Raw genomic sequence first — 72,089 nt, 5'->3', positions numbered from 1 at the left:
TTTCACGTGGCCTTGCCAGCTAGGAGAGAGAAAAAGCAAAACAAAATAAAAAAATTAAATATTTCAGTTTCCCCATCTTTTCTTCTTCCCTCTCTTTCTTCTTTTCATTTATCACTTTCGGCGAACCCCGATTTCTTCTTTGGCGATTTTTCTCTCCGGCATCCCCGACTTCTTCTACTTTCTTCATCTTCTTTCGATCGAAAATGGTAAGAGAACTTCTTAGTGTATGTTCACTTCATTGTCTGCCTTCATGTTCACTTCATACTATATTTTTAGGCTGGTGGTCCAGGTACATCTCCATACAAGACTCCAAGATCTCCCAGATCTCAAAGGACAAGGTAAATAACATGTTCTCTTTTAGAATCGTAGATCATTTTGATGATTTGAAGATCGTTTAGCTTTTTGCGGTTAGGGTTATGGATTTTAATAATTTTAATGATAGAAAACTATGATTATTGTGTATTTGCTGCATTATGGGTCCGGAAATGGATGGTTTAGAGACCCGAAAGTATGATTATATAATGTTTGGCTGTTATGGGTCCCGAAAATGTGGTTTCGGGACCCGAAAATATGATTATATAATGTTTGGCTGTTGTTATGGGTTTAGTTGCAGAACTAATTTCAATTAGGGTTGTAAAAAAAAGCCATTTCTGGTCCCGAAACCACTCATTTCGGGTCCTGAAACCACTCATTTCGAAAAAAAGAATTTTTTTTATTGGCCGTTTCTTGTCCCGAAACTACTCATTTCGGGTCTCGAAACCAGCTTTTTTGATCCCGAAACCAGTTTTTTTGTCCCAAAATCAGCTTATCTGGTCCCGAAATCAGCATTTTTTGTCCCGAAATCACCATTTTAGGGTGATTTCAAACTCCTAAATAGTTTCAATACGATCTTTTATGGCTATTTTATTTCTTTTTTAACCCAATAATCTTATTGTAATGTTAATTTGATTTGTAGGTCATGTATGAAGATTCAGATCTTTTTATTGATCAAGTTAATGAAGAAATGAGATTATTTGAGATCTCTCAAATTGTAGGTTGTATTTTAAATGTGATATAAAGGACAAATTGTAACATTGTAAATAAATTTTTAATTATGTAAATTTCTAGTATAACAACATTATCTTCAATTATTTTTGATTTTCTAACATTATAATGTTTCAGATTAAAAAAAATTCAAAAAAGTGTCCCGAAATCACTCATTTCGAAAAAAAAATAATTTTTTTGCCGTTTCGAATCCCGAAACTACTCATTTCGGGTTCCGAAACCAGCTTTTCTGGTCCCGAAATTAGCTTTTCTGGTCCCGAAACTAGCATTTCTAGTCCCGAAACCAGCATTTTCTTGTCCCGAAATCACCATTTTAGAGTGATTTCAGACTTCAAAATGGTTTCTATACGATCTTTTATGGCTATTTTATTTCTTTTTTAAACCAATAATCTTATTGTAATATTAATTTGATTTGTAGGTCATGTATGAAGATCCAGATCTTCTTATTGATCAAGTTAATGAAAAAATAAGATTATTTGAGATCTTTCAAATTGTATGTTGTATATTAAATGTGATATAAAGGACAAATTGTAACATTGTAAATAAATTTTTAATTATGTAAATTTCTAGTATAACATCATTATCTTCAATTATTTTTGATTTTCTAAGATTCATTATAATGTTTCAGATTAAAAAAAATTCAAAAAAGTGTCCCAAAACCACTCATTTTGAAAAGAATTTTTTTTTTTGCCGTTTCGGGTCCTGAAACTACTCATTTTGGGTCCCAAAACCAGCTTTTCTGGTCCTGAAACCAGCTTTTCTAGTCCCGAAACCAGCATTTTTTATCCCGAAATCACTATTTTAGGGTGATTTCAGACTCCGAAATGATTTATATACGATTTTTTATGGCTATTTTATTTCTTTTTTAAACCAATAATCTTATTGTAATGTTAATTTAATTTGTAGGTAATGTATGAAGATCCAGATCTTTTATAACCCTAATCTAAATCGATTCAGCAGCTAAACCATAAACGTTAAACATAAATATTGATATGACAATCATTTCGAACGGAAAAAAAACAAAAAAAAAAGAAAAAAAACTTTCTATTTCAATCGATCGGAAGAGAAGAAGTCGATGAAACGTTTCAGTAAGATCGACAGTGGGTTGGGTTTTAGGAAATTGAAACAAAAAATAAAGAGAGAGATTGTCATGGAGGTTTTGGTTTTGGGAAAAAATGAAACGTTTCATAAACGGAAGAAGTCTTATCATTTCGATCGATCGGAAGAGAAGTCGGTGAAAATGAAAGAAGAGAATCGTCGGTGGGTTTAAGAAAAATGGAACAAAAAAAAAGAGAGAGAATAAAACAAAAGAGAGAGAAAGAATATAATTTTGGTTTTGGAGGGAAATAGAAGAGAGAGAAAGAATATGATTTTGGTTTTGGGGAAATAGAAAGTTTCAATTTTATTTTTATTTTTTCTCTCTCCTAACTAGTAATGTCACTTAGGATTCGTGGTTTTGCTTTCGCTAACTTGTTCTTGAAAATATCATTTCTCCATAATAAAATAAAGGAGTGTGACCTAATTTTAATTAAGTTGGAATTATTTAAATAATAATTTATTGGTTTTTATTTATTTAAATATATATTTTAATTTGAGATAATTACGTAATAGGTAATAGAGACGCGTGTCACTCTTATAGCAAATTAAACATTTACAATATTTCATTATTTCAAAAGATTTTTTTAATAATTTGAACTTTTTAGATCTTATACATTGGACCACTTTGTGGGACCACTTTGTGGGGTTCACTATTTTAATTACCTTATTATACTGTATTGATGGAGTACAGTGCATGCAGTACACCATCTTAAATAACTATTAAATTGATGTAATGTTTTATTTGACATTTTCAAAGTTTCAAAAGAACAATAAAATAGGCATGAAATACAAACACAATTCTTTTCAGAAAAAAAACGGCACATGATAGATTCAACTTGAGACCCAAACAAGGGAGGATATAGTCTATAAACAATATAAACAAGGGAGAACAATTATAATCTTGGTTTTGATTTGAATTGGCTTGGAGATGAGACATGAATGCTATTTGTGTTCCCTGTCCCGATTTTGTCTCAAACACTAATAAACACAATTAAATATATAAATCACTAATATATTTATTTATTTAAATATCTTCTAAAAGTTTTAAGTTTATTTGTTTAAAATGATATAAATTTTCAATATATTACAATATATACAATATTAAAAAAATCGTTTAATAAATATATTAATCATATATTTTTAGAGAATATGGTATAGTAGTGTTCTATAGAAATTTTCTGAAACCGAACATGACAAGAATGGTAGTAAAAAAATTTCGAAGTAGAATGTGACACAGTTGGTAATTTTCCGCCCCAATCCGCTCCATTGACATCCCTACTCATGTAAATCAAATCGTGCGCCGCCTCATAAATTCGAATAGAAGACTTATGAGAATATCTATTTTTTTTAGCGTTAGAATAGAAGGAGAGATTTGATTTAAAAATTTGAACTAGTAGTACACATTGTACTGGTTGTTCATATTAATTTATATGGATGATCATATAATAGTGTGGGTTTGGTATTTAATTGGTTGGATGGGATGGTACTTAATTGGTTGGATGGGATGAGATGAGTTTGAAGAAGCAAAATGGAAATTGTTATAGCCCTAAATTAATTGCATTATTCTACCAAAATGTGAAAACTACTAGTGGAGGCTAATTAAAAAAATACCCAGATCAAGTTTTGGTGGAATGTCTTTTTTAACATTAATAACACATTTTTATTTATTATTAAATATTGCTTCCATTCCATTAGCAAACAAACAATCATAGTCTTACTTTTCCTTCTTAATTAATTTTGTTTTGTTTGTATTTAGTTACACTTACTTAGGGCTTGTTTGAGGAAAGAACCCTTGTTTGATAAAAACTAGGAAAAAATTGATTTTTAAAATATGAAGATTAATTTACTCTTTGATTAGAAGATATGGTGTAAGTGAGAGAATGATGGTTTAGAGAGAAAGGAAAAAATTAGAGAATAATTTTGATATTTAAATGATAAAATTATTTAATTTGATGATTAATAAGATGTTTGAGATTTGAGATAAAAATTGAGTTTTATCCCCAAAACCTTTTCATCAAACGAAATCTCGTACCCTTCACTTGTCAAGACCATAAAGTGACAAAAACAAAAGATGTAAAACAATTCTTCAAGATAAATTTAGTAGTACATTAAGAACTGAAGGACTTAAAAGCATGAAAATACATGGCCACCTGGACATCTAATCACCAACCATTTGAAATGACATGTCTGCCAACGTGGACATGTCAACACATGATGATTGATGATATGTCCTTCTTGAAAAGAAAATTTTCTATGAAATGGCTACAATTCTAGGAAACCTGTTTTTGTGAGGACAGCATTCCTAACATTGGCTAGATCTCTCCCTTTGAGAGTCCTTCCAGCCCCTTCACACACAGAAAAAGAAGATATCTTACTCTTGGCTAGATTTAGGGCGATCCATTCATGCGGTGGAATCATCACATCGCCAGCCTCGTAATCATCGTCATCACCATGACACCGTGGAGGCGCCTTCTCCATCTTGGACCAGCCGACAGGAATGCAGACAGGGGCCGATTGCTGCTTAGGATGTTCTTCATGTTTGGGCTCAGCTTTAGGAATCATTCTGGCCGCCGCGGGGAGCTGTCTTGGAATTACAGAGAGGTATTCCTTGCCGGATACATTAGACAACAATCTATTGTTGGGTTCTTTCGGACTTAGAGCAGCCCAAATACCACCTTCTTGAAATTCTTCGTACCAATCTCCCATCCTAATCTCTCTCTAAAAATGATTTTCAATATGCACATAGAGAAAGTGCGATAATTATAAAAGTTTTAAAAGTGGAGAGATAGAGAAACAACGAAGAATAAGACATAGAGGCCTGAACCTTGTCACCAAAACAATGAACCATCGGCTTGGATTAATATGGTACAGAGCAACCCAATCAATTTTGTTTTTTGTTTTTTTGTTTATCTTATGGGCTTGAACCCACCACTGCCCTGACCTAGATTCGGCTGTATCCTGCAGATAATTCAGATTATTGTGATTACAGAGATGCCGAGCTCTGTACGCTTAAAAGGGGCCCTTAAAAGCAGAGGAGAACGACAAATCTGACCTGTTTCTTTCCTCTGTGTGTGAGAGAGTGTGATTATTATAAAATTTCCACTAAGATTTTGTAAACAATTTTTTTATTTATAAAATTATAGAGACTTCATTCGAATTTTAGAGAAAATTTTCCTTTTAACTAATGACAATGTACAAGTGAATGATGTACTTCATATTTATTTAACACTATAACAAAAATAAACAAATAGTTTGAATCATTTGAAACTTTTATCTTGATTGACAAAACGTCTATTTTTTATTCTAACTCATCATTTTCATTTTTCACTAATTAATTTATCGCGTTTGTAAATAAACGTTTTGAACGTAAATTTTTAAATTGAATATTTATTTTTTAGATTTGCGCAATTTAATTTGTAAAGTGACTAAATAAATGTATAATTGAGGAAAGATTTGAAAAAATTGAAAAAATGGACAGTTTTAATATTTAAAAAAAAAAAATATTAAAATGCGTATATCAATTTGAACTTATTTATATTTTAAATTTAGTATTTTTTTTTGAAATATACACTCAAAATTGTCAAAAGCTTGAATGCATGTGTGAAAATATTTTTAAAATATCAAATAAAGAGTGAATTGCTATATTATTATTATTATTTTAATTTGATAAATTAATTAAGAAAAAAATAATAATATTAAATTAAGAAGACAGACGTTTGTTATTGAGAAAACCATAAATGGTTAGAATTGTGAAGTTCAACCCATATTATACATCAAAATTCGACTCCCATATGATAAAAACTATCCAAATTTAAATTTAAAATAACAATTAATTTAGTTTTTATTATTTCTTATTTTAAAAATAAAATAAATAAAATAATATAAAATATATTGACATAAATTAGTAAGAAGGTAGGGAAATTGGAGCAAATGACCCTAAAAATATGGTGAATTGAGGGGAGTGCGGGCCCATAATTTAAATAGCGCTGGTGACCCTATTTTTTTTTAATGACAATTATACCCTTGCGTAACGCAACTCCAATTGCGTGACGCAACCAAATTTTTTTTTTCAATTTTTTTTCGTCTCGCGGTTGCGTGACGCATCTGGGGTTGCGTGACGCGATTGCGTAATGCAACGGGGGTTGCGTGACGCAACTGGGGCATTTTTGTCCAAAAAATTTCATAATTAATTTTTTTTGAAAAAAAATAAATTTGCGTCACGCAACCTGAGGATGCGTGACGCAATAGGGACATTTTCGTCAGAAAAAAAGGGGGTCACCAACGCTATTTAAATCATGGGCCCGCACTTCCCTCAATTCACCCTATTTTTAGGGTCATTTACTCCAATTTCCCAGAAGGTAAGAGTATGGAAATAGGGTTATCGGGCGGATAATGCTTTTATCATTCTTTCCCAATCTACTTCGTATATTTATTTTTATTATCATTTCCGTCTAGTTTGATTTCGAGTAATTCTTATTTTAAAAAAATTATTTAATAAAATTATATAAAAACAAAATTTTTAATATTATATACATATTGTAATATATTAAATATTTATATTATTATAAAGAAATAAAATTATTTTTTTATAAAATATGAAAAACAAATAAATTATTAAGGTTATATATATTTGTGTTTATAGTGTTCATAGTAGAATTGAGGTAAGATCGGGACGGAGTCTGGGCAGGAGACACAAATAACATCTCCGGTAGTTTCTCCGGTTAACTACCGGTCAAACCGGGAAAAAACTGTTCATAATGGAACAATTCAGGTCACCAGGGTAATTTATAATTAATATCCCTAAGTAGGGGTGTAAACGAGCCGAGCTCGAACTAGCTTCTAACTCATTTTTTTATTGGCTCAACTCGAGCTTGATTGAGCTTTCAATATTAAGCTCAAACTCGTCTCGATCATATAACCATAAGCTCGAGTTCAACTCGAAAAACTCGAAAGCCTCGAATTTAAATATATTTAAATATTAATTTTTTATATTAAAAAAAATATAATGGAAGTCGAGAGTCCATTCATCAGATCGTACAACCCTCCACGTATTTTTTTTTACACCCTATAACTCTTTCTTAGCTAAGATTTGGTTCACGTAAGAATGTACGTATTGGTTCACGTACGAATACACGTAGAATACTTAAGGGAGTTATTCATTTTCAAACAAGTTTGAAAAGAATACTTTCAAGTCCTTTATTGTATTTGAGATAAACTTGAAAATATATTAGACTCTATTATATTTATTTTGAAAAATAAAATACTCTATAGTGAAATAAAAATAATTTTATATCTTATAAAATATAATACATTGAGATTCCATATATTAAATAATATTATAAAATATAATACATTGAGATTGTATATACTAAATGATATTACAGTATAAAACTAATTTTATTTGATTTAAGAAAATTATGTTTCTATAATTAAATTAATATCAAATTTATTTATTTCTTTACAAATACTATTTAAAATATATTTTTTAATTTATAAGTATATTTTGGGGAGGTCCATAAATAATAAGCCCATAAATAGTCTTATAGGTATGTTTCAAATTTTGATTAAAAAGTAAAATATAATAAAAAATGAATTACATAATTAGGCTCGAAAAAGCTCGACGAGTCATCAAACGAGTCTTACCTAACCTCGAATTTGGCTTGAACCTTAAACGAGCCAGTTCGAGCTCGACTCGAATTCGATTTTGACCGAACTCAAATCGAACTTTGACCGAGCCACTCACAAGCAACTCACAAACGGCTCGACTCATTTATTATTCTATTCATAATATATGGCTCCTACTAAAATTTTGATAAACATTATATATATATATATATATATTTTTTTTTTGTTGTTGCAAGAGTTCTTCAATCTCTTATTTAAATAATATTATTTCAATCAATTATATATATTTTTATTATCTTAAATATATACACAATATTATTCTCTCTTCTTATATGGTATAAATTATAAAAGTTGATGCTCTAAGTTTTTGTTGACCGTTTATGATTTATGCATGTTTCTTCTTTTTTTTATTATTTTTTACTACATTTTAGCGAAATTATTTGCATTGTTACTATCACAAAAACTCCTTTATTTGAATCTTGTTTGAGCACATTTAAGGGACAAATCTTCCAATCTCCATTCTCAATCATTGTTGTTGTCACATTTATTTCATTGAATTTTTTTCTTCCAAATTCTCCCTTAAAAATTTTCAATCACTTTTACAAAAACATCAACTAGATCACAATGCTACATATTTCTCCAATCTTATCATTCCTAGTTTTATTTACCATACAAAGTACTTCTACCTCACGGTTTTTTGATTCAGAATGTTGTAATCATATGACTTATGAATCCTCTTTTCTCATATCCACTAGAAAAATTGTTCTTCAACATGTTATTTATATTGTTGATTATACTACTTTAAATGTTCAAACTATTGGTACCAACCGCTTAAACTTCTATATTGTCTTACCTAAAACATTTTTATCCTGACCTTTCCTTAAATCTTATCTCTGTTGGACAATTATGTGATCTCGATTTAAACTTTTTTTTAGTAATGGTTGTGTTGTGTAAGATTTTCAAACAAACAAAATCATTGGAGTATGACGTAAGGTTGAACGATTGTTTGAACTCACTTCTTTATCTCTTTCATCACAATCCTTTGTTTGAGCTATCATTTCTCAAATTTGGCACTCTCAAATAGGTTATCCATCACAGATTGTTTGAGTTCTTTAATTCTTAGTGGTTTTTAGACTCTATTAAGACCGAAATTTTTGATTGTGTTTCTTGTGAGCTTTCTAAATGACACATCTTATCTTTTTTACCCAATGATTCTATTTTCTTAACATATTTTGATATGATTCAATTTGATAATTGGGGTCCTGCACCACATAATATTATAGGTGGTTTGAAATACTATGTGATATTTATTGACGATTTTTCTCGTTATACATGGATTTAATTTATGCGTAGTAGCTCTGAATTGTCCTCCATTTACATTCATTTTGCTAATATGATTCATACTCAATTTTTCTCCAAAACTAAAATTTTGTGCACTAATATTTTCATGGAATACAAAGACACAAACTTCATAGTTTCTAGTATAAGAGGGAACAATTATTCAAAGATCTTCTCTTGAAACTTCTTAACAAAATAGTCGGGTAGAACGAAAATGTAGACATATTCTTAAAGTTGTTCGAGCTCTTCTCATCTTGTCCTCTTGTCCCGATAAATTTTAGGGAGAAATAACTTTCACCACTATTTATACTATTAATTGTATTCCTTCTTTTATCATATGTAACATCTCTCATTTTGAACGTCTATTCAATCGATTCCAAATTATACACTCATAGTTTTTGGATGTGTTTGTTTTATTTTATTACAACTTCATATGTACATAAAATTAGAACACCGAATTCGAATATTTTTTGTGACCCTACCATATCTTTGTTTTCTGACTTTTTTTTTGTGTAGTAGGACCGACCCTAAGGTAAGACCACCAAGCCTACAGGCTAAGACAACCCATTTAATAAAAACAAATTAGAATTTTAGTTAAATTTATTAGTATTTTAACATAGAAGTGTGTAGTATAGTGGTTAATAATGAAAAATTAGATTTTTATTTAGTTACGAGTTCAAGTATCACTCAAAATATTTTTTTGAAATTCAAATTAGTCTATCTAAAGATCCCACACATACCTCATCTGATCCTATAATCCAAAAATATCCTTGTCTGCCACCACCATCTCATACCTCAACTAATCCTATCATTCAAGAATCTCTTTATCTGTCACCACTACCACATACCTCATCTGATCCTATTATTCAATCATCTCTTTAGCTGCCATCACCACTACCACCACCTCTAAGTTGTACCAATCGTGTAAGTCAACCTTATATTCGTCTACGTAATTTTCATGTATACTCAGTTATTGTCTCTTTCTCTCTATGAGCCTCATATTTTTCGTGAGGTTAACTCTAACCCTTTATGGTAACAAGAAATGATAGAAGAACTGTAAGTACTTACCAAGACAAAAACTTAGGACTTGGTTGATTACCTTCTCATAAATATGTTGTTAGTTGGAAATTAGTTTTTAAAATTAAGACACGATCAAATGGTTCTGTTGAACGATATAAAGATCGTATTGTTACTAAAGGATACACTAAAAAATGTGGTAATGATTATGAGGAAATATTTGTTCCAATCGCTCGATTGACCTTGGTTTGTAGCTTCACTGTAGTAGCTGCTAGCAAAATATGATAAATATTTCAAATGGATCTGATGAACTAATAGAAGAAGTGTATATGCAACCTCCACCTATGTATGATCATCCTCCAAATAAAGTTTGTAAACTCCGCAAAACTCTTTATGGTCTCAAACAAACTCCCAGGGAGTAGTTCGCCAAATTTAGCTACACCACTGACAATACTGGTTTCAAATCTAGCTCTTATAATCATGCATTATTTTTGTTCAAATCAGATCAATATTATATCTTACTCTTACTTTATGTGGATGACATGATAATTACTAGTGCTGAAAAAATGAAATTCATGATTTCAAGAATTTTCTACATCAACCGTTCGAAATGAAAGATCTTTGACATTTAAGTTACTTCTTGGGACTTGAAGTATCTTCCGATTAATCTGGTTATTGACATTTTAATATTAGGGGTGATAGTGAGGCGCACATACCATCTCCACCCTATTCTGCTTTGGAGATTTTCTTTTACTGTCATTCTTGCCCCGTTCTGTTTTGGAAAATTTTTGTGGGACACTATTTATACCATTTTTTAAAACTCTCTAATCGAGCTCAATTTTCTCGAGATTTATTAGATTTCATGTTCTCTTCTCATCTTTGGAGACGTGAAGAATAAAAAACATTATATGAATTAATAATTTTATATAATATATTAAAAATTATAAAGAAATATATTTAATATTCTTATAAATATGAATAATAAATAAATATATTGATAATATTATATATTTAGTTGTGTTATCATTTTTCTTAGTGAAGTCGGAACAAAAAATACAAATATATTCTCCTCTATTCCCGATCAACTACCGGTGAAATCGGAGAAAACTGTCATAAACAAAATAATTAGGATCGAACACCATCAAAATTAAGCTAAATCATTTTTTCAATAATGATAATGAAAATAAAATAATTATGGCGCCCAAAATTAGAAAATAGACTAAGCCTCGAGGGATTGTGTAAATGGAGTCTTCATAATTAATTAGTTCTTTTAATGCAAATTAAGATATTTGATTAGTCCAGTTAATTAATATCCAAGGGAGTGGCAACCTGATCAAGGAAATTGAAATAGTTTTAAAATTGTCACACTATATCATGTTAATTAATCTAGCTAGGAAGACCTTTTAATCAACTCTTATTTTCTTAATAATTATCCTTCTTAAATTCAATAAAAAAATTCACACAACTTTTGAATTGTCAAATTTTGGCTTTATTGGAGTTAATTGGAATTTTGGAACTCTATTATTAAATTTTACAATTTGCGGCTCCTTATTGTTAAAGTTATACAAAATTGAGATTTTAATTTTTGAAGGTTTCAAATGTCTTTAACTTAATGTCTACGTGATATTTATAAACAAATAAATAAAATATTTATATCACTATCTAACTACCGAATTTCAGCGAATTGAGAATTTTACTATCGAATTCCAGAGAATCGTTAGTCAAAATCCACAATTCACTAAAATCGATAATTAATTAGTGACATAGATACTTTATTTATTAATAAAGTCACGAATATAAAAAGTTAACGGTGTTTGAATTCATGAAAACAAATCCTCATTTTATGAGGTTTGAAATAATATGTCTAAAATCTTAAGACCCCAATTTGACAATTCAGTTTTTTAATAAAATTCATTTCAAACTTGCTAAAATTTGTCTAACAAATTTTAATTTTATTTTTCTTTTGGAGAAGAATAGAGAAAATCTCTGTCCCTTTGAGATTAGTGATATTGATGATCTTAGAACTTGTTTGATATAAGGTTGTAGACCTTCAAACTATATCTCTTTTCAAGTTCAAAATAAAATTTTTACTCCAATTCACACATATATTCATCCTTATAATGGGAGAATTTGATCAAATGACCCTCAAAAGAGGGGTCATCTCAAAACTAACCCTACTAAAATTTATTTGCAAATATAATTTTTTTTTAAAAATTCTAACCATTTTACCCTTACTAATATTTTTTATTCCCGTTACCCTCTTTTCCCCCCATTTCTCATTTCTTCTTTCTCTCTTCTCCGGCGACCGTTACTCTCCCTCCCCTTCTCATCTCCCCGACTCCCCCAACTACAATCTAATATCCCCGATGATCTCCATAGGATGCGCAACGCCGGACGCTTTCCTCTCGAGCCCGACTCCCCGACGATCGCCAAGCCCCAGACGCTTCCCCCGCTAGCCCAACTCTCCGACGTTCACCCATCGCATTAGTTTTTATTTTTTTCAACTACTCCTCCCTCTCTTACATGTTGAGTATGAAAGGTTTTAGGCTTTTAGGGTTTTATGGTTTAGGGTTTTAGTGAGTTCTATAGTTTTTGCATGTTGAATGAATGGTTTGAAATGGTGTGAGATGTGAGATCTGTATATTACGTCTCACACAAGAATAGTTTTTCTGAATGGTTTGTGAACATTTTTTCTAAATGGATTGAAAGAAATTTGCGTGTGTACGCAAAATGCAATTTGCGTGGGTATGCAAAATGCGAGAATGCAATTTGCGTGGATACGCAAATTGCTAATGGAATTTGTGAGGGTACGCAAATTGTAGTTTTCACTTTGCATCCCCACACAAATGGTATTTTTCCTCGGTCTGCATCTGACATTGTGTATATGATATTAATCTAACCAATTGTTTCTTTACAGATGACACCAACTGAAACCATTATTAATAATTTTACTGGTCGTGTTTCATGAAAATCCATCGGCACTAGCTTGGTAAGGATAAAGGAGAGGTTTACTCACCATGATCTTTTGGATAGGGCTTTGTAGACCCAATTCCAGTATCTATTCAAAGCCCCGATAATATTTTTCTCAGGAACCATACTCCATCAGATGTTCATCAGGAAAATTAGCTCAAATTCGAAGGAGATAAGGTTCTTGATTAATGGTGAGGAGGTTTGCTAGGGAATGAAAGATTATGCCTTGGTGACAGGCCTCAACTTTGACAGATTTCCTTTGGTGGAAAATATGGAGGTTGAAGAATGTCCACCCCTTGTCCGTAAATATTTTCAGGGTAAAATGGATGTTAGAGTGAGAGAGGTTGAAACTATTTTCATTGAATGCTTTAATAAGAAGGATTCATGGAAGATGGGGCTCATATTCCTCATTTACCAGTATCTGTTCACGGATGATAATAGGAGGAAGGTAAGTTTGAAAATCTTTCGCATGATGGAGGACATGTGTCCTTTAGAACAACTCTGAAGGGTATTGACAAAGATATGTAACACCTCTGGGGGTTATATATCGCCATGAAGAAAACCTGGAAGAAGAAAAGCGTCTGTGATGTCGCTTATACTTTAAATGAGTTTGCACTAGCCTTCCAAGTGTGGACCTATGAGCTTATCAATACATTTGTCCCCAAATTTGCGAAAAGGACATGACAAGATCCTACAAGCCCAATGGTATTGCTCTATACATCCTATAAAAGTTATTCCTTCCAGGAGGTATTCACTACCCTCTAGAAGTGCAATGTTCTTAGCAAAATTGATGAGTTTGAGGAGGAGAAGAGTAAGTACTCTGGGGAGGACTTTGAAGATATGGGAGGCAACATTTATGATAAATTCTTTGAATTGGATGGGAGGAGAGAAAAAATGAAGAAGATGAAAGGACTCCCAAACCGCTGGCCAATAAGAGGAGACTTATTAGTCCCCAACTCCCCAACCCTAAATTTACTGATGAAACTAGTCAAGTAGCTCTCGGCCAGTCCCTTCTGCGTCGACTTCTCAAACTAATCAAGACAATTCTATATCTAGTGCATCCAATCGAGTGTCTCAAGCCTATACTGATGTCAAACTTGATAAACTGACAAATGATGTAAAGGAGATTAAAACTGAAATCAAGATCATCAAGAAGAATCAACATCTTATAATCACATTATTGAGGGAAATAAAGGAACAAAAGAATATTGATTTAATGGAGCTCAAGCCCAAGCCACACACACCACGCCCAAGCCCAAGCCCTACGCACCACGCCCAAGCCTACGCCCAAGCCCTACAATCAACATTATATCAGTCAGGCAAGTTATGTCAACAAACAATACAATACAATCCAAACAAACAATACAATTGAGATTCAATCCAAACAAACAATACAATTAAGATTCAATCCAAACAAACAATACAATTTAATCAAAAGAAATGTTATCTAGAGAATGTGCCAAAGGTTATGCACTAGATTGTGAAGGTTGTTCCCTAAATTGTGAAGGTTCTAGAGAATGTGACAAAGGTTGTCTTGCAATAGATGGTGTAGGAATCATTGCTGAGCATGTTGCCCTATTATGGCCTCGACCGCCACATGAACCGCACCGTCTCTATTCCTTACGAGGCTCACCTTGTTGTTTGACCTTTCTTAACCATGACAGGGAGTTTTACTACGGTTTAGTTGAGTAAAACCTGAAAAATGATATTTAAGTCATATAAATTCAATCTTAGAATTAAACATGAAATCATTCTCTAACCTTGAGCAACACTCATACGGAACAAATTTTCAGGAACGAGAAGCATCCAAGGCATGTGCACAAGGAAGACCAGATATATCAAATACCTTACAAGTATAAGTTCGAGTTTAGAAGTCAATTTGAAAATCATGTTCAGCGTCATTCACATGAAACTCAAATCGGTTAAGCGGATTAATGTTGTAGAATTTGGCATTCTCGGCTTGTTCACGTAAAAACTTTTCATAATATGGAGATAAACGTTTTGTGTGGTTGGAAGTTTTTACTCTTCTATTATAAAACCATTCTTGTAGTGTGAATCTTAAATACTGATGTCTATTATAAAACCATTCTATATCTAGTGCACCCAATCGAGTGTCTCAAGCCTATAATGATGTCAAACTTGATAAGCTGACAAAGGATGTAAATGAGATTAAAACTGAAATCAAGATCATCAAGAAGAATCAACATCTTATAAGCACATTATTGGGGGAAATAAAGGAACAAAAGAATATTGATTTAATGGAGCCCAAGCCCAAGCCACACGCACCACGCCCAAGCCTAAGCCCAAGCCCTACGCACCACGCCAAAGCCTACGCCCAAGCCCTACAATCAACATTATATCAGTCGGGCAAGTTATCTCAACAAACAATACAATCCAAACAAACAATACAATTGAGATTCAATCCAAACAAACAATACAATTAAGATTCAATCCAAACAAACAATACAATTTAATCAAAAGAAATATTGTCTAGAGAATGTGCCAAAGGTTGTACAATAGATTTTGAAGGTTGTGCACTAAATTGTGAAGGTTCTAGAGAATGTGACAAAGGTTGTCTTGCAGTAGATGGTGTAGGAATCATTGATGAGCATGTTGCCCTATTATGGCCTCAACCGCCACATGAACCGCACCGTCTTTATTCCTTACGAGGCTCACCTTGGTGTTTGACCTTTCTTAACCTTGACAGGGAGTTTTACCACGCTTTAGTTGATTAAAACCTGAAAAATGATATTTAAGTCATATAAATTCAATCTTAGAATTAAACATGCAATCATTCTCTAACCTTGAGCAACACTCATAGGGAACAAATTTTCAAGAATGAGAAGCATCCAAGGCATGTGCACAAGGAAGACCAGATATATCAAATACCTTACAAGTATAAGTTCGAGTTTAGAAGTCAACTTAAAAATCATGTTCACCATCATTCACATGAAAATCGAACCGGTTAAGCGGATTAATGTTGTAGAATTTGGCTTTCTCGGCTTGTTCACGTAAAAACTTTTCATAATATAGAGATAAACGTTTTGTGTGGTTGGAAGCTTTTACTCTTTTATTATAAAACCATTCTTGTAGTGTGAATCTTAAATACTCAACTAATGTTGTTATGAGATATTTTCTAGTATTCTTACTTTGACTATTAAAGCTCTCAGCGTAATTGCTTGTCATTTGACTATATCGCGAACTAGTGAAAAATGCATGATTCCATCTCTTTAGTCCTATTTGTTTCAGATAGGCAGCAATTCGAGGGTCCTTAGCCTTGATCTTGTCAAAATGCTGATGGAAATGTGACACTGTGTATGCGCGTGAAGCCATATCAAATTGAACGTGGCAGTTATCAGTTTTAAATTTGGTCATAATATTCATTTTGATGTGGTATGTTCATGCACCGTGATGTGCTTCTAGAAAACCACAGACAAGGCATTGTCAATATTTGAGTGTCTATCAGATACGAAGACGAGATTTAGGATTACGCCAATTGCTAGAGTTATTATTCTTCGAATCAACGATGCCAAAAGCAACGGGATATAGTTGTTCATTTGCATCCAATGCAATCACAACAAATAGTTGACCTTCAACCTTGTGCTTAAGAAAACTAGCATCGACGCACAATACATGACAACAACAATTTCTAAAATCCCTAATTGAGACGCCTAGGGACATGAACATATACCTGAAGTGGCCATGCTCATCCGTCTGGATGTCAGTTATGGTACTTGGGTTATTCTTCACCAAATTATGGCAATTTTCCATAGGAATCCTCCACAGTTCCTCGCACCGCCATTAAAGTTTTTTCCCTAGACCTCCAAGCCTTATTATAGGTCAGCTTAAACCCATAGTTTGTCTGCATGTCTTATATTATTTTCTTAGGCATGTGGTCATGGTGATGGTCCATGTACTTATGTTTGATGCACTCCCCAATTACCCATGATGGTGCTTGCCTCACATTCTCTTGCCTCGTCAAAATTGAGCATGCGTGTTCTTTTACTAATTTTTGAATTTCAAACATCTCTTGAAATAACGTACCTACTTCCAATCCGCTTTCAAGGATTAATTGAGCATGTGTTTCAATCTCGATTGGTTCAAATGAATCAAGCCACTCAATATGGCTAAATGTTCTCCTGACATGGGAAGTGATGGGTTGCTGGGATGCAAAAGAAGGAGGGGTACTAGCAACCAATTCACTCGGAAGCAAACATGTGACTTGTTGTCCTTCATCTGCATGGTGTATGTCATTTTGACTTTGTGTGACATTATGCTCAAATATAGGAAATTGAGGAACCTCCTCTCCTGGTATTATTCTTTCATGAGTTGGGTGTGAAGGTAGTAATTTCTCTACTAAAGAGACACACAGAGGAGTGCGAAGCTGGTGGGGTGAAGTCGAAATTTCTTTTACATATAACATCACATCTCTATCATATCGGATAACAGGAGGAGTAGTTTTCAAAACCAAATTATACTTGACTTTGAACACTAAATCATATCTCAATTTATCCACACGAATAGCATCATAGACAATGTCCGTTAATTCGTCATATGTAGTATTTAGGGATAAAGTCACACCTACGCATGAACTTGAGACAAAAGAACTAACACCATCATCATTTTTGCACTCTCCATCATAAAGGACAAAACATTTAACAAATAAATTGGGATCTGCAATTGATACAAATTGAAATGTTAGTGTATTAAACAAAACCATATTATCGTGGTGTGGTGCGTGGGATGCAAACGCATTTTGCGTGGAGCGTGGAACGCAAAGGCATTTTGCGTGGAGCGTGGGATGCAAACGCATTTTGCATGAAGCGTGGGACGCAAATGCATTTTGCGTGGTGCGTGAGACACAAACGCAAATTACGTGGTTCGCAATTTGCGTGGTGCACATTTTCACACAGCATTGCAAACATACCAAACATATTTCATATTTTATTTCAGCTATTGTGTGTTCAGCTAAATGGAAATGAAAGAAATTAACATACCCATTTTGATGGCGATGATGTTGATTGGTTGGGTCTACAATTGCATGCGTCCGTGGTTCGGCGATGCAGTCGGGAAACCTGTTTCGTCCTCCGGCGTTGTAGGTGGGTCTTGTTGTCGTCCTCCGGCGTTGCTTGGGGAGTTGGGGGGAGGCGTCCTTCATCGTCGGATGAGAAGAGAGAAAGGAGAGGAGAAAAAATGAGAGGGAAAAGAGGGTAATGGGAATAAAAAAAATATTAGTAAAGATAAAATGGTCATAATTTAAAAAAGAAGAAATTATATTTACAAATAGATTTTAATAGGATTATTTTTGAAATGACTCCTCTTTTTAGGGTCATTAGATCAAATTCCCCTCCTAATGAGTTTTCACCATATTATCTCACAAAAATCATATACGTTTAAACTATTTATAAACTCATTTTTTTTTTCACAATTTTATTTGGTCCTCAAACTTTGAATATAGGTGAATTTATATATTTAATTTTTTATATAATTTATTTATTTATATATTTAATTTTTTAATTTTATTATATATCTTTTTTATTAATGTTTTTTTTACCTATCATAAATTTGTAATAATAAACAAAATTGATAAAAAAAATTAAAAATTAACAAAATCAATTTTATTAAAATAAAACACAAGTATGAAAAATTAAAGAATAATTCATTACAAGCAACAAAATTTTAAAAAACATTCAAATTACTAAATTAATATTCAAAGAGATGAATTACTATTTGTTTGATGACTTTAATAACTAAAATTTAGGTTTTTTAAAATTATTTTACAAATATTTTAACAATTTAATATTTTAATTAATAAATTAAGTGATATTTAATAGTTAAAAAAATGGAAATAAAAAATGAAGATCAAACAAGTCTTTAAATTGGATTTTTTTTTCCCATGAACCGGATCCGTTGGCAATAGAAAAGCGTGTGGGGAGCACCATCCGTAGTCCAAACGACCTACCGCTTACAGCCTCCATCCTAGTAGACATCAAAATCAATACTTAGCGATCTTTGATTGATTCAATTGGTTTCGTATGTATACTGGACTGTGATTGATTCCGCCTAGAAGACATGTCAAAGTTGTGGGCGAAGCTTACTGGGTACATCATCAACCGAACATTCGCCGGACTCGATAAATCAGGAAACCGATACTTCACCAGGATAGAAGAGATTGATGGAATCGGTAAATTTGTTTTCTTTTTCTTATTGATTCATCGATTCATTCGTGTTCTTTCTGCACACAGTTGAAACCCCTTTTCAATCTTCAGTTTTTTCCTTTGGGATCTCTCTATTAACTTGCATTCTCTTTGTCTAATAATTTGATCAGTTAAAGAAAAAAGATGGGTTGTATTCAAGGGGGAGCAAGAACCAACATCTGTTCCTGGTAATCTTTTTTGAACTGTTTTGATTTGAAATTTGGGAGAGAAATTACAACTTCACTTCAATTGTTGTTGTAGTTGAATGGATATGTTGGCTGAATGGGCAGAGGAAGAAAGCTCCTACACCTGAGGTATAACTAAACAACACAACACAACAAACACTGAATGAATGTTCTTTCAATTCGTGTTGATCTTACTTAAAAAACATTTGTGTTATCTTCTACCAGGAAATGGCTGATTTGGAGGCAAGGCGTGAACAAGTTAAACTTAATGTTGCTAGTAAGTAATCTAGTATATAATGGTCTATTGAGGATTCATTCTCAAACTTGTTGTCATGTTTAGTTTTGAAGGAGGAAGAAGAAAAGGAAAGGAAAGCCAAAGAAGCAATCAAAAGAACACTTGGTAACCTTTACTTGAGATTTTTAATCTTCTTTCTTTGCAAGCATTGTATCTTTCATCCTCATGTCATTTATTTCATCCCAAAATTTGTGTAATAGGCAAAGGGACCGGTCCAGACTTGAAAAGCTTTATTCAACAATTTCCAAATGCTTCAAAAGGTACAGTCAAGTTTGTATTGTAGCTCATGAACTTTGTAACTGAGCAAGGCAATATAGGATTTTAGGGGATACTGATGTTTACAATATTCCCCTTTAATGTATTTTCGCTTGTAATTCTCAATTTTCGTAATATATCAATTCTGTTTAAGCATAATATGTTCATGTTGCTTGTCTTAGATAATAAAGCCGGGGAAGCAGTTGATGCAAGTATGGGCTTGAGGTATGTCAAAACTTGGTCTCGGAAAACAATATAAAAACTTGGTAATCACTTCCTTTTTCCTTACATTGAGCTAAATTTGTGTACAGGGGTTCCAAATTGTCGAAGATTGAGACAGAAATCTCGTCTGAGGATGAAGAACAATATCCTAGGTAAGTTCATTTGTTTTTGTTCTGGCTGTATCCTTAGGTGTGCTACGGAAGTATATTTGTTTTCATCAAATAATAATAATGATGAATCTTCTGGCTTATTTCAGGATATCCGAGCCAACAGGATCTGGATTGTCCTTTAAACCAGGAACTTGGCAACCTCCATCATGATCGATCGTGTCAGTACTCATACATCGCATACATTATAAAATTTAGAGAAGGATCTACTCGCTTTTGTGGTTTGCAATGAATGAATGCATGCAAATCTTTCAGTTGAGTGTGTATAACAGAGATTTTTGGTAGTATTTAATTTGTTTTCAGACAGAGGAACACATTGAACTTTTTATTTACAAGGCTAATAATGACTCTATTGCCCTCGTATTAGTTTGATGATAGATATTGAAGAATCATCAACTAATTGGGTAAATGTATTGAACTGATTACAACCAATGTTAATAATAGTTGCCTAGGTGCTCTTTATTTTGGCCAAAGTTGGCTTTACTTTAATGGTTAGTGCTTGATTTACAATTGAGGTTTAAGATAAGAATCATTAACAAGGCTTTCACGATAAATGATTTCTGTTCATATCAAGATGGTGTTGTTAAAGTTAAGGGTTTAAGCGGTTAGTCGGTTCACAATTGATGAATGATATATATGAATAATATTATTAATAAGTTGAAATGAGTTTATGAAAAAACTATAAATTAAAAAAATTGTTTTTCAAAACACAAATGCATAATGTTAAGAATTATTTAAAATGAAATTAAAGAACTTTATGAAATTGAAGAATTGTGTTTTGTTAACTGAAATTGAAATAACATGAAATGTGTGTTTTTAGACTGAAATTAGCTGAAACCTTCTATTTCAAATTGAAATATGAAGTAAGCTCAATATGAGGCTCTAAAGAGAAAGAAGCATTTTTGTTGCGATTTTATTTATTGAAATTGCTTCTGTTTGGAGTATTTATTTATCGAAGTTGTGAACCATGTCGGGTTGTAGCATAAAAATGTCAAACTTTAATGGTACTAAACTGATTTCAATGGTATAAACCAAACAGTTGAAATCGGTTCGGTAAAAAGAAGACTAATGAAATTAGTTTCGCTCAAATAATTTTGATTCAATTTGAACAATTTACATACCCCTTAGTTAAAGAGAAGCTGTCTTTTAACATGGTAAGTTCTTATACTTTAATTTGGTGTTAAAAACGATATTACTCCCCATAAAAAAGTGAGAACGCAATGATTAAGTGATATTTATGATAAATCTAAAGAAATAATCTATCACGTTAAGGTAACAAGCTTGTTACATAGAAAAAAGAAGGATTATTCCGAGAGAAAAAACTAGTATCAATCAAGCCCTAAAAGTTCGATGAGCAATGTAAATAACACAACCTAAGCTGTAAATTGTTATAAGGAAAAGTAGAAATAGCCCAAATCCAACATATTTCAATTGGAATGTAAAAGAAAATGCATCATCATCATCATCATTAGTCTTTTTTTGAATGGCAATCAGAAAAAAATTCTCAATCTCATCATATCCATCAGTCTCAGGAGTCATCTAATCCTGCAAAAAGAACATTGCCTTGAACCAACCCTCTTGGACATTTCATACACCATCTTTGCAAGCTGGTTGATGTAATAATAATAATAAAAATCAATTAGATTTCTTTCCTCTATCAAAACATATCAAACCACAACAACACATAATGTATGTTTAAAATGGAATTCAAAATAAACTTTGATTATGAAGTTTAAAAACAAACCAACTGCATAATAATCTATTGTAGCAATCAGATTCTTAATAATTTTATTTAACTTGCAAAAACATAAACAAATCTAGGTATCCCATCTTTGGATCTCCATCTTCAACTAGTATCATCAATGCCTACAACAGGAAAAAATAACCAACTCCCCCATCAAAACAAGACGATTGTAGAAGAAACAAAAGGAAAAAGTGACAACTCCTTAAGACATAGTGGAATAGTAACATCAAAGTCACTCATCGCTAAGACTAGAACGGTTCGAGACTTTGATATCTCCATCCTATCCTACCTGATTAGAAGATTGAATATAACTCAAGGAAGTACTAATTAACTTACCACAAGTTAATATGTGGAAAAGGACATCAGGAGGGGGTTCCTACCAAGTATTGCTAGATATCTAGAACCAAGAAGAAAAAAACGCAAGGGTCAGGTAGCCTATTGTGTAAGGATATCTTCAGAAAACGATATCATAACCACACAAAATCAAACAGCAGACTCTTCAAACGATTATCAAAGGAAAATTGCATTAAAAAATGTAGTATCACTATGATAATTTTAAGTTGGTGAACTCTGTCTCATGTCTTTATCTCACAACAGGAAGAACAATAATATGTTGTAGCTTAAAGGTGTCCAGAGCTATACCCAAATCTTAATCTTTCACTTCTTTCAAGTTTCAACATATTCTAACATCTTGAATAACTTGCATACTCAAAATCAATCCAGATTCTTCAATTGTGTTCATAAAAACTAATGATTTCTCTATTTATTCATCATTAAAAGCAATAAAAAACAACAACAGAACTTGTCTAGATAACCAATTGGGAAGAACAATTCATTCAAGCATCCAAAAGGTAAGGTTAATTAATTACCTTCGGAAAGCCAACCGTAACTCTGCCGTGAGAGAGAGAGCATTGAAGTCATTAATGCCGAAGCAGTTGCTGTATGAAATGGTTGCATTGTCTCCAGGCAAGCACTCAATTCAGCCGGTGACCTGTAAAAACAAAGTTGTACTTGAAATACGTTTCTGTAATGGAAAATATGAGGTGGGTATAGGAACAGAAAATCAGTTGTGATCTCTGTGTGAAGCAGCGACCTGAAGATACGCTGAGAGAGAGTATTTCTGCTCGAGAGTCGGAAAGGAGAGCTGGCAGCCTTCTTGGCCTCGGAGGCGATTCTGGCCGCGGAATTCCGGGTGGATGTGGACCGGAAAACGGATCTGGCGGCGATTGATAGGGCGGAAGATGACATGACTGTGAATCTAAAGTGGAAAATGAGGTGATGCCTTCAAACATGGCTTTTAAGCTAGTCCGAAACCCTAACCTACTGGTTAATTGGTTCATCGGTTAATTTTCTTTTTAACTATTTTTTACATTTTTTACAGAAAAAATAAACTTTTAACATTTTTATTTATTTAAAAATTAGGTATAAATTAATAATCATTTTTTAAATGTTAATTTTAAATGAAAATGTACCACTTTGTAAATTCTATACATAATTATGCCTTGTCAAAACATTGATTTTTTTTATTCTTTAATTTGAGACAATGTTATATTTTATTTTGTAATGAGATGGTATTCATGTTGGGATGTTGACATAAGATATATAAATAAAAAGATAGTGTATTATAATTAGTTATTATTGAATGTGTTATGAATGTTGTATCATGACGTCTGTGACATTTTTTTTTGTTTTTCGCCTAGTTTGTATTGAGGTTATTTAAAAAATTTAAAGGAAAAAAAATTAATTGTCGTGGATGATTTTGATGAGATAATGAATATTTTTAGTGAAAAAAATTTAAAGGGTATTGATATATAAAAATAAAATAAAAAATAATAATTTAAAATAAATGATATTTTAGTATTTTAGGTAATTAATTTAGTGATGTGATTGATAAGAGAAGAGTGAAATGATGTTTGATTTGTACCAGATTTAAAAAAAGGAAAAAAACTCACTTAGACGTGTGTACTTGTACAACTAGCTCAATTAAACATATGTACTAATTAAAGGTCATTTAAAGGTACGTACTATTAAAAATTGGCTCATTTAGCCTCTTTTAGTAACCATGGTTAACTTTTATTTTTAAATTTATATTAATTAAATATTAATATATTTTCTCTCTCTTTTCTTTTCATTTATTACTAATAAATGAACCTCTATTTTTATCTTTTTTATAAATTTTTATTATTTCTATACGAGTATTTATGATTGATTATTTTAATTTTATTTTATATATATATATGACCATTCATCATTAATTATTTTAACTCTATATTTCTTCTTCTTTTTTATATATTTTTTTTTATATTCATATTAATTATTAATTATTTTAAAATTGTTTGATCCCAATAATTGAATATAATAATGAATTTTTTTTCAACAATAAAAATCCTTCAACACAAAAATAAATTAATTAATAATTAATAATTGAATAATAATAAAAACTCATTCATCAAACACCAAAAGAGTAATAATCAAATATTAGACAAAACAATTCATTTACTACTAATATAAGTCGTGAATAAAAATTAAATAAAAAATTATTAATTTCATTATTATTTATATTAAACTAAATAAGAAAAATCCCTTTTTCATTTTTATTATATTAAATTAAATAAGAAAAAATCCTTCAAAAAAATATTATAATAAAACATAAAATTCATAAATAAGTTGTTAAATTTTTTTTAAAAAATGAGAATTTAAAAAATATGAGAAATAAAAACTAATAAAAAAAACGATGAAATATAAAAGAGAAATTAATATTAAAATAATAAAAAATTTAAGAATAAAATAAATTACCTAGTTTAATTAATGAAAGAGAAGGAGAGAGAAAATATATTAATATTTAATTAATAAATATATAAATTTAAAAATAAAGGTTAACCATGGTTACTAAAAAAGGCTAAATGAGCCAATTTTTGATAATACATATATTTAAATGATCTTTTATTAGTATATACGTCTAAGTGAACTAGTTGTACAAGTACATACGTGTAAGTGGACTTTTTTCTTTAAAAAAACTCATACTATCCTTAACATTTTTTATTTTAATTTTAAAATTATAGGTAACATTTTTTACAATTTATTGTTGACCTTTGTAAATTTGTATGATAGTGATATATTTTTCATAATTTGAGAATCGATGTTTTTTGTTTTTTTGTGCATGAATTTAACATTTACATTTTTTAATTATATATATAATACTTATCTTATTAATATGGATAACAATATTAAGTCTTGTTTGTTCTCTACAAGATAGATTGGTTAGCCAGTATTATTTAAGCTCTACCATATGAGTTGGATGAACCAACTATTATTATTATTATTATGTAATTTCATGTATAATTTTTAGTTTCGATTGAATAGAAAATCACAAAAATAACCACATATATTTACCTTATTAATATTGACTACAAGGTTAAGAGTCTTGTTCTATACCAACTACTTACCATCCATCTTCGTTATTTTAGCTCTATCTAACTATTATTATTATTATTATTATTATTATTATTATTATTATTATTATTGAGATATGATCTATTTAAGAAATACTTTATTTGAAATATAGAATATTATTATAGTTTTATACTTTTGTTAATCAGGGATGTTTCCTAAATTCATTTATGTACCTCTATTGAGTCATTAATTCTCATAAATAAATATAAATAATAACATAAACTATTATTTCGTTTATTTCTCTTTACTATCTATTTTTAAGTGTCAACTTTATCTTCCTTTGTGATCGATTTTTAAATAAATTATGATTAAATATCTTAATTATTATTATGTAATTTCTTATAATTTTATAGTTTAGTTTAATTGTAATAGTCAAATATATAAAGAGGAATATATATATATATATATATATATATATATATATATATATATATATATATATATATATATATATATATATATATATATATATATATATATATATATATATATATATATATATATATATATAATGTTTTTAGTTTAGGTAAGAAGCTTTTAAAAAAGGATCAAATAATCTCCAATTTTATTGAACAAGACGTTATTTGGGAGGAAACATTTTTGTTCACGGACAATTCATGGGAAGAACAGAAAAAGACAACTTCTCTGTCTGGTCCAAGTGACTCCAAAATGATGATTAGCTTCGCTTGCAACTCCTGAAACAAACAGCTTGATCCGTTGTCCTAGTTAGTTCGATCATACCTTTATTTACTGACACTACCTCAATCTAATTATATTCAACAGGTCAGCGCTACATGTTTGTTATAACGGATGCGAGAACAATAATAATAATAATAGTAAAAGACATAATGAAAGCTACACCCAATTTAACGTGGTATCCAAGCAAAGTGCTGACTAATCTACGTGGAGAGCCACTGAAAAATATTCCATTATAATCGTTAACACGGACTACAAATACTCAAAATAGTTCAAGAGAAAACTAATACCCAAACCCTTTATTTATAGGGCCATGTCAATACATTTTTCTTGCTCACTTCCTATGTGGGACAATCACCCAAAAAGAATATTCTAGGCAAAGAAACCAACAAATCTTCACCTTGACTTGAATATTTTCCCAGATAGCCAGATGCACCAGATGTACTTTAAATATCAGATGTGCCAGATGCATTATACTCAGTGGCGGACCCAGAAATATTTTCTCGGGGGGGCCAAATACATAGTAACATAGCATTTTTTGGCGATCAAATAAATTCATTTTTTAATTAAAATTTTACTCGGTAATTACATAAAAATACTAACAAGCACAATTACAAAATACTAACAAGCACAATTACTAAATTATTCTTGTCCATGAGTCGGTACAAAAAAAAAGACAAAATATCTTCATTACGTTGACTATACCAATCAATCAATTCAAGAAAATTACTTTTATTTGATGAACTACTTGACTCATCATGTCCTCGAAAAGGTAATCCTTGTCTCAATAGAAAGCGTGTTACATCAAACATTGTCGTTAAACGGGTGCGATAATTTATTTCTATATCACGACCATGTGTACGTAAAACGTTTCTCATGTTATGTCTTTGATCTTGAAATGATTCAAATTGATTTCTAGCTTCATTATGAAAACTATTTGAAGTTCTCATATGTCGATTGAATCTTTCTAATGCCCTTTTCCAATTTTTGTACCCATCTCCTATAAAGGTAACATCTACGTTTTCTCTATTTAAAGGCTTAAAAAGATAACACTAAAAATAAAATGATGTATCTTTTGATATGCTATGTTCTAACCATGTATATTTGATCAGTAACATTAGACTCATTAGTAGGCTCATTAATTGATTGAGAATGCTCAGACTGCTAATGTGATGTAAAAGTAAAAATTCGTTTATAGAACATCTCCATTATTCTATATCCTACATAAAATAAATAACTAAAAATAGATATGTGTCATAACCTAGGCCCCTAAATAAAATATAACAAATTCGTTGTAATAGTTTAAAACTAATTTAAAATTAAAAAATATAAAATAATATTTTACCTTTATATTTATATAAACTATTATTTTACCCTTATATTTATATAAATTATTATTTTAATCTTTATTTTATGAGTAATTTGTATTATTAATTAATTATATTGAAATTAATAATATATATATATATATATATAATTATAATATAAATGTAGTTTTAAAATAAATAATAATCTTATATGATTTTCATTATTTTATATATAATTCTTTATATTTTAAATCATATAAATAAATCTTATTTATATATTAACTAAAATTTATGTATTATTATAAATATTGTATCTTAAAAAATATTGTTGGTATAAAATAAAAATAATAATTACTTTAATAAAATTATATTTGAAATTAGAATACTATAATTATGAATTAATTATTTTTTATAAAAGAAAGTGTTAATTTATTATAAATATTAGAAAATAATGTTTGTATAAAAAAAATGTGAGAGGCAGGGTTTGATCACCTGACCTCAATTATGGAAGGTTAACTCCAAAACCAGCAGGACAAAATCTTATTTGATAAATATATATATAAAATATCTTAAAACTTTTATGGTTGGGGGAGGCCCAGGCCCCCCAAGGCCCCCCTTGTAGGTCCGCCACTGATTATACTGAATGCCCAGATAAACAAAACAGATGTATTACACTGAATGCCCAGATGTGACATGCTCTGCCTCAGGCCTTGCCCCTTCAAGGGCAATCAACAGCTTCTAACATTGAGCAAGTTCAAACAGTGTTGAAACTTGCTCTGCGGAACCGGCTTGGTAAACATATCAGCTGGATTGTCTGCAGTCCCCACTTTGTTTACCTTGATCCTCTTCTCACTTCTCAGAAAATGGTACCTCACATCAATGTGTTTTGTTCTTTCATGGTGAACTTGATCATTGGTTAAGCATATTGCACTCAAACTGTCGCAGTACACTGAAGCCTGATCGTGGTGTAGACCCAAGTCACTAACCAATCCTTTCAACCAGATTCCCTCCTTAGCAGCTTCTGTCAAAGCCATATATTCTGCCTCTATAGTAGACAAAGTTACTGTCGGCTGCAGAGTAGCATTCCAACTCACAACAGAACCACCAAGTGTGAATACATAACCGGTCATCGATCTTCTACTGTCTACATCTCCAGCATAGTCAGAATCTGAGTAACTAGATACTAGACACTGACTATCACCACCATAACTGAGACCAATATCAGATGTACCCCTGAGATAGCGGAAAATCCTCTTCACTACTTGCCAGTGTTCCTTACCAGGGTCTCCCATGAACCTACTGACAACACTAACAACATGTGCAATATCCGGTCTAGTACAGACCATAGCATACATCAAGCTTCCCACTGCACTAGCATAAGGAACATGTGACATGTATTCCTTCTCCTAAGATGATTTAGGTGCAAATACTACAGGCAAATGTGCATTTGAAGCACTAGGAGTATCAATGGGCTTAGTAGTAGCCATTCCAAACCTCAATAGAACTTTCTGAATATATCCCTTCTGTGACAAGAATAACTTCTTATGACTTCTATCTCTATAGATCTCCATTCCCAGCATTTTCTTAGCAGCACCTAAATTCTTCATTTCGAATTCTATACTGAGTAGTCCCTTCAATTTTTGAATGTCAGACTTCTTCTCAGCAGCTAGCGATATATCATCTACATACAATACCAAATAGATGAAAGAACCATCTTTGAGCTTGTTGTAGTAGACACAATTGTCATACGGACTCCTTGAATAGCCAATCTTAAACATGTAGCTATCGAACCGCTTATACCACTGCCTCGGAGACTGTTTTAGTCCATATAAGGACTTCTTCAACTTGCAAACATATTCCTCTTTTCCAGGTTCCTGAATACCATCTGGCCGAGTCATGTATATCTCTTCTTCCAACTCTCCATGTAAGAAAGTTGTCTTTACGTCTAGCTGTTCGAGTTCCAGGTCCTGATGTGCAACTATAGCAAGTAGCACCCTGATGGAAGTATGTTTGACTACTGGTGAGAATATCTCATTATAGTCCACTCCCTCTTTCTAACTGAACCCTCTAGAAACTAACCTGGCTTTATACTTGACCCCCTCAGCTGGTGACAACCCTTCCTTCTTCTTGAACAACCATTTACAAGTGACAACCTTTCTCCCTGGTGGTCTTCTAGCTAATTCCCAAGTCAGATTCTTTTGAAGTGACGCCATCTCATCTCCCATGGCAGCAAGCCATTGGACAGACTTGTACCCGCAACAACTTTCTTGTAGGTGAATGGCTCATGAGGATCCACTTCCTCTTCAACCTGTAAAGCATAGGCAACGATGTCCTCATAACCATACATTATAGGAGGTACACCAAAATTAGCTCTTCTAGGGCGATTAAGAGCTAAATTTTGATGTTCTACAGATGATGATGGAGCAACTGAAAACTCTGTCGCTGAAAGTGGTTGAGAAAAACTCTCCTCTACTTCACAACTAGCCTTAGTCTTTTCCTACTCCACCTGTTTCTCGACACCACAATCTACCGGAATGGTGAACTTCACAGTTGGGTTAAGCATGAATTTTTTATCAAAGACAACATTCCTACTCAGAATAACCCTCCTCTCAGAAGGGGACCAAATCCTATATCCTTTCACACCATTCCCATAGCCTACAAATACTCCCTTCTTTGCTCTTGGCTCCAACTTCCCCTCATTGACATGATAGTAGACCGTGCAACCAAAAGTTCTCAAAATAGAGTAATCAACAAGCTTCCCAGACCACAGTTCATAAGGAGTTTTCAGATTTATACCTGTGTGAGGTCCACGATTAATCAGATAGCATACTGTGTTAATTGCTTCAGCCCAAAACATTCTTGTTAACCCAGCATTTGAGAGCATACACCGAGCTCTCTCCAGTAGTGTCTGATTCATACGTTCTGCTACACCATTCTGCTGAGGTGTATTCTTAACCGTATGATGTCTGGCAATCCCCTCAGTCTAGCAAAACTCATTAAACTCAGACCAACAGAATTCTAAACCATTATCAGTTCGTAACCTCTTGACCCTCTTCCCAGTTTGATTCTCCACTAATGCCTTCCACTGCTTGAAGTTCTTGAAAGCATCACTCTTATGCTTCATTATGAATATCCAGGTCATCCTTGAATAATCATCAATCAACGACATAAAATACCTGTGACCCCCCAAAGACTCTACACGTGACGGCCCCCAACAATCAAAGTGAATGTAATCAAGTGTGCCTTTTGTTCTATGAATCGCTTTGGGGAACTTGTTGCGATGTAGTTTCTCAAAAACACAATGTTCACAAAACCCAAGATCCTTTATCTTATGCCCACATAGAAGATCATCTTTAGCCAGCATTTGCATCCCCTTCTCACTCATATGCCCAAGCCTCATGTGCCACAACTTCGTCATGTCTCCTTGGTCAATCTCGGAGGAAACAACAACAATAGAATCAGATATCATAGTACCTTGTAGAAAATACAAAGTGCCCTGCTTCACACCTTTCAGAATCACACTTGAACCCTTGTAAACATGTAAGGCTCCACTTTCACCTTTGAAGCTAAACCCCTTCTTGTCCAAAAGACTTAGAGATATCGGATTCTTCGTCATGTGTGGAACATGTCTAACTTCGTTCAGTGTACGGAATTTTCCATCATGAGTCCTAATATTGATCGATCCCATCCCAACCACCTTGCAGGTAGAGCTATTGGTCATAGAAATATTTCCACCATCCACCTGCTCATAGGTTAAAAACCATTCCCTCCTAGGACAAATATGGTAAGATGCTCCAGAATCTAGAACACACACATCAGTGTAATGTGTGTGACCATCAGCAACTAAGGCAATATCCTCTTCGGAGTTTGTACCATCTTCAGCAACTGCAACAGTACCTGGTGCCTTCTCATGTTGACTTTGTCTTTTCTTTGGACATTCATTCTTCCAATGTCCCTTTTCCTTACAGTAATTGCACACATTTGTTGGTTTCAAACCCCTACTAACTAGTTTCTTGGGGAACTTCTTTTTCCCCGGTTTACCATATCCCTGATGGTTGTTTGCAACTAGACCAACAGCCTGACTATCCGAAATAGTGCCACTGCAGCTATGTCGCAATTCTCTACTGTGAATGGAAGATCTAACTTCTTCTAGAGCCAATGAATCTTTACCACTAATGAAAGACTCCCTAAAGTTTTCATATGATATTGGTAAAGAAACTAACAGAATCAAGGCAGCATCCTCATCATCTATCTTAATATCAATATTACGCAGATATAATAATATTGCATTTAATTGATCTAGATGGTCTCTAAGAGGTGTACCTTCCTGCATACGCAAACTAAACAAACGTTGCTTCAAAAGCAACTTGTTGGTTAAGCTCTTCTTCATGTATAAAGTCTCCAGCTTAGACCACAAACCAGCAGCGGTTTCCTCCTCAGCCACCTCAGTAATGATATCGTTTGCTAGAGCCAAGAGCAATGTTGAGTGTGTCTTTTCTTCCAAAGACTCCATATCAGCAGGTGGTGGGACAGGTGCATGCTTCATCAAGGGAGCCCATAGGCCGTGTTGTTTCAACAATGCCCGGACCTTGATCTGCCACAGACTGAAACTATTCCTCCCAATAAACTTGTCGAATTTCAAACTTTTACCTCAAACCATCATTCTTGCCTAAGCAGATCTGAACAACCCCGCTCTAATACCAATTTGTTATAACGGATGCGAGAACAATGATAATAATAATAGTAAAAGATAGAATGAAAGCGACACCCGATTTAACGTGGTATCCAGCAAAAGTGCTGACTAATCCACGAGCAGAGCCACTGAAAAATATTCCACTATAATCGTTAACACGGATTACAAATACTCAAAATAGTCAAGAGAAAACTAACACCCAAACCTTTTATTTATAGGGCTAGGTCAATACAATTTTCTTGCTCACTTCCTATGTGGGACAATCACCCAAAAAGAATATTTTAGGCAAAGAAACCAACAATGTTCAAAGAGGGAAGCAAAAATAGGAAATGATTGAATATCATTGAATTTCGTAGTACTAATAATGTTATAATCGAATTAACCCGTTGTCCCCTAGGATTGTTTATTTCTATTTTTCTGTTTTTTTTTCTTATTTTCCTTTGCTAGATTTAACTAATTTCTTAAAAAAAAAATCTAAAATCTAAAATATAGTTAAATGAAAATATTTTAAAAAAACAAAATAAATGTTAACTTTCCCTTTGTTATATTTTTGGTACCTTCATGATTTCATTTTTTTTATCATAGCCTCATAAGTGTGCCTTTATTTTTTTAATTATTTATTCACACTATGAAATAATCTAGACGCATATTCTAAGGACATGTTGACACGAAACCAAGTCACGTATTTATGTTTTGATTTATCTTTAAACGCATGTACAAAGACTTCATAAATAAACAAGGTATAAAAATATATTTTTTTTATAAAAAAAGCCAAAATTTTATAGTAGAGATCACCATTTGACGGAAATGTGAGTTATAGTGCCCTGTATTTCCTCAATTGTAAACAAGCACCAACCAAATTGAAATCTCTAAGTTGTGTTTGAACACGCAAACATATTTTTCTTTCCTAATATTTTGAGGAATAAATTAGATGGTAACTCTCAAAGTCAAAACTAGTCTAATTAACAAAATTAAAAAATGAACTCTTGTCAACTCTATCATTTTGGTTTCTCATCTCACTCGAGATTCGGGAACAATGTAAATTACGGGGTTTTCGATTACTGAGTTTGAAAATTTTCTTATTTCCAAACATAAGGTTGATTTTAAAAGACGACAACTTGGAATGGAAATTTAAAAATTAGAGTAGCTAGAAAATTATAACTAAGTTAGATATGATATTAAGAAAGTGTTGAGAAAAGATCTATTCTAAACACACGATAAAAGAAGATATAAAGATAAAATGGTAAAGAATAATAATAAACACAAGATATAACGAGGCGGCCAATAATGCCTACATCCTCGGGGAGTCGTCCATTCTATTGGTTTTCCATAGAATAATGGTCCAAGTAACCCTAAGTTACAATGTCTCTATTTATATGAGTACATCAAAAGTCAAAAGACTAAACTAATACTCCTAAACCCAATAAAGGATTGAACCCCATTACAATATATAATCTCTAATAAAATATGAGCCCAAACCCAACAATCTCCACCTTGGGCGAATACCGCGCTTATTGAGATGTGATGAATAAATTACAAATTTAATAATCTCCACCTTAACAAATTTCACATCCCTTAGGAAATACACGAGCCGTACCCATCAATCTCGACATTGACAAAAGTCAAGTCATTAAGAAATAAGTGGGTTCACTTCAATCTTCACCTTGAGCCATTCATGAAATAACTTTTCGTACATTCAATTTCACTCAATAGCCCTTAGAAGAATAACAATTTCCACCATCACGTATATCGCGCCATCAAAAAGTTATGAGACACACATCAAACTTCACTACTCGAGCCATTAGTGAGATAAATCATTATACCTCCACTTCCGCTTAAAGCCCTTAGAAGAGAAAATCATAGAGTTTATAACACCAAATAAATTTGGGTAACCACGTTATTTCAACGACGAGAGACATTCAACAACTATTTCCAATCTTTGTTCATACCCGTTGACATATACAGAAATTAGAATTAACAATTCTTTATTATGTCAAAATAATCTTTACCCTTATTTTCCAAAACTGAGTGTCTTATTTTTCAAGTCCATCAATCGAATGAAACCAAAATACCGATTAGACTCAAGACGAAATTCCGTCGTCTACTTTTTCAAAATTAGATATCTATCAAAAACTGAGGACACCCAAAACGAACTTTCATCATCTACTTTATCAAAATAAAATATCGATTGAAAAACGAGAAGACCCAATACGAACCTTTATCGTCTACTTCATAACAAATAAATTAGGTTATCACGACATTTTTTTCTCAAGCTCAAGATTTAACAAAACATTTGTCACCCATCTTGTCTTGAACGTTGCACACTCCACCAACTTGAACCTCATACTTCTTTTTGAACAAATTAACTTGCAATCTACTAGATTTTTTAATCCAAAACGACTAGCAATTCAAGAATATAATTTCAAGATTCACTATATCTCTTCAATTGTCTTCACCAATGCTTTAAATGATCATCTATATTTCTCTGAAAGAAATCGCGAATATCCTTCCATTTGAATTGCTCTAACTTCTCATCTAGCCCCTTTTTCATGACTAGAAATCACATTCAAGGTCTCAATCATCTCCTCAATAGGATGACAAATCAATAATCTCATTCATCTAAACTATGATCCACAATGTATAAACAATTAAGATAGAACAAAAGAAGTAAGAAAATTATCACCTTTCGAATTAACCGAGTCTCCCATCTAGCCATTTTTCCATGACTAGGAATCTCACTTAAGGTTTTATTTATCTTCTCAAATTAGAATATAATGCAATGATTTCTTCTTGGTTTATTTGAGAGTTGCTCTCAAGATGTATCCACCTCAACTTATAAGTGTTTTTCATTAGTCTCCCTCTTTCCGATCTTTCATTCATATTGTGTGTTAATTGGAATCACCCATCAACTCAATACAATCTTGCAATTTGGCCTGAAGGATTGCTCTATCAACATGTCGACAATGTTGTCATCGGTAAACACATTTTTTATAATAACTTTCCATACTCGATCATGTTTTTGTCAAGTGTAAAATATATAATCTCACCACCGTCTTCACCATGATTAACTCTTTCAATAAGATAAAAGGTAATAACAAAAAAGATACAAACTTTTTGGTCCCAAACAAGTTAAATAAAACTCAAATTAGGCAGAAATTTAAGCCTCAGAAAATCAAACTTCGAGACGTCCAAACTTTGATCCGACCGTTAAAAATGTAGAGGAACGAGTTACCAACCTCTCAACAAAATCTCAGCACAATCGGACTCCGTTTGAATCTTTGATCGTTAGTTTGATCAACCTTGTGCGACTATAGGCGAAAATTTGCTACTAGATATTTTTCTCTACGTTTCTTTTAGTTCTTGACTTCTTCAATAACCGTTTTCCAAAGAAAATTCTCTCCAAACTCATTTTAGCCGATAATTTTTTTAAGTCAAAGCCCTCGACATAGTGAAACAAATGTCACTCATGTACGTCAAGACAACAATCGATTATAATAAAACCTCCAACTAATTTTCAACAAGAATGAAGATGTATCGTTTGTTCTCAACATTCTTCTAGCCAAATCCTACATAGAAAGAATCTAAAAAACCATGTATATGATTAGTGCATCCTCAACTCACACCTTAGAAATTATCATTCTTAGTAGAACCCTTAAGGCATTAAACACTCACTTGACAACTTCGCATACCAAAAATTGTCAAACAAACCAACTCACAAGATTTAATGTAAATCCAAATCCGACCCTTATACACATATCAATACCACACTCTTGCAAACAAATATTAAAGCCACCCACTTTAATTAGAAAACCCTTTATATATTGCATCAATTGTCTTCTACAATCTGCAATATCGAATAAATACTCCACCTTCTTTTTCAACTCCGATTTTAAATCTCCATATTGACGAATATCAAATCTCTTAGAAGATAAATCACAAATCTCCATCTTTGAGAAATTCAAGTCAAACAAGCCTCAATACAAATCCAAGATCAAATCAAACAAAGTTTTAAGAACTTGATTAAAATCAAACAAGGATTTACTTCTGAAAATTGGAATCAAATAGGCCTTAAACCTATTTTGTGAAATCAAACAAGACTTAAAAGAAAAAATCATAGTTGAAAAAGTCTTAGTTGTTAACCGTGTTAGATTAAATTAACTAATTAACTTAGGATAAATAGCCAACGATTATAAAACTACCAGGTTTTGAATATTTATTTTAAATAATCAAAAATGGAGAAATTGTTAGAATATAATTTATGAAAAAGTTTTAATAATGCATGGATAAAACTAAGTTCAATTATATAAGTTAAATTAAATATATATATATATATATATATATATAATTGCTAAGTCATATCAAATATATTAATATATTTAAAGATAACAACAAAGTGTTGTAGTACATTGATAAGTACTCTCGCTTGTCACACGGGTGATCAGAGTTTGAATCTCACCAAGCGCAAATAATAATTGTAGTTTTATTATTTCAAGGAAGAGCAAATACCAAAATTGCCACGTAGGCAAGTTCGGTAATTTTCTAGTCGGTAGTTTACAAGGGCGTAGCCGGTTATTTATTTCAGCTTTTGATGCACGTCCGGTATTAATATCCGTTGGTGAAGCAAATTTTGCCCGTTGCAGCTTGCATACTTAAGAAGACATAGCACAATTTGCTTCACAAGTGTTGAACAAGCTTTATCAACTTAATCATCAGTTTTAAAAACAAAAACAATGATTGTTCTCACTACTCTCTCAAGCTCTAAAAGTTCTAAAAGTTTTCAAGTTTTCTAGAGTATTAAAGTTGTATTACAATACTAGATATTCTGTGTGAGTTGGTTATCATTGTAAGTTGACAGAATTTATTTCTGTTCAATAGAGTGTGTGTGCTAGGAGTTCGAAAATAGGCAGTAACTAAGTCCTGGTTGTTCGACTAGGTTTGTACAAGTGTTGTATTTAACCAAATTTTCTAGTGAATATCCTTCCCAAGGTTGAGAAGAATATCCTTCTCGAGGTCGAGAAGAAAGGGTGGCGTAGGAGAGTTACTCCGAACATCCGTAAACAACCCTTGTGTCTTGTATTCTCTACTCTCTGAATCTTCCAACCATTTATTTGTTGTTTCAAGTTGAAACAAACTTTTCCGCATTTGAACTTTGTTCAAGAGTTTGTGACGGCTTGCGTAGAGTGAAAATTAGATAATCAACCTCTAACAGGGTTATTATCGACCGAAGTGTGTGTAAGCGTTCAACTTTATGAGATCCCCGTCTCCATCGTCGATCCCGATCCTAACAAACCGCTTCAAAGATTCTTGACTCATTCTTTATATATTATATTATATCACAATATAATATCTATATATGGATATATATATATATATTCCTTTTTTTTATATTTTAATATATCATATGTCCCAATTTAAAATAAGTCAAAAGAATATACCTCATATTCTTCATTTTAGTGTCGCTGCCTACTTAACAACTTTCGTCACCTTCACCCATTGGTGCCTTCAAGAAGAACAAAAAACTAATTGTCTTCTTCTCAAGACAGCGTCGCCCAAAACTAATAAATATTTTAACGACCATTGACATCTCCTTAGCAATTGAAAATTTCGACACAAATCTTCACAGCGGCTAATTCTTCTGTAATCAATGTCGTTTTCTTAAATAGGCAACAATCTTCAACAAAGTACAAATATCCAACAAATTCTTCAATGATGGTTAGGGTTTCGTCATATCTTCACAAATAGATTATGTTAAACATTCTCTGATATCCCTTGAGAAAAAATCTAATCTAAACCCGCGATAAAAGAAGATATAATGATAAAGTGGTAAAGAATAATATAGAATACAAGATATAACGAGGTTCGGCCAACAATGCATACATCCTTGGAGAGTCGTCCATTCTATCAATTTGTCATGGAATAATGGTCCAAGTAACCATATGTTACAATGTATCTATTTATAGGAATACATCAAAAGCCAAAAAGGCTAAATTAATACTCATAAGCCCAATAAAGGTTTAAAGTCATTAGAATATATAAATTCTAATAAAATATGAGCCAAAACCCAACAAAAAGTCCATTATTATTTCAACATTTTGATGCTAGTCTCGTGAGTTTTTCATTAACAACTCACTTTAAACTTTTTCTACTATGTCACCCTAGTCTGATAAAGATATCGAGTATATGTTAAGAGCTCCATATTTCATTGTAATTAGTTCACTTATGTATGCAATGGTTTGTCATCGACCAAATTTGACCTATTCAATAAACGTAGTTAACATATACTTGATTGTGGTGAATCTTACATTATTTAAGAGGTTTAACGAATGTTATCTGCAGTCAGAGTACTAGAGATGAAGTTGTTGGTTATATTGATTCTAACTATGTTGGCGATCTTGACAGAAGAATTTATACACATGAAAAGATATGAAAAGAGTCAACGAAATCAAAAAGTCAACAAACGCGAATGGAACGATTTCGCACCATTGTGACACAACCTGCACGGAGTGCACGAAATGCAATTTCAACACAGATTTGGATGATACAATTGCCAATTGAAGAGTGAATAAGAGTCGTCCCACAATGAAATTATAAAAAAAACAAATCAACCTCACATTTAATTATAAATAGAGAGTTAAGGAAGAGTGAATAAGAGGCCTATGCACTTTGTCCATAAATAGAGAAGTAATTTTACTCATTAAAGGGAGATAACTTAGAGGATATTTTTTTATTTCTTAAACTTCTCTATTTTTAGTAAAAATAAATCAAGTAAGGTGGCCAATGAACATTTCAAGAATTCTATTTGGAAGTTGAGAAAACTATGATTATTCAACATTAGTTGAATCTCCAATTCATTTCTGCAATAATGATCTATCATGTTTAGGATTTGAGCTCAATCTAGGTTTATGAATTTTTCTTAGAGGGAATTAGAGTTCATCTCTAAACTCCTTGTAACTCACTACTTTTAATAGAATCGGTTTTGAAGAATTATTCAAATATTGCATTTTACTTGATTATTTTGTGTTTCAGGTTATGTTTAATTTAAAATACTTTGTAAATGTTTTTGTACAGATAATTGGTGCTTTTGTTCTTACCTTACTGTTTGGTTATGTTATATGTTTGGCCTTGTTCACTTTGTGTTTTTAAAATAACTCAAACAATCTCAAATTTTCAATTAATCACTTTTTAACAATTACATTACTAATTTCATTAACTAAAATACTAAATTATTCTATATTTTAAATTATTATTTTTATTTTATTTATATATATTAATATCTTTCAAGTTTTTTACCAAAAATAATCATTACCTTCTCAAAATCATCAACAATCATTATTTTTTTCTCTCTCTAGATTTAAAAAAAAATCGCAGCCTTTGTGTTAGTGGCTGGTAGTTGATTCCCTAACTACACAGGTGAATCGAGATCCGAAAACACGAAAGATGTAGTTCAACTCGTAAGTTGCAGGTTGATCTGGTTTCTAATTGAGGAACTAGAGCCTGCCTCCAGAATCGACCAAGAAATTCCTTTTGCCTAGCTAGTTTTTCGACCGTGCACTAAAAAGTTGCGTGACCTGGTTTATGACCGAGAAACTAGTGCTTGGCACAATTTTGGAATGAGGACTCGCTTTCGTCTAGCCTAGCATCCAACTGTAGCTCTTACCACTCCTCTACACAACATATGACCGATCATCTCCTATTCATGGCACGACCGAGACCCGTCCTTATAACTGAGTTTTACAAGCTAGCCTAATGATCTGTTTGATTTGACATTTTTTATTCTTTTTAGCTGGTTTTGATTTTAAAAAAAATGAAAAAATTCATAAAAATAATTATTTTACAAATAAATCATCAGAAATAGATTATTTTAAATTTAACCTAGAGTTTTATTTATTTCAGGTATCCTTTTGAGTTATCTCTTCTATACAAGTGTTTATATTATTTCGGCCTTATTCGGTTTGAATATTTTAAATAACTCAAATAAAATCAAATATTATTTCACTCACCTCTTATCTATTACATCACTCAAATCATTAATTAAAATACTCTCTATTTTAAGTTATTATTTTTTATTTTATTTATATATATTAATACCCTTTATATCTTTAAAAAATAAATAACTATTACCTCCTCAAACTTATCAACAATTTTTTTTATTCATATAAGTTTTAAATAACCCAATACGAACAAGGCTTCCTTTATTTTCATTATTATACCCAGGAGCATAACTATGAATTGATTGTCAGAGAAACTAGGTGCATGATTAGAATATTATTATAATTTAGATGCAGGTACAAGAAGAGTTTATGAACAAAAGTGTAAAATATCATATTATTTTTCTTCTAAAAATATCACTCATTTAAAGTAAAGACAGTTTGTTTGGGCGGATAGTACTGTGACACTTTGTCGAGGCCTTTTTTCAGGTGTCATTAATCACCACAATAAAATATAATCTTTAAAATGTGTTTGTACTCGCAATATATTTTTTTTGTTTGGATTTCGTAAAAAGAAAATTAGATGAGAACTCCAAACGAGCCAAAGTTATATCTACCTTTGCTAGTCCTATTTTTGGTTATTACCTCATTCTTAAATAATAAGATTTCTGTGTAAGTTGTTTCTCGTATCGTTTTACGAGATTTGAGAGGACGATAACTTACAAGACTTAACATATAAATTGACAATTTATTTTAAATGCACTCGAGTCAAACTTACCACTTTTAGATTTAGTGAAAGGTAAGGAATAGAACCTTAACCATCGATAAAAATCCATTTATGAAAATAGTCAATTTTTAAGACGTACACTTACAAAATTAGTTTTATGTATCGACGTTTGTGCTATTAGTTTGAAAAATTACTCAGAATGGTTAAGGTGTATTGTACATACAAAATTAGTTATTATTTTTCTCAATCTAAGTTGTAACTCTTAACATAGTTAAAAAAAATCATATTTTCGTAGTTTTCTTTCGGTTTGAGTTTTCGTGTATATGTTATTTACATTTTTTCATTCTTCTTACTCATTTTTTTTTATATTTTTATTTTGAGAATTAAAAGAGAACTAAACACTCCAAAGTCATATTTCTTCACTTAAATTCAAAGTGTTTTCAGATAAAATTGAACCCATGACATTTTGGTATTTAAGTTGACTTTTATCATTAGACTATCTTAGTGGGTGTTTTTTTTTTATATATATATCTTGATTATTCTCAAATCTATATTTTTTTTTTTAATTTTGTTGCTCGTTGCTAACTCTCTAGTTTTTAGCCTCTCCTTACAAATGTTTATCTCTCTCTTGATATTAGTTTTAGGGCTCTCAAACCATTTATAAGCTAAAATATATTAAACTTAAAAATTTATATATCAAAACCAAAATAACTTAGAACTAACTTCATTAAGAGTTAAAAAGATTTTAAATAGTCAACAACTTGAACTTCAGCAAATTAATAACAGCAGCAAATAACATGAAGCCACTAATCCACCTAAAATAAGGTCACTAGTCTTTTATTTTAACAAAATAAAACAAACTTAAAATTAAAGAGATTTTCCAACCATAACTACGCTGCTGCCGCGGCGGGCTCGGAGAGAGGATGTCCAATTCCATGGCGTTTGGTGGGGAACAAAACAAAAAGCACACTACAAACAACCGTTATCACAATTGGAATTATCAAAAGGATTTCTTCGATTGTCTTCGATGCCTCTGAAAAGAAACAGTTAATCACATCCTTATCAAACAGAGTAACCCCTACAAACACAAGAACAGACAAACACGCATGGAAGAAGTCTATATATCCCACCTTATACTTGGCCGCCTCCTCCTTCGATAATCCACCGCATTCCTCCGAACTGTCAATGACCCAAATCCCCCGGAATGTCGCCACCCCGTACCGGACTTTTCCTTTGCTGTCAATGAAGCTGTCAGTGAAGGAGGTGAAGAAGATTGAGGCGGTGCATAGGGAGAGAAAGGCGGCGGTGAGGTATTTCCCTTGCTGGGTTATGACGGGAGCTAAGGTTTGGAAGAAGAGGATGGTGCCTGTTGGGAGTAGGTTTGATAATTCGTCTGATGCTTTGAAAGTTTTCTTGGCCGCACGTTTGGTTTTTGATTTCTTTGGCTTACGGCGCCGAGTCAATGGCGGTTGGTTTTGGAGGAGGGATTGAACTTCTGAAGTTGAATCCATTGTCCTTATGCCATTATCCATGGTGTGTCAAATTTTTGAAGAGGAAAATGAATTTGAAACAGTAACAAAAGGAAGGAAGATTTTATAGAGGATTTCGGTGGTGGTGGTGGTGATTGTGTGGGCCAAAATACTAGTTTTTTTTAGTGTTAAGGAAGAGAGCAAGTGGTTAATTTCATCAACTAGGCACCCAACTAATTTTCACAACAAAGACGGTTAGCTACTCTTATCTATAAACATTCAAATAAATTTTAAAATATTTGAATTCATCAAATTTTAACAGTAATAAGTTGTTTTTTACTGTTCTTTCATAGTACAACTTTTAGATTTGTACGATGACAGTTATTTACCTAACATTTATTTACATTAAATTGTTATTAAAGACTCTATTTGTAATTGTGTCCTAGGTAATTGACCTATCATAAATTTGTCATGTCTTCTACTTTTTTTCAACTATCTATTCTCGTGACACATATTTTTTAAGTCATTGAAATAGCAATAGGATGTTTTATAGTTATATATCAAAAAAAACAAAAATATTTAATTTAAAACACAATTATATTCAAATATGTAGACCATACACAAAATTATTGTTTCAAAATGATGTGAAATATTTTCTCAAATTTTAATCCTCACACATTCTTTTATTATTTCAACAAAATTAGAATTTGTAAATTTTAAAAAAAATATTTCAGTTAAAAATATGTACAAAATATTTATTTAATTTATAAACGTGACGTATTAATTAGAAATCAAAATTGATAGGTTAGGATATGACGACGAATATTTTGTCTATTTGAGAAAAGCCTTTCGAGCAAATATTATTTTCACTCATTTTTCACAAGCCAAATTTTTATAGTTAACAATTATTTTTAAAATAATTGAATTTTTAAGAATACTTAATTTCAGATTTGAATAAAGTTAAGGTGATAATTAATTTAAGTTATATAGAAACATAATGATTTTATCATACTTGATATATTTAAAGTATTTTAACATTTAATATCATCTTAAATAATAAAACAAAATATTTTTTAAAAGAAAAACATATATATATATTTATATATATATATATATATATTAATAATAATAATAACGAGTTTTGTTTATTTTGTTTTAATAATTTGTTTAATAAGGTTTTCTTAATTAAATGAATTGTTAGGTAGAATAATTTTAATTAAATCACCTTAAACATGAGATAAAACAAAATAATAAAAACGTTTTATATAAAAAAACTCTTTATATTAACAATAACGAGTTTTCCAATTTTTTTTTTTTTTAATTTTGTTTAGTTAGATTTGTTAAAATTCTTGGGTATAAGTCTATCAATTTTAACTTAGTCTTTTTCTATTAAAAAAATTATTTTTTAATATTATTAGATTTTGATTCCTTAGATTAGGAATAAATGTGATTATTTTATTTTGAAAAGAGTAATTATTCGTTTTTCCATTCGTTTTGTTTTTCTCATTTATCGTTTTGTTTTTCTCTTTCATAAGGGTGGTAGAAACCTTAGAAGCATCTAGCGAGAGTTGAAGAGGGAACTGATTATTTTTAAATTAAAATTAAAATGACCAAGTATTATATCATTTATTAATAAAATCTTAAATCTAATTAAATAAAACTTGATATTTAGAATATTTTGTTCCATTTAAAATATTTTGATATATTTAAAAATGGAAATTCATTCCAAATGTGTAGAGTGTTAAATGGGCCCTAAGATTTTTAAGAGTTCCCTATAAATACACACTCGCACTTGCCCAAATGTCACTTTTTTTTAATCTTCATTTGCCCTTAGGCTTTCCATTCCATTCCTCCACAAAATCACACTAAGACTGCCCAATTCCTTGCACAACCAAAATCATAAGCTCTTGATTCCCTTTTTTTTTGTTTTTTAATGTTTTGCCTATTTCATTAAAATAAATATCGTTGTAGGCTTTAATTTATTGTTTACTTGTCTTCTTTATTTTTGTGCATGATTATGTAAATATGTATGTTATGTAACATGAATAAATAAAAAAACAAAAAAAAAGTTTAAAACCAAAACAAAGACATAGCCTAAATATGATTAAAAAAACTAAAAAATAAGCACCCTTCACATTCGTCGTTGACTTTGTATTTTTTGTTTTTCACCTTCCTCATCTACTCTTGGACTGAAAGTTTATATGCATGTTAACTACTATAGTTTTGAAAACATATAAGAATTTCATAAACTTTTGGGCTGTTTTGACAAACAAAAATATATATTGAAAAACCGAAAGTGACCAAAAACTTGCATGTTTTCATGTTTTTGAATTTGTAAATTTTCATTCTTAACCTTGTACACATCACGTTTAAGGTGAATTTTTTAGGAATGTTATTTAATGTGAATAACATATCATATAAAAAATAAGACAATTCTAAGTTGTTTTGATTGAAAAACAAAAAAAAATATAAAAAGAAGTGATCGAAAATATGCATGTTCTTGATTTTAAATATTGATCTTGATTGTTTGATTGTTTTGTGTGATATTTGAGTGAAATCTTGTATTTATGTTATATTATTATATATTATTGTTTAATATTAGTTTTTGTCCAAAAATATTTTGGGTTTTCATCTTGTTTCGAGTTACCTGGCCGTGTTGTTTAAGTTTTAGGGTTGTTATACCAAAAAGAATGGTCAAGCTGCTGTCAATGCTTTTCCAGCGACACTTCTAATTCAGAAATAATTTCAGCAGTTATATAATTGCAGCGACATTCCACTGCCGATGCTTTGAGTAATTCCTTGTGGCTAAAACCTGATGCTGACGCTTCCCATCCGCGCTGACTGACTTCCTTCCGTTTTTTTCTTTTATTTTAGATTTTGTATAGGTTTCTTTTATTTTTTTGCATTTTAAATTTAGATATATTTTGGTTGACATTTTTAATTTTCTTAGATAGATTTGTGGCTTTTTTTTTTTAAAATCAAACACTTAAAATAAAAATTGAACTTAACTCAAAAAAAATCTCAAGTATAAGTTAGGGGCTAGGTTCAGTTTTTAGTTAAGTGTTTAATTTAAAATTTTAATTCTAACATAAGATCAAACAAGCCATAACCTATCTAAAAAAATAAAAAATATCAACAAAAATATACCTAAATCTAAAGTGCCAAAAAAAAGAAATCCTAAAACCTATACAAAAATATAAAATAAAGCTAAAAAGCTGAATGAAGGAAGACAGCAAGCGTCGGATGGGAAGCGTCACAACAAATTTTAGCCATGAGGAAGCAGTCAAAGCATCCGTGGAACATCGCTGCAATTCTTCAATTGTTGGAATTATTTCTGGATCAGAAGCGTCGATAGCAACATTGGTCATTCTTTTTGGTAGGACAACCCTAAAACTCAAACAACACGACCAAGTAACCCGAAACAAGATGAAAACTCAAAATGTTTTTGGGCAAAAACTAATATTAAACAATAATATACAAAAATATAACATAAATACAAGATTTCACTCAAAGATCAGACAAAAAAAAACATGATCAATATTTAAAATCAAGAACATGCATATTTTCAAAAACTTCTTTTTATATTGTTTTTGTTTTTCAATCAAAACTACTTAAAATTGTCTTGTTTTTTATATGTTATCCTATTCACATTAAATAATATTACTACAAAAATTCACCTGAATGAAAATTTACAAATTCAAAAACATAAAAACATGCAAGTTTTGGGGTTACTTTCGGTTTTTCAATATATATGTTTGTTTGTCAAAACAACGGAGAAGTTTATGAATTTATTATATGTTTTCAAAACTATATAGTAATTAACATGCATATAAACTTTTAACCCAAGAGAATGTGAGAAAGTTGAAAAAAAAAGTCAAAAGTCAAGGAAGGATGGGAGGGTGCTTATTTTTTTAGTCTTTTCAATCATAATTAACGACATTGATTATTAATTATTTTAAAATTATTTGGTTTTGATGGTTGGATATAACAGTGCCTAATCTCTTCAAAAACAAAACTTTTCAACAAAACAAACTAATAATTAAGAGTTGAATAATAATAACAGCTCATCCATCAAACAACAAAAGAGTAATGATAAAAAATTAGACAAAAACAATATTCTTTACTACTATTATACACTAGTAGAAAAAGAGGTATCAGTAAGGGCGAAAACCGTTACTGAAAGCATCAAATACCGTTACTGAAACATATCTGTAACGACAAATAAAACCGTTACCAATCGTTACAAAATCAGCATCATCAACGAGATGCTCATTTTCACTTGGATGTTCATTATGATTGTTGACATTAGGATACAAATCAGCAATAATATCTTCCATTAGATGATCCTCAACAATAATATCTTCCATTAGATGATCCTCACAAACTTCAACAGGTTCGTCATCCATGATATTAGTATCGTTATTTGTTGGTACATTGATCGGTTCGTCTTTAATTTTATCATCTGATTCATCTTCCTCTACATTCTCAGTAACAACATTTACATTCTGACGTTCAATTCTCCTTTCACCGTGAAAATACAAAAAACCATAATTTTGTCTTATTCCGAATACAATTAGATGGGATCTAACCACACTCTTATTATCATATACTCGATTTGCACACCTTACACAAGGACATGCAATCGATGATCTACCCGTAGACCTTTCAGCAAATTATATGAATTTGTCAACCCCTCACTATATTTAGGATCGGTACGAAGTATAGTCATCCATATTTTGTCTGGGATTTCCATCTAACCTAATATACAAATTAATAATCCAACAACCTAACATCAATAATCAAACATACAAATCATTTATTAATCTAATAATCCAAACATGCAATAATCTAACATACAAATAATCTAACTTAATCTACCAATCCAATAATCTAACATACAATTAATCTAATAATCCAAACATGCAATAATCTAACATACAAATAATCTAACTTAATCTACCAATCCAATAATCTCACATACAATTAATCTAATAATCCAAACATGCAATAATCTAACATACAAATAATCTAACTTAATCTACCAATCCAATAATCTAACATTCAAATAATTTACCTAAATTTAACATCAAATAATCTAACTTAGCATTCAATATTATCTAAGATAACATACAAGTTATCTACTAACCTAACATCAATAATCTACTAACAATCTAACATTGATTGTAAATAAGAACTAACCTGGATTTTGAAGTGCAAACTACAATCCGCGGCAGCAAAGACAATGGAAAATTCAAACCCCGATAGAATTGAAATGGATGCAACCTGATTCAACAGTTCAAACGCAAAAAGTGTATATAATCCAACAACCTAATACCCCATTATATGTTAGAATTCATCCCAACAATACATAAATACAATTCCAAATTCAAAGCAGAGTACATAAATCAAATGTAAAGCTTTGGTACATATGTTAATATACACAAGAGATTGTATTGATAGCAAATTCAATTATAATAGAAGAGTACATAACTAGCCATAAAGTAAAGGGTTTGTAAACATATTGCAACCATCAGGCTCTTGAATGGCAATAAATCAAATGTAAAAGGGATGATAACAACCATGGAAATACACTAGATGAAACTCAATTGGATAACGAAATACAAACCCATTCAAGACCATACCTGAGCTTTTCAAGTTGTTCTATCAATGTATGCATTCCAAACCCGGGTATGTTCTCTTCCCAATTTTGCAAGCTGTCAAATTTTATTTTTGAATTAGTGGAAACAAACTCTGTCAACAGATCATTTAAAAATATAAATCTCTTTGTTTCTACACCATCTACAGACAAAGCTTCATCTTTCTTATAAGAAATCCAATTAATTATCTTAACTTGTTTGCAGGGAAGAACCAACAAGTAGGATCCAATTCTTAGAAGAGTTACGAGAGCAACAACCAAGTTCGATAACTGTTTTTCAAGTAATGGATAAATACTTGACAAATTTAACAAAATTTGCATCGGATTGGGCACAAAAACTGCTCACGATAAGTAACAATTATATACCAGATTCTATCATGCATTAGAATTGTAGCAAAACAGTCCAAATACCTACCATTTCTTTAACCCAACAATGGAAAAAATAATGGACATCTGCTATCTTCAAAAGACCTACCATTTCTTTAGCCCAACAATGGCAAAATTAATGGACAACTGCTATCTTCAAAAGCAATAGCATAATCAATTTTCATACTTGTCAAATCTAACCAAGAATTCTGTCCTACTGATTTGTGGTACAATCATGAAAACAAGAAATGAGGAATATTTGGATTGCCTATTAATTCCACTTTGTTAGAATCATACACATTGATGATCTCATACCAAACAAATTACATCAAGAGCTGATGATCCCATTTCAATACAACAGTTGATCTACTTCTGCTGTTCAGTATGATATTTAATTTTATTCCAAATCTGACATAGATTAGACAATTAAAAAACCTAGAATGGCAGCAATATTAATATGCAATACATTAAATCTTATTTGTCAAATTCAATCAGATGAAGAAAAGGAAGATGAAACCCGTAATAATAATAAACTGTGAATCTTTCGAACGTTAATATGCAAAAGTGCTGTTTGAACGAAAATGGAATATTGCAGTATGCTCACCTCGCATGAATGATGAATGCAGGATGATCGGATTGATTGATTGTAGAAGGCAAACGGCGGCGGCGATGATTGCTTGTAGAAGGCGGGCGGCCGACGGATTGCGGGCAGAGAAGAGGGAAGAAGAATAGAGAAGAGGGAACTTACCTGATTGCACCTTGGATGATCGGAGTCTTCTACCGGATGACTATGCAGACGGCGGATGATCGGAAGAAAACGGGAGCGCGTGCAGAAGAAAACGGAAGAAGAAAAGAAAAAGAAGGAAGGAAAAAAGAAGTCTGCGCGGGAGTTATTACAAAGTATCTGTAACAGTTTTGTAAATAACCGTTACAGATACCAGTAGAGAAGTTGAAAAGACAATTCACCATCTGTAACAGTTTTCTAAATAACTGTTTACAGATACTCTTTTAGTAACGGCTTTGGAAGAAAACCGTTACTGATATCCTTTACTAAAACATTAAGGTGAGGCCGTATCTGTAACGATTATTTAGAAAACCGTTACAAATACGAGTAGAGAAGATGAGAAGACGGTTCATTATCTGTAACGGTTTTCTAAATAATCGTTACACACATTCTATTAGTAACGACTTTGTTTCAAAACCGTTACTGATACCCTTTACTAAAAATTTAAAGTGAGACCGTATCTGTAACAGTTTTCTAAATAACCGTTACAGATACTCTTTTAATAACGGCTTTGGAAGAAAACCGTTACTGATATTCTTTACTAAAACATTAAGGTGAGATCGTATCTGTAACGGTTATTTAGAAAACCGTTACAGATATGAGTAAAGAAGATGAGAAGACGGCTCATTATCTGTAACGGTTTTATAAATAATCGTTACAGACATTCTATTAGTAACGACTTTGTTTCAAAACCGTTACTGATACCCTTTACTAAAAATTTAAAGTGAGACCGTATCTGTAACGGTTTTCTAAATAACCGTTACAGATACTCTTTTAGTAACGGCTTTGGAAGAAAACCGTTACTGATATCCTTTACTAAAACATTAAGGTGAGACCGTATCTGTAACGGTTATTTAGAAAACCGTTACAGATATGAGTAAAGAAGATGAGAAGACGGCTCATTATCTGTAACGGTTTTCTAAATAATCGTTACAGACATTCTATTAGTAACGACTTTGATTCAAAACCGTTATTGATACCCTTTACTAAAAATTTAAAGTGAGACCGTATCTGTAACGGTTTTCTAAATAACCGTTACAGATACTCTATTAGTAACGGCTTTGAAAGAAAACCGTTACTGATATCTTTTACTAAAACGTTAAGGTGATGCCGTATCTGTAACGGTTTATATAACCGTTACTGATGTACTCATAATAGTAACGGTTTATTAAAACCGTTACTGATAAAAAATATCAGTAAGGGCGTTCGAGCGCCGTTACTAGCATTCGTTACAGAAGACCTTTTTTCTACTAGTGATAGGTCATGAATCTAAAATTAAATAAAAGACTATTAGTTTCATTCTTGTTCATATTAAATTAAATAAATAAAAAACTCTTCACAAAATTATTATAGTAGAAAAAAATCATAAATAAGTTGTTAAAATTTGTTAAAATTTGAGTAATAAGAGAAATAAAAACGAATAAAAAAATAATGATGAATTAAAATAAAGAAAATCTAATATATAAATAATAAAAAAATTAGAAATGAGATAAAATTAGATGGTAAAATTAATGAAAAATGAGTGAAAAATATATTAATATTTAATTAATAAATATATAAAATAAAAATTAAAAATTAAGCTAAATGAGCCTAATGAGTTTAAGTGAGATAGTTGTATAGGAGTTTTTTTTTCTAATAAGTATTAGTTGAATAATAAATAAAATTTAAATATGTTTTTGAGTGATTATTAAATATTTTAAATAATTTTTATTGATAAAATTTATAAATATTATAAATATTTATTATTTATTGTTAAATATTACTTTTAATATAAACTTTCGATTTTGAAAGTTTATTGAGAGACTTTTCTTAAATGAACAAAATATTTGTTTCTTATTTTAATATATTAATTTTGTTTCACTAATTAATTTGTAATGGTAAGTGAAATGAAATGTTGTTTTTTTTTTGGTTAAAATACTAATAAAATATGTGATATGAAAAAAAAAATCGTAAAAATACGAATAAAGATAAATTTTATATTTATTTTTTATATAATTTTATTCAACAATTTTGTGCACGGTCTAAAGTTAAATCAAATATTTTTTTCGAGATATACCTAATATAAACAATCGAATGGGTTTAAATGCCTTAAAAATGTGTTGGTAGAGTAGTTGAAAAAATTAGAGAAACTAATTAAAAGAAAAGAAACCATTGACAAAATTATGAGTCTATAATTACAATTGAGTGTAAAGATATTTGAATGTTGAGAGATAAGAGAAGCTAACCGTCTTTTGTTGTGAAAATTAGTTGGGTTCCTTGCTGATGAAATTAGCCACGTTTTGAAGCACTTGCTGATCTCTTCCATGACACGGCCCACGCCATCACCACCACCACCACCCAAATCCTCTATAAAATCTTCATTCTTTTTGTTACCTTTTTCATATTCATTTTCCTCTCCAAAAGAAGACACCATGGATAATGGCACAAGGACAGTGTATTCAACTCCAGTAGTTCAATCCCTCCTCCAAACAGACCAACCACCATCATCTCGGCGCCATAAGCCAAAGAAATCATCAACCAAACGGGCGGCCAAGAAAACCTTCAAAGCATCAGACGAGTTATCAAACCTACTCCCAACAGGCTCCGTCCTCGCCTTCCAAACCCTAGCTCCCGTCATAACCCAGCAAGGGAAATACGTGACCACCGCCTTTCTCTCCCTATGCGCCGCCTCATGCTTCTTCAGCTGCTTCACTGACAGCTTCATTGATCGAAAGGGAAAAGTCAGGTACGGGGTGGCGACATTCCGGGGGATTTGGGTTATCGACAGTTCGGAGGAAGACGGTGGAATATCGAAGGAGGAGGCGGCCAAGTATAAGGTGGGATTTATGGATTTCTTCCATGCGGGTTTGTCGGTTCTTGTGTTTGTTGGGTTGACTCTTTTTGATAAGGATGTGATCAACTGTTTCTTTTCGGGGTCATCGAAGACAATCGAAGAAATCCTTTTGATAATTCCACTTGTGATAACGGTTGTTTGTAGTGTCCTTTTTGTTTTGTTCCCTACCAAACGCCATGGAATTGGACATGCTCTCTCACAGCCCGCCGCGACGGCGTAGTTATGGTTGGAAAAATTCTTTGATTTTAAGTTAAAATAAAAGACTACTAGTGACCTTTTTTAGGTGGATTAGTGACTTGTTTGTTATTAGCTATGAAGTTGTAGACTAATTAAAATCTCAACTCTTTTTATTAATAAAGTTATTTAGATGCTGGCTTTGTAATATATTTGTTTTAAGTTCAATTTATTTTAGATTATAAGTGGTATGACAGTCTAACAAGAGAAACGTGAGGAGAGGTTAGAAAGAAGAGGTTAGAGAGAGTGAGCAACAATTTGAATAATTCCATGTAAGTCAATTAAAAGAGGGATTTAAATCTTACACTAATTAAGATATAGAATTAAGAGAATTTTTTTCACTATGTTGTTAAGAGTTACAACTTATAGGGAGAAGAATAATGACTAATTTGTGTGTACAATAAACCTTTACTAAGACCAAATATTTATAAGTTACATAATATCTCTCTTCTAGCTTAGCGGCAACAAGAGGTGAATATTTTCACCCTAAGGTCCTGGATTTGAGCTAGTCAGATGACAAATTCTGCGACTGATTAAGTGTGTTTGCGGGTTATGTGTTTAATTCACTCTCTCATTTTTTATAAGTTGCATAATTGGGTCTAACAATAAAAATATCAAACAGTTAGTAAGCTTTGACTCCAATCAAAACTTATATGGATCATCATAATTCTAACAATCTCCATCTTGAAACAGATCCACTATGTCAAAAGAGAAATTGATATCAAAATGTAGACAACAAACTTAACACTCTTCCCCTCTTCCAACAACCAATACAAACTAAGTTAGAACAATGCTTAAATTTAGCAACGAAAAACGTGTTCATCATCAAATCAACAAAATTATCAATGCTACTAATAAAGCCCAAATCAATAATATCACCCAGATAAATAACATAATTTATAAAATGATATCGCACAATAATGTGTTTAGTTCTTTCATAGAACATATGATCCTTCGTTAGAGAAATATTAATTTGACTTTCACAAAATATTGTAAATATCCTTTCGATTTCCCCAAATAAAATGTCAATATGTAATATAACTTTTGTGGATGTAACTCTTAAAAATCAACATTTTTCAAAAATTGATTTTTACGTGATGGCCAAGCTCCATGTTTTACTTTCCACTCGAATATGAGAAGTGGGGGATGAGGAACCAAAATAGTAAGATTGGCTCGAGTGCATTTAAAATAGATCGTTGATATTTTTGTTAAGTCTAGTAGTTTACTCTCCTCTGGATTCTCGTAAAACAATGTGAGAAATGATTTACACAGAAGTCGTTTTGCCTACGAATGAGGTGAGAGACCAAAAATAGGACCTAGCAAAGGTATACATAGCTTTGGATCATACGAGAGTGTTATTCGGTTTTCTTCTTAAGAAATTGGGAAAAAATGTTGCGTGTATAAACACATTTTAGAAATTATATTTTGTTCTGGTGCTTGGTGACATGTGGGAAATAACATCGACGATGTGTCCCAGGTGTCCGCCCAAACAGGTTGTCTCTATTTTAAATGATTAGCTTTTATAGAAAAATGATGACATTTTACACTTTTGTTCATAAACTTCCCAAATCCTAAGTGTGCATCTAAAATATAATCATGTTCAAATCACGCACCTAATTCTATGACAATCTATTCTTAGTCATGCTCCTAGTGTTACAGCCTTAAATGTTGGCCTCGGTCTTGGTTTGATTGCAGAGGGTCAGGATCGAGAGGTGCCTAAAAAGAATGTCGCGGGTGTGCGGCATGGGCATCAGAGTTGCAGAGTGCTAAGTGTCCAAAGTTTCTGTTGGGGCACGAGTTTTAATACAGAGACCGAGAGATGGATGTTAGCACGCGTGTTTGTCTCGACATGATGCGGAGTGTCGAGACTGAGCCTAAGTGTGGTCGTGTGCGTGCGACCTAGGTGCAAAAGAGTGACAACGGCCAGCACATTGAGAGTGTGCGCACTGAGTGCGGAAAATACGGAGTCAACCGATGACGGTTAGAGAAGGACCGAGGGCGATCAGACGAGGGACCCTGAAATGTCGGCATGATGAGTTGTGGACCCAGAAATATCGGAATGATAGGTTGAGGACCGGAAAAGTCGGCATGATGGACCGAAGTGGGGGATAAAGTCAGCAGCAGCTGGGTCCGAAGGAAAACGTGGGTGTAGTGGATGGTTACAGCCCACTACTTGCAGTTATACCCACGTCCAGCAGCTTGTGACGCAGCTAGACCGAGGAAGACCGTGGGATTGGAGAGTGGGCAGTTAAAGACCCATTAATGATAGTTGAGACCCATGATTCAGCACCCACGACCGAGCAGTTAGACCCCACGTCCTGAGGTATTTTCCTAGGCTTATGTTATTTCTTTGGCTATAAATATAACACTTAAGCTGCAGAAAGACGGTTGGTTGAGTTTTGGTAGAAAAATACCCATAGCTAGTGAGAGTCTTTTTGTGTGCAGCCAAGTGAGTTTATATTCTTCTTTGTAATTGTTATTTGTGAGCGAAATAAAATTATAAAGTTGGACGTGGCCCATAATTCTGTGTGTCTTCTACTTTCTTGCATACTTATTGATTGTTGAGAGTTCGTTGTTTATTTCTGTGCGAGAAATAAACCTCGGTGTTGAGTTTGGCTGATTATTTTGGTGCGCAAAACAAGCCACACAAAAGTTAGTAAAAATCCGCTGCGTAATTTGCCCGTGTGACAAATAGTATAGTCATGGTGTAGGAAAAGAAACGAGGTTACTTTGAAAGAATATACACACTTGAAGCGAAGAGATATATCGAAAGAGTACATAAAATAAATTAAACTCAAGGTTAAATTTCAAATAATCTATTTTTAATGACTTATTTGTAAAACATGTTTTTTCTTTTTTAAATAAAAAAGAAGCTAAAATACAAGAAGAATAAAAAAAACGTCAAATCAAACAGATCCTTGGCTAGCTTGTTGGAATTATTTAGAAGGATTAGTCACGACTGAGCCATGAACGGGAGAAGATCGGTTGTAGGTTGTGTAGGTGACGCTGGGAGCTACGGTTGGATGCTATACTAGACGAAAGTCAACCCTCGTTTGAAAATTGTGCCAAGCACAAGTTTCACAGTCAGAAACTAGGCTACCCAACCTCATAACTAATTAACCTCGTTGCTTATACGTGGTTGATTTGCTAGGTTAGACATTTAACTTTAGCTAATTGAAATTTTTTTAGACAATTGATAGGCCAATTAAAGTTGAATATTTATCCTAACATTATACTTTAATTTTCTAATTAGACATTAAATATTAATTAATTAAAAAATTAATATTTAATTATAATTTAGATTAAATTCACTGTTAAATCACGTTTGAATTTAGTGTAAATTTTATTTTATTTTATTTACTCACAATCTTATTTTTATTCATTAATAGAATTAGCGTAATTCCAACATTCATCTCCTTCATCAAAGCTTCATTTATCGCAAAGGAAAGGTCTGGTACAGGGTAGCGACATTCAATAGGATTTGAGTGATCGACAATTCGGAAGCAGGTGGTAGATTATCATAGTAGGTCAAGTATAAGGTGGGATATATGGATTTCTTCCATACGGGTTTGTCAATTCTCGTGTTTGGATGGAGGGTTGGCTCTGTTTGATAAGAATGTGAGCAAGTGTTTTTTTCAGGAACCACTTCTTCGAAGAGATCCTTTCGATGTTGCCACTTGGGATAACGGTTGTTTGTAGTTTTCTTTTTGTTTTCTTCTGCACTAAACGCCATGGAATTGATTGACTCTCCCACCCGCCGTACCTAATTGTCCTCTCTTTAATTTCCAACCTTCCTCTTTTTGTAGAATAATCGGAGTTTCTTTTCATTGTAAGAAAGAACTAGTTTCATTATATATTCTCGCATGCAAATAAGGGGTTTAGTTTATAACATTTCATGTAACAAAGATTGTGAAGAATTTATCGTATTATTTTATTAGCAAACAAACTAGATCCCTTCCCTACGATTAGACGGCTGAATCTCGTTCGCTTGATTAATTAGTTAAGTATTTGTAGGTTATGTGCTTAAGGAATAATTATTTTGTTTTTCTAATATTATTAATTAGTTTAATTAATAATTTATTTTTTAAACATTTTGGAGAACTTTGGTTGAGGCAAAATATAAAAAAGGAAAAGAAGAACTTGGAATGTTTTGCAGCACTCAAATCTATCATTGCAAACTTTTCAGACAATCTTTCTTGAGCTAGTTAATCTCATACAAGTTTGCTCCAGCAATCAACATGCCATCAACGAAGAGAAGTAGAATTATGTACGTTTTATCAAACCTCTTGATATAACAGCAATAATCAGCTTCACACCTCAAACTTCTTGTACCATTGTCTTGGAGCCTGTTTCAAACCATACAGACTCTTCTGAAGCTTACACACAAGCTCATCTTTTCTTTTGATTTCAAATCCTTCTAGTTGTCGCATGTAAATCTATTCATCTAAATCACCATGAAGAAAGGAAGTTTTGACATCCATTTGTTGAAAATGAAGGTCTTCTTTCACAACCAAACTCAAAGTAGTTCTGATTGTCATCAACTTAACTACTAGAGAGAATATCTCATTATAGTCAATACCTTCTTTTTGTTGAAATCCTTTCACAACTCATCTTGCCTTATACCTCATGGTTTTATCATGTTCTTCTTTAATTCTGAAGATCCATTTATTGTGAAGTGTTTTATTTCCCTTTGGTAGCTAAGTGAGCTCCCAAGTCTGATTCAACGTCAAACAGTCCATCTCATCTTTAATCGTAGACTCCCACTTAATCGATTCATCAGATTGTATTGCTTTCTCATAGTATTCAGGTTCACCTCTATCTGTCAACAAGATATAGTTCAGAGATGGAGACCACCTCCCGAGTGGATTTTGATTCCTTGATGACCTTCTCAATTGTATAACCGGTGTTTGTTGATTTGCATATAAGGCCACGTTCTCAACGATTTCATCTTCAACAACACACTGGTCTTCTTCGATAGTCGATATATATTCACCTGAAAATTCTCTCAAATCGACCGTACCAGTCTCATCTAACTTGGAATCACCATTTGATGTCTTCCTAACACAATCTTTATAGAGAACCTGTTCATTAAATATAACATTTCTGCTACGAATGATCTTCCAATTTTGATTATCCCAGAAACGATAACCAAACTCGATATCACCATAACCAATGAAAAAACATTTATTAGACTTTGGATCAAGTTTGCTCTAATCACATTCATTAATATGAACATATGCACTTTCAAATAAGAAATGTTACTTTTTTTATTGCTACAGACTTCTTTAGGAATTCTAAATTCAAGAGAAACAGAGGGTCCCCTATTTATCAAATAGGCATTAGTATTGATAGCTTCAGTCTAGAAGGTTTTAGACAACCCTGCATGCAATTTCATGCTTTAGCACGCTCGTTCAATGTTTGATTCATTTGTTCCGCTACTCCATTCTCTTGAGGCATTTGTGGAACATTCTTCACCATACTAATCCCATTTACAACACAATATTCTCTTAAATTTGAATTGATATATTCACCTTCGTTGTCAGATCTCAAGCAGTTAACCTTCTGATTTGTTTCATTTTCAACTAAAGTCTTCCACTTCTTGAAAATAACAAATACTTCAGACTTGTGCTTCATAAAGTAAACTAATACTTTTATTGTCAAATCATCTATAAAAGTCACATAGTAGTATGATCCGCCAATAGAAGAAATAAGTGCAGGTCCCCACACATTAGTGTGTACCAACTCTAGCCTTTCTTTCTTGAGCTCCTTCCAAATCTTTAAGAAACTCACCTGTTTATTTTTTCTAAGAATGCAGTTTTCACATAACTGATGTTTAACAGACTTTAGTTCTGGAATATGTCCATTATTTAAAAGAATTTTCATCCTTTTTTCGCTCATATGGCCCAACCTGCAATGCCACGGCTCACTGTTTTTCGAGTCATCAACTACATCAGCAACTGTTTCTCTACAAGTTGAAGCCGTGTATAACGTTTAAGTTTTATGACCTAGAGCAACAACTATTGCTCCTTTAGTCACCTTCCACGCACCATTTCTACAACTGAAATTATTACCTTCTTCATTAAGTTGTGTAATAGAAATTAAATTGCGCATTAAACCTGGAATGTGTCTCACCTTATTAATCTTCCAAACAAAATCATTGCCATCTTCAATTTAATGTCCCCCATAATTTTCCCACAGTTTCTAACCACATAATTATCCATTGATTCTTTATGGGCAGTGGTGTGAAAAGACGCTCCTAAGTTCAAAACCCATGAATCTATCGGGCTATCAACAAACAGAAGTAACACATTAGTGACAGTTTTTGTAACAACATTGACTACATCATTTTTATCATCATTGTTTCTCTTCGATGTTTTGCAGTTCCTCTTCAAATGACCCTATTTACCACAATTCTAGCACTCAAATGTCCGTCTAAACTTGGACTGACTCCTCCTGCTCCTCGACATAGATTTGCTCTTACCTCGATTGAAATTTTTATCATTACCTTTGCCCCTATTTTTTACATTCAGAGTAGAACCTTTGAATATTTCACCAAAATTAATTTTACGAACCTCTTTATCCAGAATACGATCTATAACTTCAACAAATTTTAGTTTAGCATTTCCAACTGAATTACTAATTGCTTCCCTCATAGGTTCTCAACTATTTGATAGAGATTCTAACAAAATTAGGGCACTAACTTCATCCCCAAAATTAATCTCAACCGATAGCAATTTATTCACAATTGTATTGAATTCATTCAAATGAGTAGTGACAGAAGTACCAGCAATCATTCTTAAGTAAAAGAGTTTTTTCATTAAGTGTACATTGTTATTAGCAAATAGTTTCTCATACATATCAGAAAGAGCTTGGTTTTCTCCTTTGCTACATTGTAAACAATCGTCTTGGCTAGCGTCAATTGGACAACTCCCAAAACCTGTCTATCAAGGAGTTTTCATTCAACTTCATCCATTTCTCTGGTTTCTCACTCAAAGAAACATGAAGTTTCTTTCCATAAAGATAATTTTCAATTTGCATTCTCTAGAAGGCATAATTTGTCACAACGAATCTTCCAATCTCAGGTCCTATACTGTTCTCGCTTGCCATTATTTACAATGCTTAGATCTAGCCTAACTGCTCTAATACCAGTTGTTGGGATTTGTATCTCCCAAATCCGACCTACTTGAAACGATTTGTAAAAACGCAAGAAAAAAAGAATACAATAAGACACAGATTTATAGTGGTTCACTCAAATTGAGTTATGTCCACTTCAACCGCCACCAAATTTCACTATGAAGAAGAAGAATGAATGCATAGTTTTTACCTTACACTTTATCTCTCTAGAATTCTGTCTAGTTAATATAAAACCTTAATAATCACATTTTTATAGGGTAAATATTCATTTAATATAACCTAAACAACTCTTGGTCAGGCTCAAGCCCAAAACCTAATAAACTCTAATTAACAATTGTCGAGTTTATTATAAGTGTATACTCCATAACTCAATAGGGAGTTCGTTTGTTGTTCATATCCTTCGATTTTATTGGTAATTCTTTCTCGAATTCGTGTCTGTCCCCTTCTTAGTAGCAAAATAGACGAAATAATCGGATATGAAGTTATTTTTTCATTTTTGCAATAAAAAATTACTCGATTTAATCTTTCAAATGAAGGACCTTTTACATGTATCCTCCCATGATTTGTATGAATTTTTCACTATTTCGGCCATATATGTAAATGGTCCATTTATTTGGCATGACATTTTCTGGTTTGCTTATCAACCATCGACTAAGGATAATATTATTTGTCTCTCATAATCTTTAATAGGGATTCTTTCAACACTATTTCATTGATTCGTTCGACTTGTTTTACTACAATAGTCATCGTTCAATAACTCAAATGACTTCGTCTTTGAAGGAATCATCAACAAATCGCATAGTCATTGAATCATTTTTAATAAAAATTTTATTTTTGTAAATTATTTATACAATTTAATATTTAGTTGTGCTTGATCCCATTGATTTGGACAGGACATATGTGGATATAGAGATAACACTTTGGTGATAAATATTCAACTAATATATATATATATATATATATATATATATATATATATATAATAATAATAATAATAATAATAAGTTAAGTTAAATCAAATTTATTCATGGTTAAGGATAAAAAAAAATAACATTAGTACAATGTAACTAAGAATAAACTATGCAAATAAAATATAAATAATAAATTTTATTTTATTATTAATAAAAGAAAATTAATCTATTGAAAATAACAAAAACAAATAACGCAAAAGGGACTATAAAATCACAACATCGCTATTCACAAGTTAAAAGACCTCATACAAATCAAACATCATTTCACTCTCCTCTTATCAATCATATCACTCAATTTATTACCCAAAATATTAAAATACCCTTTATTTTTATTTTTTTATTTTATGTATATATATCAATATACTTTAAATGTTTTTTTTATCAAAAATAGTCATTATTTCCTTAAAATTATCATATATCATTCAATTTTTCTCTGTCTTAGTTTTTAAAAAACCACTCCGTACCCGAACAATATAAGAGCCTAACCGGTTGATTTTAACCAAAATTAAACATAATTTTTAAAAGAATATTATATCACTCTATTCATGAATTATAAGTTTGATACAGCTTATACTCAACTTATTTAATTTATTTTTAAATGTATTTGATAAGATTCAAGTTATCCTCAGTTTATTTGTTTTAACTTATTTGTCAGAGAAATGAAATAAAGAAAAAATTGCGTTTAAACGCAAAATGAATAATTATAATTTTTTATGTTAGCTTATTACGTAAAATTATGTAACTGGTTATTACGCAAACGCTAAACGCTAATACCTAATCAAATGAGTCCTAATAAATATACTAAATACCTTATATTTAAAATATATATTTATTTTATCATTATACATTAATATTTTTAAGTCTTTATAAAAAAAAATATATATATTTTTTAAATTAACACCACTCAATATTATTCAATAATATGAAATTATTATAATAAATCATTACCCAACTAGGGTAAAAAAAAATTTACCACAAATGAAAAGTTGCTGAAGAGGACCACAAGTTGTAAATGAACAAATTTTTTATTTTTTCAAACAAAAATAGTTAGAATAAGTTAAAAGAAGAAAAAGAAAGAATTAATTAAAAGAAGAAAAAGAAAGAATTAATTAAAAAGAACTTACCACAAATAAAATGTTGTTGGAGAGGACCACAAGTTGTAAATAAACAAATTTCTTATTTTTTCAAACAAAAATGGTTAGAATAAGTTAAATGAAGAAAAAGAAAGAATTAATTAAAAGAGAAATAATTAATTAAGATTAAATATATTAATTGATTAAAATGAACTTAGATGAATAAAACTAAGTTTAATCAAATACGACATAGTTTTAATGATGAATTTATAAGTATATAAAACTAAGTTGTGCAAATGTTTATGCGTAGGTACAGCTCAAGAAGCGCAGCGCAAGCAAACGTCTCAAGCTCAAGAAGCGCGAGTAGACGTCTCACTTCGAGCAGACGTCTTGAGCTGAGGAAGCGCGAGTAAACGTCTCACTACGAGCAGACGCCTTGCTTGAGCAGCAGTCTGAAGAAGAGCGAGTAAACGCCTTGCTTTAGCAGCAGTCTGAAGAAGCGCTGGCAACAACTTTGCTTCAGAAGTCGTCTGAAGAAGAGCTCTACTTATCTATATAGCTCATCAGCATAGTGGACATCAACATTCGTTATAAGAAGACTTCCTAGTCAGCTTATTAAAATTGTCACAAAGTGTTCAACCATTAGAAAGTTGACACGTATCTAAATATCAGATTCGACCGTTGCCTACATCTCAACCTCAAAGTACAACATCGAATCACTGGATTTATGAACGGCGGACCCCTATATTCCCGGTACGGCGGATCCCTGAATATCTGAATTTGAGGTACGATGAATCTTTCCTAGTCATTTCACAATCTAAGAATCAGAGTCGACCGTTGCTACACTCCACTATAAAAGATCTTTAGAGTACAACGGCGAACCAGTTATGTTACACTGTTACGGATTTACATAGTCAATGAGTTCTAAATTCTTACTCTCTCTTTAACTGTAAAAAGCATACATTGTATAAGCTAAAAATATATTCAGTATTGTAAGTTGAAATAAATGAAGAAAAAGAAAGAATTAATTAAAAAAGAAATAATTAATTAAGATTAAATGTATTAATTGATTAAAATAAACTTAAGTTAATAAAACTAAGTTTAATCAAATAAGACATAGTTTTGATGATGAATTCATAAGTATATATAAAACTAAGTTGTGCAAATGTTTATGCGCAGGTACAGCTCAAGAAACGCAAGAAGACATCTAAAGCTCAAGAAACACGAGTAGACGTCTCACTTCGAGTAGACGTCTTAAGCTGGGGAAGCGTGAGTAAACGTCTCATTACGAGCAGACGCATTAATTCAACAATAGTTTGAAGAAGCGCGAGCAGACGCTTTGCTTTAGTAGCAGTCCAAAGAAGCGCTGGCAGCAGCCTTGCTTCAGCAACCGTCTGAAGATGAGCTCTACTTATCTGCATAGCTCATTAGCATAGTGAACAACAAAATTCGTTATTAGCAGACTTCCTAGTCAGCTTATTAAAACTTCCACCAAGTCTTCAACCATTAGAAAGTTGATACGTATCTAGATTCGACCGTTGCATACATCTCAACATCAAAGTGCAACGTCGAATCCCTAAATTTATGAATGACGGACCCCTGTATTTTCGGTACGACGGATCTCCGAATATCTAGATTTGAGGTACGGTGAATCTTTTCCGGTCATTTCACAATCCAAGAATCATAGTCGATCGTTGATACTTCATTATAAAAAAAATCTTTAGAGTACATTTTGTTAATATTATTTATAAATAAATAAGAATTTAATCTTTTCCATTGAATATTCAGCTAATATAAATAAATAATTTAATTTAAAGATTTTGTTAATATTATTTATAATTGTATAATATATTATTAATTATACATTATAATTTTTTTTAATTAATGAGAAATATAATAATATCTCAATAATTATGTGATCTGTTTTATTTAAAATGCTTATAGTTAAAATTGGACTCGTATGGTAAATTGACTTTTAATTTCTAGTTAAAATTGAATTCATAATATTTTAGTCAAGTAAACTGATTTTTAACCCAGATTGCAAGACTAGGTAAAATAATTATAAATTATAACTAACTCCAATATACACTAATCTAATCAAATTATATATTTTAAAAGATCTGTCTATAAATTATAACTAACTCCAATATACACTAATCTAATCAAATTATATGTTTTAAAAGATCTGTCTATAAATAAGTATAAATAAATTATATTTTATTATTAATAAAAGAAAATTAATTTATTGAAGAAAAAAACTGCAAAAAGATTGCAAAATCACTGCAGCTAGGAATTCGTGCAGACCTTTATCACTGTCCAGCTTTCACATGTTTCAAAAGAACCTATTTGGTTCTAGTTCAGATCTTCTGCTACCGATTGCCGTGTTTCCCTGTGGCGGACCAATCAGATTGCAGCATTATTAATTTAATAATAAATCAATCTGGGCAGGAGACGGAGGGAGGGAGAATCCGGAATCCAGGTTTAGGCCCGGGTTCACACAAGACGCCGTTAACGGAAGCGCCCGTTAACGCCATGAAATAATATAATATTCAGATGATAAACAGATAAGATATCTTCGCTCTGATCTACACGCCCGTTGCCATGACCCTCATGTAAACCCCGCATACCCACCCATGAGAAGAACGCCTGCCGTTCATGAAAATACACTTACACGTCCATGTAAAGACCGAATTGACAGTCATATTATATTTACGTTTATTAAATATTAATTTAATTTATTAAATAACACAGGCAGCGATATAATATTCGCTTCAAGTAATTCAATCTTTTATTTTCTAGGAATTTTTATTTACTTTTTTTATTTAATTTTTTTTTGCCTCGAGACTCTCTGGAGCGAAGATATATTTGCTTCAATTAATTTTAATAAAAACCTCATGTAAAACCCCCCTACCCACCCATGTAAAGACCGCTTGCCTACCATGTAAAGACACTTACCCGTTTATGTGAAGACCAAAATGACATGGATTTTATATTTCCGTTTATTAAATATTAATTCAATTAATTGAAGATGACATGCAGCAACCGAACAAATCTTCGCCTCAATTACCGGCTAGTTTTTTTTTCCTATTTTTTTTTTTATTTCATTTTTTTTGACTCGAGACTCTCTGGAGCGAAGATATATTTGCTTCAATTAATTTTAATAAAAACATCATGTAAAACCCCCCTACCCACCCATGTAAAGACCGCTTGCCTACCATGTAAAGACACTTACCCGTTTATGTGAAGACCAAAATGACATGGATTTTATATTTCCGTTTATTAAATATTAATTCAATTAATTGAAGATGACATGCAGCAACCGAACAAATCTTCGCCTCAATTACCGGCTAGTTTTTTTGTTCCTATTTTTTTTTATTTCATTTTTTTTGCCTCGAGACTCTCTGGAGCGAAGATATATTTGCTTCAATTAATTTTAATAAAAACATCATGTAAAACCCCCCTACCCACCCATGTAAAGACCGCTTACCTACCATGTAAAGACACTTACCCGTTTATGTGAAGACCAAAATGACATGGATTTTATATTTCCGTTTATTAAATATTAATTCAATTAATTGAAGATGACATGCAGCCACCGAACAAATCTTCGCCTCAATTACCGGCTAGATTTTTTTTCATAATTTTTTTTTATTTCATTTTTTTTGCCTCGAGACTCTCTGGAGCGAAGATATATTTGCTTCAATTAATTTTAATAAAAACATCATGTAAAACCCCCCTACCCACCCATGTAAAGACCGCTTGCCTACCATGTAAAGACACTTACCCGTTTATGTGAAGACCAAAATGACATGGATTTTATATTTCCGTTTATTAAATATTAATTCAATTAATTGAAGATGACATGCAGCAACCGAACAAATCTTCGCCTCAATTACCGGCTAGATTTTTTTTAATAATTTTTTTTTATTTCATTTTTTTTGGCTGGAGACCTTCATGAGCGAAGATATATTTGCTTCAATTAATTCATTACTTTTTTTTATTTATTTAAATTTTTTCGCTGGAAAAGAACATTTGTTCGCCTAGACCATGTTCCATGTAAAATGGATTGAATAGTCGCTTCTCGAGAGAACACTTATTCGCCCCTGGTCCCTGTGTCATGTTACATGGAATGAATAGTCACTTTTCGAAAGAAGACATGTTCGCCCCGGCTACATGAATATATATACCCCCTAATATGATTATTTTATTATCATTTCCGCCCGATTCATCTCTCTCTCTTCCTGCCTCCTTTTCACGGCGATTCGTAACCGGCTCCCCGTCGACCGAACCTGAATCCACATCTTCACGACTCCACAATGGTACGTATTCCTGACTAGTAACTTTTAATATTTAGGATTATGGAACTACTACACTAGATTCTGTTATGTGATGTTGTTGTCTCTTTAATCTTTAGGAAACCCTACTCTCAAAATGTCACCTTGACTGTAAATCAATGTTATTTAGGAAAACTTACCTAGTGTTGTGTTTTGTGATATTATTTCCCTGAAACCCTAGTACATACTCACAAAGACCGTTTTTTTTTTCATGCACGTGCAGGCAACTGCCTCAGCATCCGTCCAAAACTTTGGCAAAGACTGGATTTTATGCCCAAATCAATTAACAAGTGAAGAGATAGTACTCTTCGTTACATTTCTCCCTTTTTTTTCCATATTGTTTAAGTTTTCATCCTGTTTAACTGAAATATTTATGATTGTTCTTAAACAACAATTGATGCAACAATATGCTAACACATGTGGTGCCACGGTGTCAATGAGGTGGCGAGACGATGTTACCCACGTCATAGCATCCACCGATTCTAATGGTGGATACGGTCGCACTATCAAAGTATTGAAGGGCATATTGAACGGGAGTTGGGTCCTTACCATTGATTGTGAGACTCTGTTATTCTTAACCCTTTACTGTTAACTCAATATTCATTTTCACATATATGAAACTAAAAACACCTATTGCTTTTATACAGGGATAAAATCATCAATCAGATTTAACTGTTACGTGGACGAGGAACCATACGAGGTGCAGCGAGATAATCATGGGACTGTGGGCGGTCCAAGAGCTGGCAGAATGCGGTATTTGAACAATGTAAGTTTTGTCTTATTCCTACTCCTCCATATGATATTCAATTGTCCATGATTACTAATAATGTATTGTATTTTCTTTCAGCTGCCCAAACTCTTCGACAGTTACACCTTCATATTTGCAGGGGAATTCATCCCGGCTTACAAACTTGATCTTATGGGGTTTGTAATTGCTGGAGGAGGTACAACTAAAGAAATGGAGAATCCATTTGTCGAGCCCGAGGACGACAAAACTATAGTTGTATACGACAAGTCTCGGCACGATGTTAATGAACTTGTTTGGGTATTTGAGGCAGAGAATCCTCTGAAGACATATTTGGATGTGTTTGGTGTTCCTCACACAAGCTTGCTAGAATCCATTGCTGCTTGTGATTTGCAGCCTTTGTTTTTGTAATAGACATGTGTTGGTTTAATTTGTTACTTAATATTTGAATATTTTGCATTCTTGAAAATTCAATGTCATATTTGATTTCAGAATTATGTTTTTTGTTCTTCGAATTGTTTTTTTTTTAAACATCAGCCTTATATTTAACTAAATCTTGAAACATTAAGAAATACTGTATAACTTGAAGTATAAATTTGATAAATAATTAATATTTTTTAAAACTACTGTCAAAATAATATTTGTAAAACAATTGTCAAAATAATAATGTGAAGAAATCTTCGCTTACTGATTGATTGATTGATTTATTAATTTAATTTCATAATAATTTTTGTCATTTAATTATTAAAATGAAATAATTTTTTTAACAAGTCACCTCACCGCCACCTAACACCTGCCACCTTTTCATTAAATGCTGCATGCAGCAAGCCATGCTGCTAAGCTAGACAACTTTGTACTCTTCTCTCTCTCTACTGTACGACCATTTCTTCGCCGGAGTTATACTACATTGTCTACCATCGACCTCTCCTTCGTCGGAGACTTCATTATAATATCAATCCATCTTCCTAAATTATAAAATGGTATGTTTTTGAATGTCATCTATACCTCCTTTACTTTTCTTCCCAACCTTTTCTATGTTTTTTGAATACTCGACATGAAATGTTCTGTTCTTTTTGATTATCAGGAAGGAATACGTATCAGCGAGAATGATATGGACGAGAATGATATTATTGATTTAAGGTAACATTGTTTAAGTTCTCCAATTTTTGTAGTGCACATGTAAGCGAAGATCTCTTCACTACTATATTATGAGATAATATCTTATGAAGCGAAACTATATTCGCCTAATATTACAATCTTCATACTGTTGAAGTGAAGCTTTCTTCGCTTATATTGTTTTCATTTTCCAATAATCTACAAACCTTTATTTTCCACTTGTTCAAACTGAACAGCGAATCTGCTACTTGTCGTCGTCAATTGAATTTCGATGGAAACGGCCAACCTTTGGAGGACATCGAATCCAACTTAATTCCACTTTTAGGTAGAGAATTTGAAAGTGAAGAAGAAGGCTACGTATTCTACTTAGCATACGCTAAACTAATAGGATTTGGTATAAGGCGCAGTTCAAAACATGTAGACAAGGAGGGTAAAATACTTGATAGAGTTTTTTGTTGTAGTGCACAGGGTGAACGGGGAAAGGACAAACGTGATGTCTATATGAAATGTAGACGTTCTGTGACTCGGTTCTGTTGTGAAGCGAAATTGAGGATAAAGCGTGCAGACAATGGAAAGTTCCAAGTGGTAAATTTTATTAGTGATCATAGTCATCCTCTTGCAAGTCCAAAGAAAACTCACCTGTATAGATGCCATAGGAATATTTCTGCAGTTGCAGGCTTACATATCGAGATGGCCACTAACGTGGGAATTCCTCCTAAGTCTTCACATGCTCTAATGTCTAAACAAATCGGTGGAAGGGAGAATCTAGGTTTTCTTCCTGAGGATTACAAAAATTACCTGCGCACGAAAAGAACCAGAGAGTGTAATTTTGGGGAAACAGGGGGTGTATTAGAGTATTTGCAGAACAAACAATCCAATGATCCTGGTTTTTATAATGCTTTTCAACTTGATGCGGACGATTTGATAACGAATATTTTTTGGTGTGATTCCAACATGCGGTCCGATTATTCATACTTCGGAGACGTGGTCAGTTTTGACACCACATACAAGAAGAATAATGAAGGTCGTCCAGTTGCGCTTTTTGTAGGTGTCAATCATCACAAACAATCAATTCTTTTTGGAGCAGCTCTATTATACGATGAAACTGCGATGACTTTTGATTGGTTGTTTGAGACTTTCACCAAAGCTATGCATGGGAAAAAACCAAAAACCATTCTTACAGATCAAGACGCGGCCATGGCTAAGGCCTTGGCGTCTCAATGGCCCGAAACAAATCATCGTCTCTGTATTTGGCACATATTTCAAAATGCAGCCATACATCTTAGCTCGGTGTTCCATAATTTCAGAGATTTTTCTAAGGATTTTTCTTCGTGTATATATGATTTTGAAGAAGAGATAGAGTTTGTTGAAGCTTGGAATCAAATGTTGACAAACTACGGGCTTGAAAACAACGATTGGTTGAAACGCATGTTTAGCATCAGGCGAAAGTGGGCATTAGTGTATGGACGACAAATGTTTTGTGCTGATATGACGACAACACAGAGAAGTGAGAGTATGAACAGTATGTTGAAAAGGTACTGCTCCTACAAACACAAGTTTCTAGAATTTTTCAAACACTTTGAAAGACTACTCGATGAAAGAAGATATGATGTGTTGAAGACTGATTTACAATCAATTACCAGCCAACCAAGTTTTAACTATCCAGTTTTGATCTTAAAAGATGCCTGCAAAGTTTACACCCCAGAGGTCTTTAAGTGCTTTGAACAACAATGGTTTATGTCGCATGATTGTGGTGTTGAAATGTTAGAGGATGTCGACACACACAGAAAATACAAGGTAACACCCCACACTAGGAGATGCTCTCATACAGTTACAGTTCATAAGAATGACGATAAGAATATCGAGTGTAGCTGCTGTAAATTTGAATTTGGAGGGATTTTGTGTGCTCACATCCTAAAGATTTTCACAACGATTGACGTGTTGAAGATTCCTCCGGCGTTGATATTGAAGAGGTGGACAAGAACAGCCAAAGATGGAATATTTGGAACTGATCCAATCGTGGACAGTACTAATGTTGATCCGAGTGAGCTTCATAACATAAGATACAGAGATTTGTGTGGGTTGTCCATGCATTTATTTAACAAGGCAGCCGAAAGAGATGACACTTACAATCATGTCAAAGAAATCATGCTGAGCAAGTGCACGTTTGTGGATAAAAAATTGTAGGAGAGTATAAATATGCAAACTCCACCAACCGGTTTACCACGTTCTGCCGAGGGTGCCCCTGTTCAAGCAAAAGGAATGAAAACTAAGAAGCCAACAAAGTCGGGTAAGAGAAGGAAAGGTGGACTGGAGAAGAACTCAAGAAAACGAAAATCAACAAGAATAACTAGTGAATCACATATTCCGGTATGAAATTGCTGACTTACCCTTCTTTACTAATAATTGTGTTATTAATATTCATATAATAACATACTTTTAAATAAATTTGATATTCCTTTCCAGCCATCAAGTGCAATGCCAACGACAACTCCTCAGTTCTCAACTCCTCAACAATGGGACGAAAGTTTCAGCATGGACGCCAATACTCCGTTCACTGTTCTTTTGTCATCTCAACTATCGAATTCCAGTTTCATGTGAAATCTGATATGTATATAGTATTGTATGTACGTTGGATTTGAAACAAAGAATAAGGTCGAATACATACATGCGAAGTTTTATGAAATACCAAATGAATGACCACACTAATTCATTTCTAAAAAATTACAAACACCTAAATCAATCGAATATTTATTCGCCCCAAGTCAACTAATATTAAGTATCCTTTTAGTTGCAAATTGAGAAAATGAAACATAATACTGAGGCGAATATGTGTTCGCTTGAACCTCACCATGTATCTCGGTCGAATATTTATTCTCCTCATATTTGTCTGATGAAATTGATCTTTATGTTGAAACTGGTATTTACATGTCGGGGTAAGTGCAGTGACATGACAAGTCATCCCGCTTCTCATGGATGAGATGGTGGTTTTACATTATCAATAATTTGAGGCGAATATGTATTCGCTTCATCGAAAATATGTCTTAGAGGCGAATATTTATTCTCTTCATATTTCTTTCATGAAATTCGAGGCTTCACATATATATTTTATGAAGAGAAGGTCTTTGAAGCGAATATTTATGCGGCTCATGTTTATTTCACTTAATTTATTCATTTAACACATAATTGAACAAGTATTTGAAAATCAAATTTCATAAAAAACACACTTCATGTATACACGTTCATTAGTGTGAGGATGTGAAGTAACAATTTTTGAGAATTGAAATTACACAACATATTCTTTATTGTAACAATAAATCATTACAATTATAGGAATAGTTTAATTACCCCATCTGTCTATGAGTACATTATTGTACTCATGTGAACTAAAATTCTTCGTAAAATTTAATTCCACAATATGTATACAGTTCCTAATTCATTGACTTATCCATTTACGGCAGGAATTGTAGACCTCGATCCTGGCCTTGTTTAGCTCCGAGCCAATGACACGCCAACAGTATTCCATCCTCAATGTCTTTATTTGGTTCCTTACATTTCTTTTAACTCCAAAGCCAGTTTTCCACCCCTTCACCTCACCTTCATACGTCTCCATGTGTCTCATGCAAAAAATGCCGCAGTCAGTGTAATTCTTTGAATCCTGCCATGGCAATTTCAGACATATCTTTTCCAAACCGCCATACTTTTTAGCAAGAACGGGGTCTACGTCGTTCATATATTGTTGAATGTAGTCATCCTGATACATCATTACAAACAACATTATGTAATGTATTTTAGTGCTACTAGAATTCCAAAATTGAACTGTTTTAAATTTTAATTGTAGTGTCATACCAAGATTTGTGCATTCTTATATCTTCTTTCGAAGGGCGATTGCATAGGTGACTCCCGGTTATCAATTACTTGAAATTGCCTTTGTATGAAGTTATAGCAAACAAGGTAGAAATGTCTGTCATCAATGATTGGGAAAAACAACTGTGGATAGAATTAAAAAAGATTAGATTTGAACTGAGTGGTAAATGATATTATAAGGTATGACAGCCAGAGATGTACTTACGAGGTCCACTTCCCAGAGGTCCATTTTTGAAATTTGGAAAGCCCGACCTTCTAGACAGAACCTGTCATTGAATTTTTCTCGCGTAGTTATCCCACCTTCACGAAAAATCTGTTTACAGCAGTCTTTAGTCTCACAAGAATAACATAATTGATAAATAACAGTGCTAGTACAACTTACGGTGAGCACGGTTGTGTAGAAAATCTTCTTGTAACGAGGTTTGACATTTTTCCTAGAAAGGTTGTGCAAAATGTATGACCAAACATCAATAATCATACTGTCTACCCAGGTTTGATCAGCCATTGTAAGCATGTCCCCGCGCGTCACGTGTAGACATAGGTATT

The 72,089-nt window shown here is 32.2% G+C and overlaps 5 protein-coding genes across 7 annotated transcripts; 2 read left to right on the top strand and 3 right to left on the bottom strand.

Moving 5' to 3' along the window:
* Positions 1 to 4,206: 4,206 nt before the first annotated feature.
* On the bottom strand, positions 4,207 to 5,109 carry LOC124922542. Its single transcript, XM_047463273.1, has 2 exons — positions 4,967 to 5,109; positions 4,207 to 4,860 (listed from the first exon to the last, which is right to left on the bottom strand). The coding sequence occupies exons 1-2, from the start codon at positions 4,988 to 4,990 to the stop codon at positions 4,405 to 4,407; spliced, it is 480 nt and encodes a 159-aa protein (XP_047319229.1). The 5' UTR covers positions 4,991 to 5,109; the 3' UTR covers positions 4,207 to 4,404.
* A 13,925-nt stretch (positions 5,110 to 19,034) lies between these two features.
* Positions 19,035 to 20,886, top strand: LOC124921446 (NADH dehydrogenase [ubiquinone] 1 alpha subcomplex assembly factor 2). Its single transcript, XM_047462108.1, has 8 exons — positions 19,035 to 19,276; positions 19,421 to 19,477; positions 19,551 to 19,603; positions 19,700 to 19,751; positions 19,815 to 19,874; positions 19,970 to 20,249; positions 20,336 to 20,398; positions 20,503 to 20,886. Exons 1-6 carry the CDS (start codon positions 19,165 to 19,167, stop codon positions 20,050 to 20,052), a joined length of 417 nt encoding a protein of 138 aa, XP_047318064.1. The 5' UTR covers positions 19,035 to 19,164; the 3' UTR covers positions 20,053 to 20,249; positions 20,336 to 20,398; positions 20,503 to 20,886.
* A 794-nt stretch (positions 20,887 to 21,680) lies between these two features.
* Positions 21,681 to 23,459, bottom strand: LOC124920714 (protein NUCLEAR FUSION DEFECTIVE 6, mitochondrial-like). 3 transcript variants are annotated; one of them, XM_047461268.1, is made up of 3 exons: positions 23,251 to 23,459; positions 23,027 to 23,148; positions 21,681 to 22,020 (listed from the first exon to the last, which is right to left on the bottom strand). In XM_047461268.1, exons 1-3 carry the CDS (start codon positions 23,403 to 23,405, stop codon positions 22,001 to 22,003), a joined length of 297 nt encoding a protein of 98 aa, XP_047317224.1. In that variant the 5' UTR covers positions 23,406 to 23,459; the 3' UTR covers positions 21,681 to 22,000. The 3 variants fall into 3 exon arrangements, with proteins under 3 accessions (XP_047317224.1, XP_047317226.1, XP_047317225.1); XM_047461270.1 differs by having other exon boundaries at positions 21,681 to 21,958; XM_047461269.1 differs by lacking the exon at positions 21,681 to 22,020 and adding an exon at positions 22,101 to 22,279.
* Positions 23,460 to 41,851: 18,392 nt separating this feature from the next.
* On the bottom strand, positions 41,852 to 42,493 carry LOC124934098 (protein DMP7-like). The gene has a single exon (XM_047474604.1). The coding sequence runs from the start codon at positions 42,491 to 42,493 to the stop codon at positions 41,852 to 41,854; it is 642 nt and encodes a 213-aa protein (XP_047330560.1).
* Positions 42,494 to 51,539: 9,046 nt separating this feature from the next.
* Positions 51,540 to 52,289, top strand: LOC124934005 (protein DMP7-like). The gene has a single exon (XM_047474497.1). The coding sequence runs from the start codon at positions 51,540 to 51,542 to the stop codon at positions 52,287 to 52,289; it is 750 nt and encodes a 249-aa protein (XP_047330453.1).
* Positions 52,290 to 72,089: the final 19,800 nt, after the last annotated feature.

This window comes from Impatiens glandulifera, chromosome 1, assembly GCF_907164915.1.
Source record: "Impatiens glandulifera chromosome 1, dImpGla2.1, whole genome shotgun sequence".
In the NCBI taxonomy this organism is placed as follows: domain Eukaryota; kingdom Viridiplantae; phylum Streptophyta; class Magnoliopsida; order Ericales; family Balsaminaceae; genus Impatiens; species Impatiens glandulifera.
The sequence above is the reverse complement of the archived record's forward strand: the minus strand, read 5'-3'. Positions and strand labels throughout refer to the sequence as shown.

What these genes read in the sequence shown, in the direction of transcription:
- LOC124922542 (XM_047463273.1), bottom strand. Translation starts at nt 4,990, where the DNA reads ATGGTTCATTGTTTTGGTGACAAG. An exon ending in TTCATTGTTTTGGTGACAAG is followed by an intron (nt 4,861 to 4,966) that starts GTTCAGGCCTCT and finishes AATCATTTTTAG; the next exon opens with AGAGAGATTAGGATGGGAGA.
- LOC124921446 (XM_047462108.1), top strand. Translation starts at nt 19,165, where the DNA reads ATGTCAAAGTTGTGGGCGAAGCTTACTGGGTACATCATCAACCGAACA. An exon ending in AGAAAGCTCCTACACCTGAG is followed by an intron (nt 19,604 to 19,699) that starts GTATAACTAAAC and finishes ATCTTCTACCAG; the next exon opens with GAAATGGCTGATTTGGAGGC. An exon ending in AGCAATCAAAAGAACACTTG is followed by an intron (nt 19,875 to 19,969) that starts GTAACCTTTACT and finishes TTTGTGTAATAG; the next exon opens with GCAAAGGGACCGGTCCAGAC.
- LOC124920714 (XM_047461268.1), bottom strand. Translation starts at nt 23,405, where the DNA reads ATGTCATCTTCCGCCCTATCAATCGCCGCCAGATCCGTTTTCCGGTCC. An exon ending in CTCTCTCAGCGTATCTTCAG is followed by an intron (nt 23,149 to 23,250) that starts GTCGCTGCTTCA and finishes TTGTTTTTACAG; the next exon opens with GTCACCGGCTGAATTGAGTG. An exon ending in TTACGGTTGGCTTTCCGAAG is followed by an intron (nt 22,021 to 23,026) that starts GTAATTAATTAA and finishes TACATCAACCAG; the next exon opens with CTTGCAAAGATGGTGTATGA.
- LOC124934098 (XM_047474604.1), bottom strand. Translation starts at nt 42,493, where the DNA reads ATGGATAATGGCATAAGGACAATGGATTCAACTTCAGAAGTTCAATCC.
- LOC124934005 (XM_047474497.1), top strand. Translation starts at nt 51,540, where the DNA reads ATGACACGGCCCACGCCATCACCACCACCACCACCCAAATCCTCTATA.